General features: G+C 37.0%; 3 protein-coding genes across 3 annotated transcripts in view; 2 read left to right on the forward strand and 1 right to left on the reverse strand.

Annotated features, from left to right (window-relative positions):
• The window catches only part of LOC115980791 (MLP-like protein 28), a 1,369-nt gene extending 1,167 nt beyond the window's left edge, over positions 1–202 (forward strand). The window contains exon 2 of the mRNA XM_031103004.1: positions 1–202. This exon is cut by the window's left edge and continues 70 nt beyond it. Coding sequence (XP_030958864.1) covers positions 1–202 — 202 coding nt within the window.
• A 33,956-nt stretch (positions 203–34,158) lies between these two features.
• On the reverse strand, positions 34,159–40,015 carry LOC115980793 (lipoyl synthase, chloroplastic-like). The gene is made up of 7 exons (XM_031103005.1): positions 39,920–40,015; positions 39,518–39,615; positions 36,581–36,671; positions 36,313–36,470; positions 35,308–35,479; positions 34,813–34,924; positions 34,159–34,459 (listed from the first exon to the last, which is right to left on the reverse strand). The coding sequence occupies exons 1-7, from the start codon at positions 40,013–40,015 to the stop codon at positions 34,443–34,445; spliced, it is 744 nt and encodes a 247-aa protein (XP_030958865.1). The 3' UTR covers positions 34,159–34,442.
• A 26,509-nt stretch (positions 40,016–66,524) lies between these two features.
• Positions 66,525–68,979, forward strand: LOC115981531 (MLP-like protein 31). The gene is made up of 2 exons (XM_031103738.1): positions 66,525–66,776; positions 68,513–68,979. Exons 1-2 carry the CDS (start codon positions 66,590–66,592, stop codon positions 68,779–68,781), a joined length of 456 nt encoding a protein of 151 aa, XP_030959598.1. The 5' UTR covers positions 66,525–66,589; the 3' UTR covers positions 68,782–68,979.
• The last annotated feature ends 3,110 nt before the right edge of the window (positions 68,980–72,089 follow it).

Below are 72,089 nucleotides of genomic sequence, written 5' to 3' on the forward strand. Positions count from 1 at the left end.
TGCTATTGATGGAGATGTGATGCAGGAATACAAGTCCTTTAAGGGCACCTATCAGGTTGTTCCCAAGGGTACTGGCAGCTTGGCCAAATTGACTATCGAATATGAGAAACTCAGTGACGATGTGCCCGCTCCAGATAAGTATATCACTCTGATGGTTAATGTCACCAAAGGTATTGATGAGCTCATTGCTAAGGCAAAATAGGAAGGATGTATCTTCTAGTGCTTGTATAATATAAGCATGTGTGTAACCATGTTTTGGTTTCAGATCTCATCTCTTTAATGAAGTACCTATGGTGTGTACTAAAATAATGATGGTTGGTTGTCAATGACCTGTAGGTCAATTGGCATGTCTATTGTCTAACCTCTTGTGTGAGGCATGCCAAGGCTATTCAATAAAGTTATGGTTTGTGTTTGTATTAAATTGGAATATGGAAATTCAGCACGAATTTTCTTCTCTCTTCTCTCTTAATTTTTTGGTGCTATTTTTAGTTTCTTGGACAGACATCACATAGAAGAATAACAAATCAACAATGACATGTTCTTCTAAAAATATGGAAGCGAATGTAGCGAGATCTTTATGGTTGAAGTGAAGATAACTTTTGAAGCTTGTTAATTAATTGGTCCATCTTGATTCATGAAGGTTACTCCAAAGAGAGAGATTGTTGTGATGTTGTTTAAGATATCGATGCACAGGATACCAAGTCTGAGCTGAGCCAACCACCAAACAAACATACAAAGGAATTTACTAAATAGTTTGCATGAATCTAAGCATGCAGAAAATAAACAAAATTTACAGAAGAAAACTCCCAAACATTTTAGTTCACTGAAAAATACAAAGGACACTAGGAGCCTAGGACTTTCTTACCCAAAACATGCACTAACTTGGGATAGGTCGTGGTCAAATCAGCCTCCTATACTTATACAAATTACAAATGTTACCATATTTTCCTACACAAACTTTTTTATTGCTTCCACATTGTTGACACACCCAAATGCTTTAAGGGACATTCAGGGAATAACCAGTCAATTGTCAATTACCATGTAATGTCCCTACACATAGGAACCTTTCATGGCGGAGTCCATAACCTTGGAAATGCCTAGTGACATGTAATTGTAGTTGTATGGCTTTTTTGTTCGGCCTTTTATGTTGCAAAATTTTCATTTTATTTAAAGGCTAAATAGAAAATTAAATCAAATATGAAGAGTCCAAATGAAAATTTTAAAAGATAAGGAGCCAAAACAAAAATAACCTGATACTTGATGGGTCAAAAGTGTCCAGTCAAAGAAGAAAATAAATTGATGTAAATAGACAAAGTTAAAGCAAGAAAAAATAATTACTTGGTTAACCCGTATGTATACTTGCTTAAAATTTGAAAAATTGAGTAGGGTCATCTAAGTGTGCTGGCTCATTGACTTTTTAAAATTTTGACGTTGTGCTTATGCATATGATGATTCATTTCTGAACGTACAATTAACTATTCAGTTCCCTTTGTTTTGCCTTAATTTTTATGTTGGGAGATTATTATTATTATTCTTTTGAATCCAGACCAAGCGGCCAAAGCTTCATTGAAGAAAGAAAACTGGGACAAATTACACAGTCCCTTATTACAAGAGATGTTGAATTTGTATGTTGGGAGATTTGTATGCGGAGACTTGTATGTTGGGAGATTATTTAATTTTTAATGCAAGCTAAAAGCCAGCAAAAACGTTTGAAATAAACGTTTTAAATGCAAGCTAAAGCCAGCAAAAACATTGAAGCAAGAGCTTTATTGAAACTAGTTATAGACCTGTACGTTATACGGTTTTATGAAAAAACTTTTAAAATAAATGTATAAATAATTATATATTTTAATAGATTTAATAAAGATAAAAGGAAAAAATTATCAAGTGTAAATAATTATCTCACTAAAATAAGGGGTAAGATTTCTTCCTAAAAGTAAATTAAATTGATAATTCCAAATTGAATTTTAAATTGATAATTATTTTTTTTTTAAAGTACTAAACAATTGATAAATCTAAAATTAATATAATCTTGATAATATTATACATTAAAATTAAAGTTGACAATTCAAGAATACACATGTAGAACATCTTGATAATTTAATGTAACATAAAAATCAAATAAGAAAATTGCTAAAATTAATCTATTAATTCTAACCAGATTTAATCATTAGTTCTAAGACCCTAACCCTAAGCATATAAATTAGATCAAAACTAAGAAAATTAGTTTAAACAAAAGGCAACCAATACAAAAACCTAATCAATTTAATAAAAACAAAATACAAAAACAAAGAAGAAGCCTAACTTTAGAAACTTGATAATGTTTTTGAATGTTTTGAATTCATTAATTAAAATCACATGAAGACAAAAAAACCAATAATAACACTAAAGAAAATAAACAAAATGAAAATAATAATAATAAAAGAAGAAAGAATGTATACCTCATGGGATTTAGGTATTCACATATTGAAATGAACTTCACTCCAAAAAGGATATATAGGGTTATATATATTGGTAGAGTTCCATTTGAAATATAATTCATTTAAATTTTATTAAAATTAAAGATATCTAATCAATGTGTTTGTTTTTATCCCATAAAAATTGGAATTAGAAAAAGACCATATGAATAGAATGAAGAAAAAAAGAGAGAGACAGAGAGTTGATGCAACATAACGTAACATATAAAAAATTAAAAATTAAAAAAAAAAAAGAGAGAGAAAGAGAACGTGGTTGATAGCTATAAGGAATTTTGAGAGAGAGAGAGAGAGAGAGAGAGAGATATATATATATATATATTAAATGTCATCAACGTAAAAATTATCAAATTAATGGAGATATATACTGTTTTTTGGAATAGATAGAGATTATCAAATTATTGGAGATAATAACAGTTTCTTGGGATATATTTATATTAATCACCTCTTGAAGAATTTGGATTGTGCTTATCCCTTAATAATCAAGTTTTGTAACTTGATTTTCTGATAAAATAATATCAATTTAATAATATTAAAATTTTGAAAATTTAAATGATACATATTATCTAAATTAAATTTTTGTATGTTAAATATTATCCTCTAATTTAAGAAATATATCCTAACAAATAAAAAATTAATGTTAATTACATAATAAATATTATCTAAATTAAATTTTTTGTATGTTAAATATTATCCCTTAATTTAAGAAATATATCCTAACAAATAAAAAATAATGTTTATCTAATTTTATTTAATGATAAGAATGAATTAAAGTCCTGATAGTATACTATTCATTTTTAATGATAAAAATATGACATTTAATGCATGTATCAAGACCAACAAAACTATTGGCTAATCATTCATGACAAGTTTGAAGATCGATTTACAACAATCACACATAGATGTCAAGATTCTTCCCACAAAAATAAATGTGCATACATAACATGCTAAGCTTATAAATGCACAAAGTCATTGGTACGAAGGTACTAGGCCAAACACACATGTGATATGTGCTCAAACATATACGATAAAACTTTTTAATTTAAAACTTTTTAATTTTTCACTTTTTATGTAGTTTTGGAATTTTCACTCACACAAAACTAAACCATAAAAGTAAGATCAAAACAAGACAATGGATATAAAGAAATGCAAGATCTACAAAATGCATAAAGATATGACATTCATTGCATGAAGGGTCCTACAATGATCAAAAGAATTAGATTAAGGACAAAAAGAAAAGCAGAAGCTCAACCATAGGAACCCTTCCTCATCCAAACATAACGATTTTTTGGAATGAGTGTCTCATGAGAAGTAAGATGAGGGTTGGAAGAATGAGAACTGGAGATGCACATAGACAAGGAGTTAAGAGTATTAAACACTTTCTTTAACAACATGTTATCTTCACTCAAATCTGGTTTACCCTTTTTAGTACAGATTCCAAGAAACTCAAGTTTCTATTTTCTTTTGATTCTTTTAAGAGTATGAAACTTAGAGCATTGAGATCTTAAATGACCAAAGGCACCACAATGGTGACAAACAATGTGTTTAGGTCCACTATGTTTTTTGGGAAGGGATCTAACAACATGGTTTTATTCTCTCTTCAACTTATGACATGGAGGTCTTATATAACCAATCACACCATAATGGTAACAAGTTGGAACAAATTTAGATCTATCCAAAACCTTAGGTTGAGACCTAAACAGAGGCTTTGACTTAAGAGTCTTTTTCTTCACCTTTTGATTTCTTTTGTGTGGAGGAATGTACACCGATTTGCCCTTAGAGGTAGAACACACATTATGCACAAAATCGAGAACCACAACATTATTGCAACAAATATTTTCATCCTTTTTAGCAATAGGTTCAATAATCAAACACTTGGCATGCATCTTAAGAGATTCATTTTTACATTTTAGCTTATCAACAAGTTTGTTAGACAAAACAAGTTTAGCATCCAAGTCCATGTTTAAACATTCAAACTCTTTCAGCTTTTTAAGAGAATTTTTAGCAAGTTTCTTATATTTATCAACCAATTTGTTGGATTCATTGAGCTTAGCAATCAAATCGTCATTTTCACAAAATAACTCACTCAAATTCTTATGAAACTTCTTAGCCTTTTTCTTCAAGAATTTGATGTTAGGTATATCAATAACACCCAAAGACTCATGTAACATGTCATCACAATTATGAGGATTAACACTCATAGAGGCATTTTCACAAACTCGTGGCATGTTACATTCATTATCAACCAAAACATGCATAGAAGCATACAAAACACTATCCATGGCAAATAAACACACAGGGTTAAGGATCACACTTAAGTATTTAAACCACAACAAGTGTACCCGCTTTGATACCAATTGAAAGTTCAAATAGTATATAAAACACCAATGAACGTTTAGACCCCCAAATATAAAATTATCAACACAAGTTTATAATCAAACAATATATGTGCGGAATATGACATATAAGCTATATCCAAATTGGTAATACACTCTAAACCATAATTAATTATAAACACAGCAGCAATTAAAAGGTAAAGAGAAAGGAAAGAGAGATGCAAACACAAAAATAACACGGCGATGTGTTATCAAAAAGGAAACCGAAGAACTCGGCAAAAAACCTCTCTGCCGCCCTCCAAGCGATTCATGATTCACTAGAAAATCAGTTGGAATACATGAATAGCAATAGACCCTCCAAGGGTAATCTACCCGATGCACCTAAGCTCTCCAAGTTTCTTGCTCCAACAGGATTACACCGAACCTTATCTTTTCTACCTTATCGGATGTCGCAATAAGCTCCATATTATGTCTGCCATCCTTGGCATCTTCCAATGCTTCCCAAAACTCCAAAAATACTCAAACACTCTAAATAGGTATGGGTAGTATTTGGTTACAAATCTCATCCCAATGGGTATAACAATGGAAGAGGGAATGAGAAGAGACTACAAAAATTTCTCTCTAAGAATGAGTAGCTCTCTCTCTTTAATGAGGTGGGTGTGTTGTAGAAACCTCTCTTAGGGTTTTTCTCTTTAAATAACCACCTCTACATTTCATGGGAATAATGGTATTTATAGTAAGGTATGTGAGGAATGTGAAAAGTCAATTTTCATCCAAACAGTGCATTCTGGCAACTTGGCCTCGCGACTAGAATGAGTCGCGAGTTTGAGTCACGAGATAGCTTCTAGGTCAGACTTTACTTTTTTGTCCTGTAGTGCTCCAACTGTCGTGACCCTTCAGCTCCCTGCGTGCTTCACACATGTGCCACTTTGGCGACTTGCCAGTCGCAACTCAGTTGTGAGGTCCAGTCACGAGACTCCTTTGAATGCACACATCTTGAGTTTCTTCACACTCTCACACACACAACCCTTACATTATTCCTACCTAAATACGAAGTTTCTACATACTGAATTACAAGCAAATTTAGCACAGAATAAAGCCAACACATGGTTGATTAAATTCAACCTTACAATTGTTTTAGTTCTACGTGAAGCTACCAGAAAGGTTAATTTTAGTAATATTTTAGCCAAATAGCATCAGAATTTGCATTTGGATATGTATGTATATATATATATATATATATATATATAAAGAAAAAGAGAAGTTGTTCAATTTTTTTTTTTTTAATCTCAAGAGACAAACTGACATTTGGTGAGATACAACTATTCTTAATTAAATTCATAAAAATCATTATTTGTTTTGCCTTTTATATGTTTGTATGATGTTCTCTATCATTTTTTTTTTTTTTTTATGAAGTTCGTCTAAAGAACTCTCTACAAGTGAAATTAATAGAGAGATTGGAAATTGAATTGAAATTTAATCAAACATATAAACCAAAATTTAGATTTTTTTTTTCCAACTTATCTACTTTTCCCATATTAAATAAAATAGAGGATTCAGAGCCTTATTACAAATATGAACAAATTCCTTATTATTATTCATTCTTACGTCATTGTCCCTTCAAGAAAAATAAATATTTGTAATTTTTATTAAACTATATTATGCATCGCATGAGTTAGCAACTATTGTTATAATATAACCAAACCTATGAATATATTTTGTTTTTTCATTATAATACATTTTTATTCACAGGAGTAAAGATTACGCTTCATATTGTAATTTTCATTCAATGTATTAAATGTGCCCTTAGTTCAATTATAGTCCGCAATTTGTAGGCGCCCAATTCAATTTGGTTGAGCTAGAACAAGCTAGAAATAATGAATCCTTCTATCGGTACGTATCACAAAGAAAGCAGGAACACCAGCTAAAACCAGTCAACAAAACACCAACGTTCACCACGACAACACAGCTATAAATTGCTGCTTTAAATGTTATTCATAGCCTCATAGGCTTCCACATTCTACATCATTTTTCTAAGATGACTATTACAGAAAATATTCGAATTACTCTATCTGCTTTTTTTTTTTTTGGCTGTAATCATGTTGCTAGAGAATTTACTCTGACTGATGATCTTGTTTGTTGGGCCCTCGTTAATTTTTCTTTCCACCCTTTCTTTCATAAGCCCGGATTGTCACGGAGAAGTTCTTTTTCCTCTGATTTTTGTGTTAACAGCTCTCGTTAATAAAATCAGGATTATTCAGGGGGAAATTAAATTTCCTTTTTTTTTTTTTTTTCAAGTAAAAGAAAATTCCAACAGTAGTCTAGCTACCATGCACAATAATCGGGATTGAAATTAATTAGGTGCAATACCCTTAGCTTTCAAGGGACAAGAGCACTGAGAGTTGAAAAAATCAACTTTCAATTAATCTCAGCTCTTCTTGAATAAAAAAGATTAAAAAATTAAAATTAAAAAGTAATATATATATATATATATATATATATAAATATGAGTGAAGAGAGTGTAATTGCACTGGTTGTCCCCGATCCTAATCCTAATAATTAGCTACTTTCTTTATGTTTTGTCAATTCCTTCATTGATCTTTTGGCAAAAAGGACAAAGGAAAATTCCGAGAGCGGAACATTATTTTCATGCACGTATGCCCCCCATCAATGTATGTCCCCAACTACTTTGATCAGTGGACATACCTTTTAAAAAGAATTGGTGGATGCTTTAAAATCTAGCGTTAATATTTTTATGGGAAAATGTTGCAGCATAGCATTATCCGGTACATCATAGGCTATAGCAGTTTTTAAGAAATTGGGGTTTTCTCAACTCATGCCTCAAAATCAATAACAAACTTAGCATGATGAGCTAAAATATGAGTAGGCTTATTGCCGTCTGTCTTAATGTGAGAAAAAACAATAGTACAAAAAAACTGTACATTAGAAAGAATGCCATCTATGACATTAGCAACAGCAGGAGGGGGAATAGTAAGTCCCTGTAGAGCATTGTAGACTTGGAGTGAGTCCCCTTCAAAGACAAGATCATGTACTCCAATATCCCTCGCAAAAATTACAACTACTTCCATAGCCTTAGCTTCAACCTCCAGCGGACCCAAAGGAGCATTAGTTTAAGGGGATTTATTTTTGGCCAAAGTTTATAATATTTTCAAAATAAGTTTTAAATGACAAGTTGTTATTAGTTTTAATTAATTTCAGTCCTCACCATTAACATTACTTTTTACACACTATTAATAGCTTAAGTCACTAAGAATTTGATATGAATTTACCATTAAGATATTGTAAATATAAGCCTTAATTTTCAAATATAAAAAGATACCAAAGTAATGCTATTCGACAATTATTTTTATAGCTATTTGTTGCTCTCAACTCAAAACCGTATATAAATGGCTCTATTCTCGCAGTTAATGGGCCATCACTTTCAATGCCAAATTGATTTTTCAAATGAATTTTCTCATTGGTTTGAAAATCCTCCTAACAAATTTTTTTCCCCTTAAGATTTTTCAAGAGAAAAAACTTCCTCATTTCACTATAGGCCATTTTCTACTTCATTAGCTCCCATTTAAGTACTTGAATCCGTGTTACAAACAAATCTATATCTCTCTCTCTCTCTCTCTCTCTCTCTCTCTCTCTCTCTCTCTCTCTCTCTCTCTCTATATATATATATATGTGAAATTTAGAAAAACTCAAATTAGAGTTTTAATTTTACGCCATGTGTTCTAAATAATTTATTCTTAAAGAGTTTTATTTCTTAATTTTAGAATCAAATGTGAGATCACATTATAAATATTCATCCAAATGAATTATTAAGTACAAAAACCAAAGAGTCTAGAATAAATGAATCACAAAAATAAAAAGTTCTTCACAACAATTTTTTTTTAAAAATGGACAATTTACATTTTATACCTAATAATATCCTTACAAATTTTTTTAAAAAGTTAAAAAAAATATAAAAATGACTATCAATAGTATTTAAATTATTCATCTGTAAGTGTATCGGTAGGAATGATAGGCCCAGTAGTATGTATATATATATAGGGCCAAGGGCCCGGTCCGAGGACATCTAGTAGTCCAAGGACGAGTAAACATTGTCATGGAAGTCCGCATTAGTGAATGAAGAAAGGGGTTTGGTCATGATGGTCTAGAAAGGTGGTCCGAGGAGGAATGGCTCCTTGGCTGAGCAAAGTAGAAGTCAAAAGGTGTGGTTTGCCATCCAAAACAACATTCTAGGAGATTTTATTGATAAGAATATATATCATGAAAGCTTAGGGCAAAGGGAAGTTATGAAATATTTAAGAGAAAGCTGCTATCACTACATTAAATACTCTGCAGCTAACTCTCTAATCGCATTAATGTGGAAGTGATACCTAAAGAGTAATTTTCAGTCTTACAGCTACTCTCAAAGATTTCAAGAAGGTACTAATGAGACAGGGATCAACGCCAGCAACCTGGTGTAAGCGTGAAGGGTGAAGATGAAAGAAGAAAGATAGTATAAAAGAGAAAGAATACCTTGAGGAAGGGGGATCAGAGGAAGAATAGAAAAACATTGTAGTCACAAAAATTGGACTTGTAATCAAATTCAAAAGAGATATATACAAGAACACATCTCCTTGGATTATGCTGAGGACGATTTTCTTTGGATAAAACCTGTTTATCTTTGCTTTCAGGTCATCTAGATCCACCATAATTGTTGTTCAATTCATTAAAACCTCGTTTTCTGATCCATTCTCTACAAATTTACTGTATTGGACTGTTTAGGCCAAGATCCTTTTGACTCTTAGGCTTAGTACTCAAATTGGGTCCTTACAGTATCCATGCATATGCACGAGGTTACAAGCTAGTATATAATAATAGGTAAAACTAAGAGAAAATCCAATTAGATTTCAAATTGGAATTCAATTAGAGTCTAATTTTGAGCCACGTGTTCCATCTAATATAAGTTTTTAAATTTTTGTGCCAAATGAGTTAATTTAATGTAAAAATTAGATTTAAATTAGAGTTTAATTTTGAGACATGTGCCCCATTTAATCTAAGTTTTTTAATTTTTGTGACAAATGAGTTAATTTAGTGGAAAAAACGAGAAGTCCAATATAAGTAAACCATAAAAAACCTAATTTTTAAATGATTTTATATTTATGAGCCCTTTTTTTTTTTTTTTTTTTAGAACTAAAAACAATTCAAATTTATAAGTCGTCTACATATATATATATATATATATATGTCCCATCTAATTGAAATTTTTTAATACTTATGTCAAATGAGTTAATTTAGTATAGAAAACGAGGAATCCAATATAAAAAAATTATAAAAAAAACATTATCATATATCTAACACTATATATAAAATTAGAGGAAGAGAGTTTGAATGATTTTATATTTATGAGCCATTTTTTTTGTATAACTAAAACCAATTTAAATTCATAAGTCATCTATATATATATATATATATATATATATATTAATAGGTAAAGTTTAAAGAAAATCTAATTAGATTCTACAATTGAAGTCCAATTTTGCGCCATGTGTCCTAAATCATTTATTTTTAGAGTGAGTTTTATTTCTTAATTTTGGAATCAAATGTGAGACCATATCATAAATATCTATTTAAGTGAGTTATTGTATACAAAAACTAAAGAATCTAGAATTAATGAGCATAAAAATATTTAAAAAATAGAAAATTTACATTTTCTACCTAATAACATTCTTACAAGACTTTTTAAAGAGTTAAAAAAATATATATAAAAATGACTATCAATAATATTTAAATTATATATGTAAGAATTATATTTTGCATCTTAATGTGTATTTTTTAAGTATATCTGTAGGGCGCAAGAATTCAGATAAAGTACCTATGCCACGTGTTGTATCCATGGCCGAGAAGCCCATTATCGTGCGGAGGAGGCCACACGCTTGGATAGTAAGGCCACGTCAGTGGCACGTTGCCAGAGGAGGTCCCGTTGTTGAGAAAAAGTTTCGAAGAAGGGGTTACCCCTGACATGACTAGAAGGATGGTAGCTGCCCCCATATTCAATGCATCCCACCAAACCTCCTGGCTACATTTATGTGGAGAAGACTACTGAATATTGCTGCCTTGGCCATCGCAACTCACAAGGGGTTTGGGAAGGTGTCTGATGGGACAAACACTTAAGTGAAGGACTGGACAATCAACAAATTGAGAACTAAGATCGCCTGAATGGAGCTGTATAATGTGAGAGACCCTGCGAAGGGCAAGGGGACACAAAATCTGTAGAGAAAACATTGTAGTATTAAGAAAAGTAACTGCAATAAAAGCTAAGAGAAATATATTCAAGAACTACTCTCCTCGAACCAGTGGCGGAGGCAGAATTTTAGTCTAGAGGGGGCAAAATTAAAAGATGATATTAAAAGTAAAATTAATCTAAAAAATATTAATCAAGAATAATAACAAAATAAATAAACAGTTGTAAGCAAATATGAATATATTTCATATTATTAAAATAAATAAACAAAAATAACCAATTCATAGCTACTAAAAAATTTATAAACTGATGGAGTAAGAATGTGATTAGTGTTACTTAAAAAATATAATGAATAAATGTTAGAAATTATTTTTTGTGATTGGTGACATGCCAATTTGTAAGATATAAGTAGTAAAATTTGTAATATCTCTAGCATCTTTCAAGAATAAAATGCTGTAAAAAGTATCATAAATATTAAAAATGGTGTAAATAATGATATAAAATAAAATATAAAAAATAGTGAAATAGGTGCAAGTTGCAGTAGGACAAGACAAAAACAATGGTTTGGTGACTTTCAACAAAGTTGAAGTCCTTTTTTTCAATTTTTTTTCCTCCATGTCAGAATGTAACTACTTTATATTACTATTACTAAAAATTTTTAGGAGAAGTCAGGGGGGGCACCTGCCCCCCCTCGCCCCCCTCTGGCTCCACCAGTGCCTCGAACATTGCCGAGAAAGAATTTATGTGCATCACATTTGTCTATTTTTAGTCCACTCTCTACAAATTTATTGTATTGGGCTCTTTGAGCATTAATCCATTCATCTTTTGGACTTAAGAGCTAAAGCTTGCCTCTACAATTGGCGCCGTTTGTGGAAAAGTTTGAGCTTCAGTAAGTTCGACGTCCAACAATGGCAGGATCAAGGCAGGACCGAGAGGAGTCTATCGGCTCCCAACATCAAGATCAATTCCTCAACATTGAGTGGAGAACAGACTGTGAGGTTAGTGTGCACACCACGCATTCTAGTAGAAGCCAGTCTCGAAGGGGGAGTCACATCTCCCACGAGGAGAATACCACAAGCTTACAATTGGAGATAGACCATCTTCACAGGAGGTTGCGTCGTGAGAGACAAAGAAGGACTCCCTCAGATTCTGACCCTTCCTCTAAGGATGAGGAGGATGGTAGCTACAGGCCCAAGTCTAGGACTCCTTCTAGTGAGTCTTTTTCATACAACGAAGACCGTCACTATGAGCGGAGGAGTAAGAGCTTGCCACACAAAGGTCTAGGCAATGATGTTATAAGCAGGGCCCTTAACCAGATCTTCAAATCACCGTTTATGCGTAGAATTGAAAGGGGAAAACTTCCCCAGCGTTTTAATTAGTCAACTTTCACCATGTACAATGGAAGAATGGATTCCATGGAGCATGTAAGCCAATTCAACCAGAGAATTGATGTGCACTCCAAGAGCGAGGCCTTGATATGTAAGGTGTTTCCATCTAGCTTGGGGCCTGTGGCGATGAGGTGATTTGACGGCCTGAAAGAAGGCTCTATCAACTCCTTTAAAGAGCTTACTCAGGCATTTGGGGCCCGTTTTGTGACTTGCAGTAGAGTTCCTTGACCTTTGGACTCTTTGCTATCCATTGCAACGCAGGAGGGGGAGACCTTGAAAACATACTACGACAGGTACTGGGAGATGTTCAATGAGATAGATGGAGACTTTGATGATGTGGTTATAAGAACCTTCAAGGTTGGCCTGCCAACCAAGCATGATCTGAGAAAGTCTTTGACCAAAAAACAGGTCAGGAGTGTGCGTAGGCTCGTGGATCACATTGATGAGTATAAGCAGGTCAAGGAGGACCAACAATAAGGAAAGGGGAAGGCTAAGGTGGTCCCCAGGACAGAAGGGATCTTAGGTAGGACAGGTACAATAACAATCGACCTCAGAGAGATTTTGGGGCACGCTGGATCAACTACTACTCAAGTAGTCGGTATTGTGTTCCGAGAGCCAGTACACCAAATCCTAGAAAAAATCAAGAACAAGCCATACTCTCAATGGCCAAATAGGATGGGGGGAGACCTCATGAAGCACAACCAATGTCTTCATTGCCAATACCACTAGGAATGAGGGCACACTATCGAGGATTGCAGGACTTTGTGAGCAATTAGTTAAGGTGGGAAAATTGAAACAATGCCTGCATTAGCCCAACAAATAAGGCAATCAGGCAGGGTCAGGGGCTTAGAGGGACGCTTGCACAAGGTCACCTTTAGGTATGATTAGCATCATCTTGGCTGCCTTGGGAAGGACTGGTTCTCAACCATCCAGGGTGATGGCTGTGGCTCGACCACCTACAGATGGGTCTTTCCTTGATCTGAAGAGGAGTAGAGTGGAGGTCCGACCAGCATTGAGCTTTTTTGATGAAGACAAAGTAGGGACCTTGTAGCCACATGACAATGCCCTAATAGTTACCCTCAGGATAGGAGGGTGTAATGTGAAGAAGGTGCTGGTAAATTAAGGTAGTGGCATGGAGATCATGTACCCTAACCTATTTAAAAGACTAAAACTGAGGTCTGAGGACCTGACACTCTACGGTTCCCCTTTAATAGGTTTTGACAGCAAGATCGTCTTTCTAAAAGGCTAAATCCGATTACCTATTCAAATAGGGACAGAGGTTGTGGAAGTGAATTTCATCGTTGTAGACGCCTATTTCCCTTACACTACCATTGTGGCAAGGCCTTGGCTTCATACCATAGACGTTGTACCTTTCACCCTGCATCTGAAGGTGAAATATCTGTCTGGAGGACAAGTTGAGGAACTGGTGGGGAGCCAATCCATGGTCAGACAATGCATGGTGGCTGCAATTAGACATCAGAATGGGGGAGAGTCCTCGGCATCCACAACGAGGGACTTATAGCAATCAAGGGTGCCGGAGTTGTCTACGGGGACAATGGCAGAAAGGGCTAAGTGTGAGCAACTGGAAAGAGTTGTTATTGGCAACAACGATGAGAAATTTATCCAAGTAAGAGTTCAGTTGCCTCCTCGGGAGAAGGAAGAGCTGATAGATTTTCTCAGGAAAAAATATCGATATGTTTGCATGGAAGTTTTACGAGGCCCTTGGGGTGGATCCAGACTTTATTTGTCACTATTTAAAAGTCAATCCCTCTATCCCCCCCATAAGGTAGCCATCTCAGCACTCATCCAACGAACATTCTGACGCTATCAAGGAAGAAGTACTTAGGCTTAAGTAGGCTGGGGCCATAAAATTTTTTTTTCTCCAAGTGGTTGGCTAACATGGTGGTGTTAAAGAAGAAAAGTGGGAAATGGCGGGTGTGTGTAGACTTCACGGACTTAAATAAGGCTTGCCTAAAGGATCCTTTCCCCCTGCCTCGGATAGATCAGCTGGTGGGTGCAACCACAGGCCATCCTCGAATGAGTTTTTTGGATGCTTTCTAGGGATACCACCAAACACCCTTGGCTCGGGGTGATCAGGAGAAGACTTCTTTTGTTACACCTACAGGGAATTATCATTACAAAGTAATCCCTTTGGGTAGAAGGATGCGGGGTCTACTTATTAAAGAATGATGGTCAGGATGTTCAAACCACAATTGGGCAAGAAAATTGATTTTCCTTTGTCTATGTTCTCACTAGCTATATCAGTTTTGCAGTCGTTGTTCTCATATTAGGAGAAGTGAAATCATACCCTAAACCGATTCTATCAGAAGCAGATTTCTGAAAGCTAAGCATCTCATCAAGCTTTGCACTGGAAGTCCTCTCCAATTGAATTCTGACCTATGACAATTCTGCTTCAAGCTTCTTGGCCTTTTCTGCCAAGAAGTTGTTCTTAAACCACAGTGCTTCAATGGTCTGATTAGTTTCATCAAACTTTATGGAGAGCTCCTCTCGATCTAGCTCAACATCACTCAGCTTCTTGGTGGGCAGCCTATATATTTTCTTATGTTTCTCAGAAATCTTGTACAATTTTTCATAGGCTATATGGATATCATCTTGATCATCCATTTTCTCAAACTTAGAGTCCACCAAGTCCTCTTCATCATCTATCGTTTTTGAAACCTCATTAGTAGGATCAACTGTAGCAGTGAAGGCATTCAAAATTCCCTTGTCATCATTGTCATTTGAACTATCCTCAGGCTTAGTGTCACTCAAGGTAGCAGTGAGGGCCTTGCTTTTTCCAATGGTCTTGAGATATGTTGAACCTTGTTGTTTCAAATGTCCAAAACCTTGATATCTGAAACACTTTGGTCCGGAGGGAACAGTGTACTGATTGCCTTCCTTAGCATCTTTCTACCCTTTATCTTGGCTCTTGAATTGTGAAGAACTGGATTGCTTACGGTCCTTATCAAAACCTCTTGCATTGGCATTTTTCATAAACTTCTTGAATTGTCTAGTGATGTAGGATTTCATCTTAGAATCTTCATCATCAGAGGACTCATCTGTATCACTGCTTTTTCCCTTCAGTGTCATACTCTTACTCTTACTTGAATTCCCGATCCTAGTCAAACCCAATTCATAGGTTTGCAAGTTGCCAACCAGCTCTGTCAAAGGAATTTTTGTCAATGTCCTTTGATTCCTTAATGACGATTATCTTGGCATGAAATCTCTCCGGTAGAGATTTGAGCCCTTTTCTTACAACCTTAGGTTCAAGAATGGTTTTCCCAAGATTAAAGGCAGAGTTGACTGTGTCCTTCAACTTGGCATAGAACTCATCAAATGACTCATCCTCCTCCATCTTAATTTCTTCAAAGCTTGTGTAAGCCTTTGAAGTTTTGAATCCTTGATAGTCTTAGTCCTTTCATAGGTTGTCAAGAGAATAGTTCATGCTTCCTTAGCATTTTCTGTAGAGGATATCTTCTTGAACTCCTCATTGGTGACCGCACTTAATAAAGTATTCAATGCTCTGCTGTTGAAGTTTGCCACTTTAATCTTAGCATTATCCCAATCAACTGGCGCTTTCTTTGACTTAGTCCAGCCAATCTCTAGAGCTTGCCACACCTTCTAATCTAAGGATTGCAAGAAAGTTCTCATGTGTAATTTCCAGTATGCATAATTAGTGCCATCAAATAAATGAGGTATAATTAATGATTGTCCTCTATCCATGACAAATAGGGGTCAATGGATCACACAGCAAAGATTAATCCTAATCAGAGTGTACCTGTTCTGACACCACTTGATAGGCCAAGAATGTATTGACCCTTTTGGTAAATTAATCAATTAATTAGCCAAGTGAATTAATTAGATTCAATTACATGCAATAAGCATGGTAGCACAAACAAATCACCAAATAACTAAATGCAGCGGAAATTAAATTTGACATAGGTGATTTATTTACGAATGGGGAAAACTATCGAGGCAAAACCCCATCGTGTGAATTTAAGGTCACCACTCTCGAGAATTCGCTATTACCAAAACAAGCGGTTACAAGTAAAAGAAATCCCAATACCTCATACCAACCTGCAGTTGAACCCCTACTCCAATACCCAATTGGACTTGTAATGTAATGACAATCTCTCATTTCAATGCACAAATCCTAGTACATGACTAACCAATGATGCACAGATCCCGATACGTGACTAACTCCACAGTAACCATTTGATTGTTGTAGTTGATTTGCAGCAGTTTCATATAGAAACACCAATAAGATCTTTAATATTGGTGCAAGAGACTTTGCTTGGTTACAAAACCCAAAGGCGTACAAGAAATGCAACAAGAACTCTTTCTTCTGTAAGAGAAGACTAAGGTTTCAAAAAGAAAACCTTATGAAACTTTCTAGGGTTAGGTTTTTCTTTTTCCACCTCTTTTAAATAGGAGCTTAATGGGCTCTCCTATTCCAAATAGGTTTACACAAACCTTAGAACTTTTCTAGTCCAATAATATTTATACAAACCTACAAACCTTGAGTTTTCCTAGTCCTATAAGGATTATACAAACCCAAAAACAAATAGGCTTTCTGAATAAAAACGTTTCTGGCTATAGTCTGAATCCCGTAAGCTTAATAGCTCGAGACATGTGTCAAGCTTTAATGAATCTCGACAGATTGAGTTTCTGTCGAGGAGGTATCGAGACCTGTAGATTGCACTTTTTTTGAGCAATTCCTGAGAAATCTTCATGTCTTCAATTCAACCACTTGTAATGATCATCTTGAACCTTCTTAGATTTACCCAAATACAAGTAAAGTGCGTTTTGTTAAAGGATATGCCAATTAACAATCTTGTTACAACTCTTGTGCCTCTTTGGGTTATATACCAAGTAAAGTTTCTAGCATCAACAATTGAAGATCTTATTAGTGTTTTTATGTAAAGCTACTACAAATCAACTACAATAGTCAAAAAGGTTGTTGTGGAGTTAACCACGTATAGGGATTCATGTAAATGAGTTAATCATGTACTGAGATTCGTACAAAGGAGAAGGCTTCTATAAGATCAAGTCCAATTGGGGATTGTAGCAAAAGTTCTACTACAGGTATTTATATTGGGATAGACCAGGAGTTTGTACTTGTAGCTGATTGTTCTTGATTAGTGGATTCTTAAGAAATGGTGACCTGAAATTCACTCGTTGCATTTTTCTTGCAAAGGTTTTCCTCGTTCTTCAACAAATTATCATGTCAATTTAATTTCCGCTGTACTCTAGTTTAGATGGGTGATTTGATTGTACTCCACAATATTGCATGTAATTTCGATAATTAATCAACTTAAGTAATTGAATTAATTAAATGGAATCAATCTTTAACCCAACACATTGCCCAATAAAATAATTTTGTGACAGCATGTATCGCAAACAAGAAGTGGTGATCGGATAGGATCCTTATATGGGCCTAAAAATTCTTCTATACGTGGATGATGGCAAGTCATTTTGCAAAATCAGCATATTTATATTCTGTTTTACTTATTTCTAAGTTTTAGAAAATCAACATTGGGGTGAAATATAGATTATAGACAAATACAAAACATAAATTTCAAAATTTAATGTGGTTTCACAACTTTTTGTCACTTTTTTTGTGGTTCCACACTTGCAAATTAAATTCTAACTCTCTACCACCCTAAAAGAGATAGATCACTAATCGATTTAAAGGGATTATTACAATTTACAACTCCTTGCTTCTTTCATATCAATGACAGAGGAATCACTTGATATAAATTAGGCTCCTCATGGATGTCCAGTGCATATTCGAAGGATTGTTATTACGATTTCATTTTAATACAAACCTTTGGAGTTTAAATATAAATATTAAAAATTTTGTAAACTAAATTATAATAGGACGAAACTACATAAAGTAAATTATAAAATTTTCCTTCCTCAATTTCTCATCAAAAAGAAAAATTCGATTTGTGGTGTGCCAAATGCCAAATATTTGGCATTTGGCACACCAAACACCAAAAACCAATCCTCATCAGCTGTTTCAAATCTCAAAAAATTTGAGACATAGCTACAGTAGTGTCTCAAATATGAGATGGTACGGACATCAATGCCAAACACTATTTGGCTTATTTAATTCGTTTTTTTCTTTCTCCTTCTATCAGATGTCTCTCTCCTTCTACAACATCTCTCGCTCTCTCTGTCTGGCATTCTCATTACCCTCTCACCACGCCGATCTCGCCATCGCCGATCTCTCCACGTTGAGAGACAGAGACTGCCTAGGCTCACCATTAATCACTGACCCACTTTGCGACGAAGAGGAACTCTAGTGTGAATGACACGATGGCCGGAAGTGAAAACTTCCATCAGCGACAGTGAAAGAGGCGGTTTGGGATGTGGGTTTGTTTGATTTGGTGGATGTGGGTTTGTGCCGGTGGTGGGTTTGGGATGTGGGTTTGTTTGGTTTGGTGGATGTGGGTTTGTGATGATCTCTCTGGTTGTGTTTTTTTTTTTTTTTTTTTTTTTTTTAGGTGGCGTTGGTGGATGTGGATTTGTGCCGGTGGTGGTTATCGGTGTTGTTGCGAAAGTGGTTGTTGGTGGCCATTGTTGCGACAGTGGTGGTTGTGCCGTTGTTGTTGTTGTTGTTGATGATGATGATGATAATGATAGTAGTGATAAGGAGGGGTTAATATATTATTTTAATGTATAGAATTGAAGAATAAAACATCTGATAAATGAAAAATTGTAAAATGATGTGATAAAATAATAAAGTAGACTTTTGATGTGTCAAAATGACATTTCTTTTAGAGCAACGGATGAGAATACTCATATATAACGTTGGAATTATGGTCATCGTTTTTTTTTTTGGGTTAAAAGGGCAATATATAGACAAAGATGTGGTCGATCTTTTTTTTTTTTTGATAGGCTCGATCAAATAATCATCGTCCATGCATTCACGACTAGTGGCGGACGGCCTAATCAAGATCGTCCAAGAAGAAATGGCCATCGCTCAAGGACGAGTAAACACACTTCCACCCCTTGAGGAACCATTATAAAACATTAATCAACCTTCAGACCGTTGGGAGGAGCAGCTCACCATTAACACCCCACAGGGGCGTTACCAGGCAAGAATAAAGTCTCCATCAAGACTCCACCAACAGCTAGAAGAAGCCACTTGTGAGTGCACGCATATAAATACATAACCCCAAAAGGGGTGGAGGTAAGGAAAAAACTCTAGCACATTATTTTCACAGCTCTCTTGTCAATCTTTTTGACTTTGGCATTAGAGACTCTTTTACAGGCACCACGCCGGCGAACTACACCCGTTCTTCCATTCACTCGTTATAAGGATTGGGTTGGCAGAGGACGACTTCCATCTGGATGATCATAATTGGCTGACGATCTGAGCATCATCAGTTTGGCGCCGTCTGTGGGAAAAACGGACCAAAGCTTGGAGAGGATCGTCCGGAAGACGGATTCACCTTTTACCATGGCCGTCCAGGAGTGCCCAGTACCCTCCAAGTTCCGTCTACCCCAACTAGAACCCTTCGACGGGCTGAAAGATCCCTTGGATCACCTGAATACCTTTAGGACGACCCTAGGCCTTCAACAGCCACCTGATGAGATTTTGTGTCGATCCTTCCCTACAACTCTCAAATGAGCAGCCAGGGAGTGGTTCAACAAGTTGCCAACATCGTCCATTGATAACTTCGAACAGTTAAGCAGTTCCTTTGTTCGTCATTTCATAGGCGGACAGCGTCCAAAAAGGATTGTAGACCATCTACTTACCATCAGACAAGGAGAGAACGAACCATTGAGGTCTTATGTGACACGTTTCACTCGAGGAATGCTGGAAGTAGATGAGACGGATGGCAAGGTACATCTCACAACCTTCAAAGCAGGTTTGAAGTCCAGAGATTTTGTGGCATCTTTGGCAAAGAACCCCCCTAAGACAATGGCCGAGGCATTGCTGAAAACACAGAAGTACATGAACACGGAGGAAGCCCTAGTAGCCATTGACTGAGCAGAAAAGAACAAGGAAAAGAAGAAGGAAAAGGAGGATGATCAACGAGCGCAAAAAAGGGATCGGGCTGATCGACGAAATGACGATGGAAATAGGCGGAGGGAGGACAAGAACCCTCGTCCATTGAAATTCACACCACTGATGATGCCCGTTGACCAGATTCTAACGGAGATAAGGGACAAACCGTCTCTCAAGTGGCCAAGACCACTCCATTCAGCGCCTGGTTTGCACGACAAGAGGAAATACTGCCGCTTCCATAAAGATCATGGGCATTACACGAAGGATTGCAGGGACTTGAAAGAGCAGATTGAAGAGCTCATCCATAATGGGAAGCTACAACAGTATATAAAAAGGGGAGATTCCGGCAGGTACGGACAGAAAAGCTAGTAAGTTAGTGCAAAGAGAGACGAAGACCGCACCTAACCTCGTCCACAAAACGTGCTGGGGGAGATAAAAACCATCGCCGGAGGACCAACCACTAGGGGATCATTCAAATCCCTCAGGAAATCATACCAAAGGCAGGTAAACAATGTCCACAGTATACCTTCGTTGAAGCAAAGACAAACCAATGGAGACTTGTACTTCTCTGAAGAGGATGCCAGAAGTGTAAGGCAACCTCATGATGACCCACTCGTCATTATGATCATGATCGAGGGGTTCAACACACGAAGAGTCCTGGTCGACAGTGGAAGCTCAGCCGACATAATCTATCTTCCTGCCTTCCAGCAACTAAAACTAGACCCAAAAAGGCTTCGTCTTTTTGAGTCTTCCCTCGTCAGTTTCAGCGGAGACAAGGTATACCCTAGAGGAATAGTGACGTTGACAGTGACAACCAGATCATACCCCCTTCAGGTAACCAACCAGCATAATTTCCTGATAGTAAACTCACCCTCGTCCTACAATGTGATCATAGGAAGACCAATGCTCAATCGCTGGAAGGCTGCTATTTCCACCTACTGCTTAAAGGTGAATATTCCAATAGAACAGGGGGTCGGAGAAATTAAAGGAGACCAGGTATTGGCGAGAGAATGCTGTCAAGCCGTCCTGGCCTCAAAAGAAAACCATACGTGAACAATCGAAGAGAAATCGCCAGAGATTGTGGAGAAGCTTGAAACGGTAGAGCTGGCGGAAGGGAGTCCACCAAAGACGACCCAAATAGGGACGAACTTGAGTCCCCGGACGAAGGAAGAGATTGTCAGCTTCTTGAAAAGCAACCTCGATATATTCGCATGGACCCACGAAGATATGCCGAGAATCCCAGCAAGCCTCATCTAGCATCACCTGAATGTTGACCTGGGAAAGAAGCTCATCCAGCAAAAAAGGAGAGTCTTTGCCCCCGAGCGAAACAAGGCAGTGATGGACGAAGTAAATAAGTTACTTGCAGCCAAATTTATTCGGGAAGTCCACTACCTCGAGTGGTTGGCTAACGTAGTCATGGTCAAAAAAGCAAATGGGAAGTGGAGAATGTGTGTCGACTTTACAGACCTAAATCAAGCCTGTCCAAAAGATAGTTTCCCACTACTCAGAATCGACCAGCTAGTAGACTCCACAGCAGGGCACAAACTTCTCACGTTTATGGACGCGTTCTCCGGGTATAACCAAATACAAATGGATGAAGAAGACCAAGAAAAGAATGCTTTTATCACCAGCTAGGGACTATATTGCAGGTGCCACTTATCAAAGGTCGGTGAACCAGATGTTCGAGAAGAAAATCGGAAGAAATGTGGAGGTTTACGTTGACGATATGCTCGTCAAGAGCAAAGAGGAAGAAGATCATCTGGACGATCTCAGAGAGATGTTCAATACGCTCAGGCAGTACAACATAAAGCTCAACTCGTCCAAGTGTGCTTTTGGGGTTTCCTCGGGAAAATTCCTCAGGTTTATGGTTTTGCAGAGAGGCATTAAAGCAAACCCCGAGAAGGTCAAAGCCATCCTTGAAATGTCCTCACCCAGGACGGTCAAAGAAGTACAATCCCTCACAGGAAGAATAGCGGCCCTCAACAGGTTCATCTCGAAGGCCACAGACAAATGCCTTCCATTCTTCAAAACTTTGAAGAAGGTGTTTTCCTGGACGGAGGAATGCGAAATGGCGTTCCAGAAGTTGAAGCGCTATCTTAGCAACCCTCCGCTCTTAAGCCCGTCGAAAGAGGGCGAAGACTTATTCCTGTACTTAGCTGTGTCTGTTACAGCCGTCAGGCGTTGATCAGAGAAGAAGAAAGGTTGCAACTTCCGGTGTATTACGTCAGCCAGGCTTTCCAGGGTGCCGAGGCGCGGTATCCTCGCATAGAAAAGATCACCTTCACCCTGATTATGGTTTCGAGAAAACTTCGTCCATACTTTCAAGCCAATCCCATCATTGTGATGATGGACCAACCCATCAAAAAAGCAATGAGCAAACCCGAAGCGGCAGGACGAATGGTATAGTGGGCAATCGAGCTGAGCCAATTCAACATAAAATACCGTCTAAGGACAGCAATAAAAGCACAGGCATTGGCTGATTTCATAGCAGAATTCACCACCCCCGGGAGCGTAGAGAGTCTCTGGACGGTAAACACTGATGGGTCATCCACTCAGAAAGGAGGTGGAGTAGGCATCGTCATCACTTCCCCTGAAAAAAGTGTTCTCAAGTATGGGGTCCAGCTCAAATTCCCTGTAACCAATAACGAAGCAGAATACGAGGCCTTATTGACGGGATTGAGAATAGCTCGGGCACTTGGAGGGGAGAATGTTGTGCTCAAGAGCGACTCCCAGCTCATCATAGGGCAAGTAAGAGGGGAGTACGAAGCAAAGGAGGCAAGGATGCAGAAGTATCTCAAATTGACGAACCAGCTGGTAAGCGCCTTTAATTACGTAGAGTTCATCCAGATCCCCAGGGATCAGAACGCTGAAGCTGACGAGGTTACACGAAGTGCCTCAACGGACAACCAAAATAAAAGGTTCGATTGGAAGGTGGAAGAACAAAACTCTCCTAGCATCCAGGGACTTCAAACAATGGACAAGCCCGATTTTGTCATTTCTTCGAGAAGGACGACTACATCAGATCCAAAAGAAGCTAAAAAGGTCTAGAAACGAGCAGCCAGATTCACGATACTTAATGACGAACTCTACAAAAGGGGTTACTCCCAACCGTATTTGAGATGTGTAGAAGGGGAGGAAGCCAAGTACATCCTGGAGGAAGTGCACGGAGGAATCTACAGAGATCACATGGGGGCAAAGTCCCTCGTCAGGAAGATCATGAGAACAGGCTACTTTTGGCCAACAATGCAGCAAGACGCAGCTGATTTCGTGAGGAAGTGTGATAGTTGCCAAAGGTATGGGAATGTTCAAAGAATCCCTGGGGAAAAGATGACCACAATCTCCTCGCCCTGGCCATTCGCATAGTGGGAGATCGGCATCATGGGTCCCTTACCTCAAGGGAAGAGACAAGTAAAGTTTCTGCTCGTCGCTATCAACTACTTCACGAAATGGATGGAGGCAGAAGCTCTGGTAACAATCACCGGAGCAAAGGTACAAAATTTTGTATGGAAAAATATTGTTTGCAGGTTCGGGATACCAAGGACGATCATATCAGATAACGGTCGTCAGTTTGATAGCCAAAAGTTCAGATCATTTTGCTCTGGCTTGGGCATCAAAAACAGGTACTCATCGCCAGGACATCCTCAGGCCAACGGACAGACGGAAGTAACCAACCGGACCTTGCTCAAGATTATCAAGTCCCGGATAGTGGGGGCAAAGGGAACGTGGCCTGAAGAACTGCCAAGCGTCTTATGGTCATATAGGATGACAACACGAACACCAACAAGAGAAACACTGTTCAGTCTGACATACGGCACAGAAGCGGTCATCCCGGTCGAAGTTGGGCTCACTAGCCTTAGGAGAGAATTCTTTGACGAACAAACCAATGACGACGAATTGAAACAGAACCTAGATAGCCTGGACGAGATCAGAGACCAGGCATCCCAAAGAATGACCAAATACCAGCAGAAGATAGCCGAATATTATAATCGAAGAGTGAAGCTGAGAAGATTCAATGTTGGAGACCTCGTCCTTAGAAAAGTCACCCCCGCAACAAAAGATCCAGCACAAGGCAAATTGGGACCGTTCTGGGAAGGGCCCTACAGAGTCGTCCATTATTCACGTTAGGGAAGTTACCATCTGGAAGACTCAGAAGGAAAAAGACTACCTCGTCCATGGAATGTTGAACATCTAAAGAGGTATTACGAAAAGGAACCATAGCCTGATTGTAAAACCCAATTTAATACTCCCTGTCTTATGTAAGCAATTATTCAAAACCCGTTACTTATTATTCGATTCATAAGTATTATCCAGTATTTCTTAAGTGTTATTCAGCAAGTCAAGTGCCACAAGTTTTCCCAAAAACAAAAACGATCGTCCTAAGCAAAGAAAGACGATAAGATTCCTTAAACGGATGTATATCATCCCAAAAAGAAAAATGATGATAAAATTCCTTAAATGGATGTACATCGTCCCAAAAAGAAAAATGACGATAAAATTCCTTAAATGGATGTACATCGTCCCAAAAAGAAAAATGACGATAAGATTCCTTAACTGGATGTACATCGTCCAACAAAGAAAGACGACTAGATTCCTTAAATGGATACGCATCGTCCAACAAAGCAAGACGATCAAATTCCTCGAATAGACGAACCTCGTCCAAAAAAAAAAAAAAAAAAGGAGCGGCACAGAACAAAAGTACCTCAAAAGGCACAGGATGACGAGGACAAATTCAGCGGGCTAGCAAACTTTTTCAAAGTCCCAAAACGGGGAAGAGATGAACATCCAAAAGAAAATCTCCACACAACACATGCAATCATGAAAGGCAAAGGTAAACACGCAGACGTTTATATAAAGCCAAATTGTCAAATAGACTTACTACATAAAGTTAAATTGTTCAAAGGCAAAAATGGGGCCCCAAAAAACAAGTGGGGCATCCAAACATCAGTTGTTCATGAAACTTAATACATACAAAAAAAAAAAAAAAAAAAAAACCTTTTTCAATAAGACAAAATCAAGCTGGAGGGGCTACATCGTCGTCCTTGTTCGCCTGGGAAGGCTCCGCACCGGTAGACGCCACTGTCTAAGCTGCTTTGTCCTCTTTAATCTCCTTGTCAATGGCCTCAAAATCTAAGTCTTCAAGGTCCGTACTAGGTCCATGCTTGATCAAATATCTCTGAAGTAGCTTGAACCCCTTGAAGTACCACTGGAACAGTATGATGTTATATTCGTCCGCGGTCTGGAAGGCAGTGACGGCCTTGGCCACAGTGACTTTCATCTTCTGGGCAGCTTCTGCCAGGAGTTCATCCTTCTGCTTCACTGACTGCTTTTCAGCATCTAGCTGCTTCGTCAGGACTTGAACTTGCTCCTTAGAAGCATTTAGGGAATCCATGGTTGCGATCAGGTCCTTCCGCAAGCCCGAAGCTTCAGCCTCCAGTGCTTCCACCTTTGAGTTAGCCACGACGACCTTCTCCTCATTCGCCAAATATTGCGTGGTAATGTGCATGGTCTCCCCCACCATCTGAAAAAAAAAAAAAAAAAAAAAAAAAAAAAAAAAAAAAAAAAAAAAAAAAAAAAAAAAAAAAAAAAAAAAAAAAAAGAGTTCGATCAAAATCAACAAAAATGGTCAAGCAGTTAAAGATGAGAAAAAAGACAAAAATGTGGTGGATTACCTGCACGAGCTTGTGAATGTGACGGCTCACCATCTCATGCGAAGGAACGCTCGTAATTTCCCTCATCTCCCCGGGGGTAAGGAGCTCGTTGGCACTGTCCATAGCCGTCTCGGCGTCCGACCAAACGCTTGCACCAACTTTCTCTTTCCCCTTGCTCGCCACTTTCTGCTTCTTGAGAGGACGAGCCACCTCCTCAACCAAAATTCCAGGAGAGGCAGCCAAACCCTCATCCAGATCAAGGGCAGGTGTGGACGAGCCTCTCTCCACCACCTCCTTTTCTTTCTCCCTCTCCTTGTCAGTAATTCTTAACCTCCTCTGACCTATTCTGGAAAGAGGCTCATTCTTCTTGTCCTTAATTTTCTTGTACATCTCTTTGTTAAACTTGGACATCATTTCTACATAAAAGAGAGAAAGAATTTAAGGACGAAGAAAAAGAAAACAAGAGGCTAAGGACGAATAAAAAGAAAGTAAGGAGTTTAGAACGAAGAAAGAAGACAAATCTATTGGAAAGTACAGCTTACGTTTTTTCTCTTCACGATCAAGGGTACTGAGGACGTAGAGGGAAGGCTCCGGCCCCAAACAGTGACGAGCTAAAGTGCGCGAATCGATCAATTCACCAAAATCTTCGATCGTCCTTACGTACCTGATTGCCGCCTGAACTCGCTCTTCAAATTTTCCCTCGAGCTCTGGATGATCTTTCACTGCAAAAGACAACATCAAAGGGGAAATTAAATTTTTTTTTTTTTTAAAAAAAAAAAAAAGGGAAAGGGGGCAACTCATAAGGAGCAAATGCACCAATCAAAGGGGTCACCCACCGGCGCAGCAACCTAGGAACGTTCCCCCACAAGTCATCAGGCAATGTTTCCCAACCGTCAACTACCAGACGCGACCTCCTATTCCAGGTACAAACTCATAATATCCAAATTCTTTGGACTCTTTTAGACGGTACAGATGGACGAACTCATTGACCGTGATCATGTCTCCGTCGGCGATGATCGTTCAAATCACCATACAGCTAATAACTATTCTCCAAGAGTCAGGCATAAGTTGCCCAGGTGCAAGGTTAAAATGATGAAGAAGCTCCATCATGAACGGATGGACGGGGAACCGGAGGCCACACGAAAAAGCAGCCTCATAAAAGCAAACTTCCCCGTGGGCAAAGGCGCAAGCCTTTTCACCCTTCCTAGGAAGACGAGCCCTGGTCCCCGCAGGAAACTGGAATCTATCTTTAAATTTGCTAAAAACCTCTATTTTCAAGGAACCATTTTCCTTAAGGGCATGGAAGGGACGGACGACGGCCGGAGCGGGAGAATGGGAGGACGAGGGAGCACGAGAAAGCACGGTGGTCGCTGTGTCAACCCCGACTCCTTCCTCACCTACATTAGAGGACGAGCCCCTTTCTAAGTCACCTGACCCTTCCTCAACACCCATACTTTCCCCTCTTAGGATCCCTCGAACAGACCGAAACCAGACCTGAGATTCTAACAGTAAAGGGTATAAGACACCCAATGCCAATCCTAACCCACTACCGCTACTGAAAAATTCCTCAACTTGTGGGTATGAACCGTTAGGTGAAAGAGCACCCAATGGGTCGCCAGAAAGTTCCACTAAGGATCCTAAACGGGCAAAGAGAAAAGCTACAGAGGGAGAGTTACGTCTAACTTCGAAGTTATCCACCATTAAAGGGGAACAACACCACTCAAAAAAAAGAAGGGATAGTACAGAGAGGAGAAAAGAACTTAAAAGACACAGATGCAAGCAAAATTCAGAAAGAAAAGAAAGCGTAAATGGGGGGCATACCTGGAAATTAGGGAGAAAATGGAGAAGGTTAGGAGCAAAACATGCAAGTGAGGGAGAAACCAACCGCACAGAAGATGGGGAAATGAGAAAAGGAAAGGCCAAAGAAATCAAAGGGTTCTGCCTTAGAAAGTGCGGGAAAACTGAAAAGGTTTTCACCGAAAACGAGATCCCCTAGCCAATGAAAATCAACCACGTGGCTGCGAAGTGAGCCACAGCCGCCATTAAGCAATCATTACGGAGCAGAACCCCAAACGCCATAACTGTAATAAAAAAAAAAAGAAAAAAAAAGGGAATATATAAAATAAATATATATTTGCTCAAATGAACTTGTAAAACACTTTCATATTCCTACGACCGTCCAAGATATGGACGATCAAGGAATAGGGGGCAGCTGATAGGCTCGATCAAATAATCATCGTCCATGCATTCACGACTAGTGGCGGACGGCCTAATCAAGATCGTCCAATAAGAAATGGCCGTCGCTCAAGGACGAGTAAACCCACTTGAAAGTTCAAATATGTGTATAAATATCCTTGAACGTTTAGACCCCCAATTTACAAATTAACCAATTCAAACTTTATATCAAACAACTAGTGTGCGGAAAATGAACATAAGCTATAATATAGAATTGGATAAGCTATCTAAGCCAAATTAAAATCACAACCCACAGCAGATGATAAAAGGCAAAGATAAAAGGGAAGGAAGATGCAAACACAAAGACAACACGCGATGTATTATCGAAGAGGAAACTGAAGCCCTCGGTGTAAAACCTCTCCGCTGCCCTCCAAGCGGTAAACAATCCACTAGAAAATGTAGTTGGGATACATGAACAACAATAGACCCTCCAAGCCTAATCTACCCAGTGCACCTAAGCCCTCCAAGCTTCTTGTTCCAACGAGGTTGCGTCGAACCTTTTTCTTTTCTAGCTTCCCGGATTCCGCTACTAGACCGTAGCATCAACCAATGTAGATTGGTTCCTTCCTAACTGCTTCCCAGAAAACCAAATAGCCCTCTCACAGTGATGAATATGGTGAGAACAAGGTTTTGTAAAATGCCTCTCAAGGATTTGACAATGGAGAGGAAGAGAGTTGAGGAATTTGAAGAGACTCTAGTGTATAGATTGTAGGTGAATCAATCTTGGCTTTCTTTAGGGTTTCTCTCTCAAAATTCTTTCTGGAAGCTCTCTTTCATTTGTGGTTATAAAGGGTATTTATACTGGGGTGAGAGGAGAATGTGAAACGTCAGGATTCACAAAACAGGGGTGGCTCGCGGCTTGACCTCGCGACTTGACTGAGTTGCAAGATCCAGTCGCGAGATAACCGTATGGCTAGTTGTCCTGTTTTGTCCCGTAGTGCTCCAGCTAGCATGACTGTTCACCTTCTGGCACGCTTGGTACGTGTGTTGTGTCTGGCGGCTTGAAGCCGCGAGCCACCCGCGAGAACAAGCCGCGAGTCTTTGTTTTCTTGCACACTCTTGAGCAATCAACACTCTATCTCACTCACTACCCTTACAACAAATCCACCTAAATACAGGGTTACTAAATGCTGAAATACAAGCAAATTTGGCACGGAATAAAGCCAATAAAATAATTGATTAAATTCAACCTTACACCACTTCCACCCCTCGAGGAACCGTTATAAAACATTAATCAACCTTCAGACCGTTGGGAGGAGCAGCTCACCATTAACACCCCACAGGGGCGTTACCAGGCAAGAATAAAGTCTCCATCAAAACTCCACCAACGGCTAGAAGAAGCCACCTGTGAGTGCACGCATATAAATACATAACCCCAAAAGGGGTGGAGGTAAGGCAAAAACTCTAGCACATTATTTTCACAGCTCTCTTGTCAATCTTTCTGACTTTGGCATCGAAGACTCTTTTGCAGGCACCACGCCGGCGAATACACCTGTTCTTCCATTCACTCATTACTAAGGATTGGGTTGACAGAGGACAACTTCCATCTGAACGATCATAATTGGCTGACGACCTGAGCATCATCAGTTTTCTTATTTTTTTGGACGTAAGATGTGGTCGATCCTGATTAAAAGGACAGCAATTATGGTCATCGTTATAGACAAAGATGTGGTGGATCCTAATTAAAAACATTAATAATAATTTCAAGAAAGCTACTAACGTAGCATAATTTTGTAAACTAAATTATAATAGGAAGAAACTACATAAAGTAAATTATAAAATTTTCCTTCCTTTCTCAATTTCTCATCAAAAAGAAAAATTCGATTTGTAGTCATCGTTACACTATTCTAATATAACGTTGGAATTATGGTCGTTGTTTTTTTTTTTTTTTTTTTTGGTTAAAAGGACAATATATAGACAAAGATGTGGTCGATCCTGATTAAAAGGACAGCAATTATGGTCGTCGTTTTTTTTTTTTTTTTTTTTTGGTGTGGTTGAAAGGACAATATATAGACAAAGATGTGGTCGATCCTAATTAAAAGGACAGCAATTATGGTCATCGTTATCGACAAAGTTTTGGCCAACAGTTGAACCGTGCCAAAACTTCTCTGTTTTTCAGTCCTAACACCGCAAAGGAGATCCAGGAGGAGATAAAGGTGAGGTTTGGGGCTCAAGTGATTAAGCAGCATGAAAAGTACCTGGGCCTCCCATCTTTGGTGGGAAGAAATAAAAAGAATACTTTCAAGGAAGTCAAGACAAAACTGGCTAAGAAATTGGCTGGTTGGAAGGAAAAGCTATTGTCTAAAGCTGGAAAGGAAGTTCTGATAAAAGCGGTGGCCCAAGCTATTCCGACGTACACTATGAGTTGCTTTAAAATTCCTGATTCCCTTTGTGATGAGATGACGAGTATCATTAGGAATTTTTGGTGGGGGCAATGTAAGGAGGAATGGAAAATGGCATGGATCAGTTGGGAGAAACTTTGTGCCCCAAAGGCTTGTGGGGGTATGGGATTTAAGCAACTGAAGCAATTTAATTTGGCCATGTTGGCAAAACAAGGTTGGCGGCTCCAGACTGGGAATGATTCCTTATTGTATAAGGTATTTAAGGCCAAATATTTTCCAAGGTGTGAGTTTGTTGATGCTAATCTTGGAAAAAATCCTTCATTTGCTTGGAGGAGTATTTTGGCAGCTCAAGCGATTATCCGGAATGGTAAAAGGTGGCAGGTAGGGAATGGGCATAGTATCATGATTTGGAAGGATAAATGGATGCCTTCTCCCTCAACTTATAAGGTAGTATCTCCAATCTCAAATCTTCCTGAGGACTCTCGAGTTGCAGCCCTTATTGACGAAGAGAAGGGTGCATGGAAAAAGGAGGTGGTGCGGCAAACTTTCCTTCCTCATGAAGCTGATTTAATTTGTAGTATAGCTCTGAGTGTGAATCTGCCAGAGGATAAGCAGGCCTGGGCTTTAACGCACAATGGAATATTTAGTGTCCGTAGTGCATATAAGCTAGCCATGGAGATGAGCTCAACTGTGCCGGTGGGTAGTGTATCAAATGGTAGTTAGTTAAGAAGATTTTGGAAGTATTTATGGAGCTGTAATATCCCGCACAAGATCCGCCACTTCGCCTGGAGGGCTTGCAAGGATGTTTTACCCACAAAGGAGAATTTGGTTAGGCGCAAGGTGCTGCTGGACAGTGTTTGTGACGAATGCCAGATGGAGGACGAATCTTCAGGCCATTTATTTTGGCGCTGTCAACGTGCTAGAGAAGTTTGGCGCACGTCCTCTCTGTTTCTGGGTTCTGTGGAACACCATTTCGGTTCATTCATGGACTTGCTGTGGCACGTAGTGATGATTGCTCAATGGGATCACAGTGGGGTGGAACATTTGATTGTGATAGCTTGGACGTTGTGGTCAAACCGGAACGAACACAGACATGGCGGTGCGAAGAAGTCAGCACAAGCCGTAGTACAGGGTGCGTTGGAATATTTAGTTATGTATCAGGCGTGTTTAGAGGATACAGATTCGAAGCAGCCTGTTGCAGCAGTGATATGGACGCCTCCCTCTCCTAATCGCTACAAAATTAATGTAGACGGTGCTGTGTTCAAAGAGCAGAAAATGGCGGGGGTGGGGATTTTAATTAGAGATGCAGCGGGTTAGATGATCGGTGCCTGCAGTAAAAAACTAGATGCTCCTCTAGGTGCCATGGAGGTTGAAGCTAAGGCTGTTGAGCTGGGCCTTAAATTCGCCAAAGATATGTCTATACAGGACTTCACGCTTGAGGGTGATTCGTTGTCTCTAGTTAATGCTTTGAGGGAGTTATCTCCTCCTCCATTATCTGTTGCTGCTCTGGTTTTTAGTTCCATTACTGTTGCTCATAACTTCCGTCATGTAGATTTCGCTCATGTTGGTCGAAATGGAAATAAGCCAGCTCATTTACTTGCTAGACATGCTTTAGGCATTGCAGATTTATCTGTTTGGGTTGAAGAGACCCCTTGTTTTCTTGAACAAGCTCTCAACCAGGATGTATTTGTCAATTCTTCTGATTAATAAAGTTTAGTAGTATTTCACATCAAAAAAAAAAAAAAAAAAAAAAAAAAAGATGTGGTCGATCCTTTTTTTGAGGAAGAAGATGTGGTCGATCCTGATTAAAAACATTAATAATAATTTCAAGAAAGCTACTGACGTAGCATGTTTGAATTGGAGAACATTTAGTTTTGATCTAAATAGAAAAGGACACGTCAATCATATGGCATGAACAGCAAGAAAAGTACACATCACTCGATTTGGAAAAAATTAAATGTTACAATAATAAACAGCTATGTGAAGTGTGAACATACTGATTAATGAGTAATATACTAAGAATACTACCAATTTTATTATATAAGCCTTGTGCAGTGTTGCCCATCACATTAAAGTAATTTAGATATATATATATATATATATATATTTATATATATATTATAAGTTTTTCAAAAAATATATATATATTATAATTTTTTTTTTTCAAATGAGTAGTGCTATAGCTACATCATTTTCACAACAATTTTACCAAAAAAAACTTAGTTAATAAGTTTTTACTAATTCTTATTTAATTTAGGTATACTCCTAACATCATTTTTTTTACTTATCATTAACAATTTTTTAGTTAGGATTTGTTGTAAAAATGTTTTCCATAGTTTTGTTCTCTTGAAATCCACCAATCATATTTATTATCATATTTGGGAAAATTAAAAAAATTATAGAATACTATGGCCAGTATGCAAATACATTTATCTTTTACCAAGCAACTTCTATGAAATCTTGGACGAGATTTGGTTTGAAAAATATCTTTTTAAATCTTTGAGGGATTCGTTGTGATTTTGACGGTATATTATTCAAAAAATTCAAATTTGGAAAGGTTTCTTCCATCCTAATCTGGACCTATTTATCATTTCTAAATTAGTAATATTAAGACTACAACTTTGTCTCAACTCGTTCACAAGTGAGTTGTGAGCGGTAGAGTTTTTTTTTTTTTTTTGGAGAAATCATTGGTAGGCATTTTTGTTCCTACATTTCTTTGTTTCCATCATCAAAATTCAAAAGGACACCATTTTAGACATTATTTTAATTGTAATTTTATCCATTCACTACAAAACAAGAGGGCTATAGCCGCATTTGCAAAACGCAGCTATAGCCTATAAAAAACGCAGCTATAGGCTATGGCTGTGTTTTTAAACACGGCCTATGCAGCGAGGCTATAGCCCCCTACGGGGACCTAGAGCTGCGTTTTTAAAAACGCAGCCCAAACCGGGGTCTGTAGCTACATTTTAGACATCCTAGAGCCGCGTTTTTACACAACCCAGATGCGGGACCTATAGCTGCGTTTTCTATGAAAACGCGGCTATTGGTGCAACTTAGAACTGCGTTTGAAACGCAGTCCAAACAGGGTCTATAACCGCGTTTTCTAAAAAAAGCAGCTATAGGTACCGCATCTGTGGGTGTGTAAAAACGCGGCCATAGGGTGTCTAAAACGCAGCTATAGACCGGTTTGGGCTGTGTTTTTGAAAACACAGCTCTAGGTCCCACATTGGGTTTTCCTGTAGCCGCGTTTTTAGAAACGCAGCTATAGGTCCTTACTTTTTCCTATTTTCTTCTTCCTAAACACAATCCTACTTAAAACAAGACTGAAAACGCGGCTACAGGCCCTTATTTTTTCCTATTTTCTTCTTCCTAAACACAATCCTACTTAAAACAAGACCTGTAATTCCTGCCAACACTTAGATGCAACCAATTGGAACCAACAAAAAAAATTGCCTACACTCAACAACTCCCAACCAATTACCAGCAAAACAAAACAATGAAAATAAAATAAAACATAAAATCCTCAAAGAAATGAAGATATTTTTTACTAGATCCAGAAAATTTATACTCTATAATAAATTAGGACAACCATTACAGTCATTTGCCCCAATACATACTGCTCTCATTTACCAATTTGTGGTCAACTTGTCAGCCATGAGCCATCCACTGGAAAGTCCACAATAGCCAAAAATCAATAGGATGTGCCAGTAGTGCTGGTAGCCTTATCTCTAACCATTGTCTTGACAAAAAGCTCACCAACTCTATATGAGGATCGGACCTATAAAATGATTACAAGTAGGAAACTCTGGTGAGGATCTATTTTTTAAAATCCAAAGTCTGAAAAGCTTGGGCAAATTAGTAACTCTTATCATTCCTAAGAAATTAGTTTGGACTCATCGGAGAGAATTTTCTTTTTATATTTTATTCTTTCCCTAACGCATCTAGTCCATGCTCATATGTACTAGTCAGATAATTATTTAAACCAAGATACATTTGGAAAGGGAAAGTAATCCTGCTAGTCCATTTTGTTGGCTAATTTGTATTTTTTTTTTTTTTTAAAAAAACATTTATATGAGAATAAAAGAGAAGGACTTTATCATCATATAGTTTAAACTGCAACAGCTAACTTACCAGTGGTCCCACTGGCTACATAACGAAATCCAATGGACTCCCCGTATTCCTTCCAGAAAGCAAACTTTTCAGGGGTGACATATTCTTTGACAGTCAGGTGTAGTGGAGTTGGCTGCAAGAATTGTAACCACTTTAAAGTTAATAAGCCTATCAAGAATGAGAAAAATAGAGCTACTAGCCACTAGGTTTAATATAACTTCAGGCAACCTGTAGACAATTCCTACTTGAACAATTTCTGAAACATCAGAATTACCAAAAGCTAATTAGTGCCAGATCACAGCCATCTTTTTTTTTTTTTTTTTTGTTAATTAGATCACAGCCATCTTTAAGCATTAAATAAGATTACGCTCTGAAAATATTACAGGCCCAAACTTGGGCAGGAGTCAAGTTATTAAGATTCCCATTTTTATGGACCCTAAGTTTCAAATTTCAGTGTCATGACTAATGCATTAATCTCCCAAGCAAGAAAGAATGAACTATTGTATATCAACTAACCTGTAAATACTGTCCAAGAGTCAAAATATCAACATCAATAGCCCTTAAATCAGCCATAGCTTCTTTCAACTCATCATCAGATTCTCCAAGGCCCAACATTATAGAAGATTTTGTTATCATGCCCTCCTTGCTGATTTTTGCATGTCTTAAAACTGACAAGCTTTGTGCATACCTGCATTTAAAAAGGGGAAAGAAAAAAATACAAGAGTTAAAAATAGAATCAGCAATCATATACTCAGAATAGGTAAAGACAATCTATGAAAAAAAAAAGCTATATGTGGGTTAACTATAAATTCTGGAATCAATAGACTAGGTCTGCCTGACAATGCACATCCAAGTTATTATAATTATCATATTCTAGTATTCTACTTGTGCTTTTGTGGTTCACAATTCGCATAAGCTGCCCATGCAGTTACAATGTTGTAACTAACTGATTTTCATCCAAACTCTTATATATATGTATGAATTCTTTTGCAAAAGAGAGGAGGCCAAAAACTTACAACCAAAAGCTCCAGAGTCCCTTCCCCTGTACACAAACTCTGAGCTTGTTTAGTACCAAAACTGGAAACTAAGATATAAACTTATCTCACCTCTAATTAGGTATTGTCTTCTAAATGAACTACTGAATCTGAGCATCATGTGTTGGTTGATATTTGCATTTCTTTGCAGAATATCAAAAAGCATTCTTTTAAAATTTAATGTTTGCAGCTATAAACCTAAAAGATCAGGACAGAAAGAATCCAAACATAGCAAGAGGTGGATTACTTGAAGAACGCATTATTTGGAGTCAATACTTGGACAGCCACTTGAAAGTTGATACCAATTGAGGACAAAATTTTGACAAATCTTGATCCCATGTTATATCTAACTCCTACTACATCTATTCATGGCTAATAATAATAGTGAAGTATGCTTTTATAATAAATTCTATCTACAAATGAGTAACAGATAATGAATAACCATACAGCAAACTTAAGCAGAAAGATGACAAGTACTGCAACTCACCCAGCCCTAGGATCTCTGACAATTCTCTGGAGCCGTTTCACAGTCTCAATGTTGTGGGCAAACACATCCAATCCTGAGTGTACCAGAGCGTCTACAGCCTTCAAGTCCCCCCGAAAATCAGAAGTTAAACACTCAACCATGATCTCAGGCTTGAGTTGCTGCAAAAGAGTCATATAGTATCCAATCAAACCTCTATTCTCATTCCAACCCCTTTTGTGGTAATTTGTATAACAAAACCAAAAATTGGAGAGCACATTGAGATCATCACCTTCATAGCTTTGACTGTTTGAGCAAAATGCCCACTTACACCATCAGGTAGATCATCACGATCTACACTCGTTAGAACAATATAGTCCACACTGTCAATATTAAACACACAATTTCAAATTATGAAAGTAGCATTTTTAAACTTCTATGATAGATAAGCATATATCGAAAAGATGCACATGATATGTATACAGCCTAAGTACGCATCATAATTAACCAGTGCACCTACAAAGACTAACTCAACAAAGTCTCATAAACGCTCAAGGTTATAGTAAGTTCCAATATTTTGCAAATATTAAGCTACCAATTTCAAAGTCTTATAAAACAAAATAAAAAGTAGCAGGCATCATCATTATTAAATCCTTGTTCTGGATATGTATAATGGGCTGCAAAAATTAAGATAAATAAGCTCTCCAAACATATCAGATGTTGAATGCTGACAGAATTCTTAATTTTACACTTCCTCAAAATGAATAAAAGGACAATCACAGCCCTTGATTAAGGAGCTATAAATGTACAAGAACGAAGTCACAATAGTCTAGCAAATATGAATGCCAAATCCTCATTGTTCCAAGCTCTAAAATATCACATACAATATATTCAAGGACATCAAAACACATTAAAGAAAAAAAAGAAAAAAGCACCCACTTATAAGATGTCATTTAGGAAAAACCATATTCAGGAACCTTAAAATACATTTTGAGGTTTGAAAAAAGAAAATATATAGTAAATCTTCCTAAATTGCAGCTTGCAACATTGCATAACAAATGATGAAAACGCTAAGTATTTTAACTTTGGCGAAACTACACTATTGGTCCCTGAAGTTTATCATATGTGCGCAATTGATCCCTCAAGTTTGAAGCGAGCGAGCACAATTAGTCCCTTAAATTTTAAAACTGAGCTGTGTCGGTCCTTTTACTAACTGTTGTTAACGGTGTTACTTATGTGGCTAACGGAACAATGACTTGGCTTTTTTTTTTTTTTAATGACATGGCATGTTTTTAATTAAAAAATTAGAAACTAAATTTATGTGAGAAAAAAAAAAAAAAATCACTGGTACCAAATAAAAATTTTTATTTTCTGCCTGTTGTAAAAACCCACAACGAGGGGGTTAAAATATCTTTTCTCTTTTACCAAAAAAAAATATATATATATATATATATTTTCTCTCTCTCTCTCACTATTCTCTCTGTTCTTCTTTCTCCGGACTCTCTTTTCTATCTTTTCTTTTTCATTTTCTTCTCTCAAATCAAATCAATGTGCAAAAGCAGGGATTACCATCATCAATACATGATAAAGTGTTATACACAGCAAGTGCAAAGGAACCAAAATGAATTGCAAATTGTCAAATTGTCAAGATTGAGAAGAAAATGACGGCAACTAAACTTGAAAAAGAGGCCATTGATATTTGGGCACTCTCAGATACTCCAACCTGCATCAACTGAATATGCAGGAAGACCAAGTAGATATGAATCACTAGAACCATTTGCAAAAGATATCCAATTTAGCGGGTTCATTGGTTTGAATTATTTGCCTAGTCGGCCTCTTGCCCATGGTGGTCTTTGGTGGCTGGGTTTTGTGATGGCTAGGTTTTAGTGGTTGTTTTGTGATTGGTTGTTTGATGGCTGGGTTTTGTGATTTGGTGGTTGTTTGCACCGGTGATGGCTAGTGGTGGGTTGATTTTGGGTTGGGGTTTACGGTGGTGGTAGGTGAGTGGGTGATGGTGGCTGGTGGTGACTGTGGGTTTGTTGGGTTTACAATGATTGTTTTTGTTTTTGATTTTCGTGGTTGGGTGATGGTGGTGGTGTGGCTGTTGTGGGTGTAAGCAATGTGTTTGTGAGGGAGTGAAAGATCACCAGTTGCCTAATAACCCTCTCTCGTTGCGGGTTTTTACAACTGGTCGAAAATAAATTTTTTAATTTGGTACCGGTGATTTTTTTTTTTCTCACGTGTAAATTTAGTTTTTAATTTTTTAATTAAAAACATGCTACATCATTAAAAAAAATGTTAAGTCATTGTTCCACTAATCACGTAAGTAACACCGTTAACAACAGTTAGTAAAATGACCAATATAACTCAGTTTTAAAATCTAAGGGACTAATTGTGCTCGCCTCAAACTTGAGAGACCAATTACGCACATAGAGTAAACTTCAGGGACCAATAGTGTAGATTCGGCTTTAACTTTTAAGAAGACTTAGATAGCCCCATGCCACTTTGCAAGCAACTCCCTAAATGCGTCTTGCTCACTGTACCTCACTATAAATCATAGATAAGAATGTGCTCAACAAGTGTTACTCGCTCACAGTCATGGATATGGTCATTAGTAATTAACAAACAAATTCCATTTCCTAATCAAACAACCAACAACAACTCAATGCTAGTAATAGTATAGATTTTATGGTCCATTTAAGTACAACACATTAAATCAAATAAAGGGTCTAGCTAACAAATGTTCTAAGCGCACAGGCTAAGTGGTAAAAATCAATTATGAATGGTAATGCATGTCTTTCGAAAGGAAAAAAGAAATACAATTGTCGATAATTCATGGGATCACATCCACAAATCCAAGGTGATTATGCATGCTTTTCTAATCTTTGGTTTTTCTTTTCTATTTTCTACAAGTTACACATGCAGTTAATGGTTTTATGACTCCACTTAAAAAGTGATAAATTACCACTTATCCCAAAACCTTAAACCATTAGATAATGATAAATCCAATCATCTAATTATAATAGTAGCACTCCCCAATCCCCTCGTATGTACCCATACTTCCTGTTAATAAGTAAGGCCCAACACATAAAGATTTTTAACTTTTTAAATTGGAGGCAATGTGAAAACAGGGAGGTAGGGACCAGACTCCCTTGCTCTAATATTTTTACTAAACATTTAACCTTATAATAAAACTGTAAATTCAGGGTGTGTAAAGTGCTTCAAGTACCTTAAAAATCTCTTAACAGAAATTGCCAAACTTTTGGAGCTATTCAGTATGTTTTTGGTTTCTCTGCATGCCTGTTTTTGTTGGTGGGTTCGGTAGTTTCAACCGTATTTCTACTCCAAACCAAAACACTTTCTTTGTTTTTTATTTAGGCAAACCAAAACACTACACAAAAATCCTTTTAAGGAAGTAGAAAAACCTTATGTCCAAAACGAGATTAAAGAACGTAGGCATCGGTCATCAAAGTTAGCACCAAAACGACAATCTTGCTCTTCCCTGCACTTTAACATTTCGTATCTGGGTTTTTCAGATCATCAAAAAATGATGAAGTTGGTAACATTTCCCTGCACTTTCCCTCACACATTTTTTCGATAAACAAACACGGAGAGAGAGAGAGAGAGGTACCTCCTCATGGCCATCTAGGTTGACTTTCTCCTTCTTGAAAACCTTAGTGTCGAAATCAAGCAAAGTGGGGGCCTTGATGGCTGGAACAGACACCATTTTAGCGTCGAGAGAGGACCCAGTGGAGCCGGTAACCAAGGATGTCAATACCGTACCGGAGGCCGTACCGGTTTGGCTACCGGTACGATATATTTCGGATACCGGTCAATACCGGTATACCGTTTCGGGTTTACCGCTATTTTTATATTTATAAATATATATATATATGTATGTATGTATGTATGTATGTATGTGTTTGTATATATATATATATATATTATAATAAATATAAAAGTTTACCATAAAACATTTCCTCAATTCAAAACTAATTATTCATGATTTTAAACTTTAGTATCAATTAAAAGGGAAAAAAAATAAAATAGAAAGCTTAAAAGTTACCATTGCATACTAAAAAAACAAATAATACTAATAAGTTAATGCAAATAAGTTACCATTCTTTCCTAACAAAAATTCAAAAATTACAAAACTTAAAAAAAAAAAAAAAAAATTTCTGTACCGGCCGGTACGCCCGGTACCGGCCGGTATTGCCCGGTATTGGCCGGTACGACCGGTACGAGGCCGGTACGGCCGGTATTTTTACCGGTACGAAACGTAGGGGTTAACCGTACCGGATCACCGGCCGGTACGGTATATTCCGGCCGTACCGGCCGGTACGGTACGGTATCAACAACACTGCCGGTAACACCAGAGGTGGCTCTGAAAGCTTTGAGGCCCTTAGAAAAGGAGGTGGCGAAGCCTAGAGAGAAGGGCTTGGAAACGGGGATTAGGGTCTTGGAGATCGACGATGAAGGGGTTGATATAGCTGCTGCTGGGGCGAACGATGAGGCGGCATATCGGCAAAAATGGGGATTAGGGTCTTGGAAAATTTTGGGTCTCTTCGGTCAGCAAATTTTTCGGGTTTTGATGAGGGAGGAGGCGTGAGGTTTGTGGGTAGTGGGTTGAGAGCGCGGCGGCGAGAGCTCTTGAGAGCACGGCGGTGAGATTGGATCGGGAGGTTGAGCTGAGATAGTGAGAGCTGAGATTAGGGATCGGGAAATTTCAATAGTGTTGAAATTTAATTAGGGTTTGTTTCAAGTTATACCATATGTGGAGCTGCGTTTTATTGAACGCAGCTCAAATACGTTTGGAGCTGCGTTTTTTTATTTGAGCTGCGTTTAAAAAAACGCAGCTCCATATCAGATCGAGCTGCATTTATTAAACGCTGCTCCAAAAGTATTTGAGCTGCGTTCAATAAAACGCAGCTCCACATCAGATGGAGCTACGTTTATTAAACGCAGCTCCAAACGTATTTGAGCTGCGTTCAATATTAAACGCAGCTCTATATTAGATGGAGCTGCGTTTTTTAAACGCAGCTCAGGAAAAAATTTAAAAAAAATAAAAAATTCCCTACAAAGTCGCGTTTTTTAAAACGCGGCTTAAGAGCTTTCAGCTAAAACGCAGCCTCAGCCGAACAAAACGTGGCTCCACCCCTGGTCTATAGCCGCGTTTTCTAAACGCGGCTATAGACCAAGGGTGGAAAACGCGGCTATAGACCAAGGGTGGAGCCGCGTTTTACAAAAACGCGGCTCAAATTTCTATCCTGGAGCTGCGTTTTGAAGAAACGCAGCTTAAACTGGCGTTTTTAGTAGTGATTTATACGACAGCTTTTACATACATATTCAGTTTTAGTCTTCTTACGCATCTTATCTAAATTGAAGGCGTCATGCGTTTCCAAAATTTTCCATGGCCCTTCTCATTGCTACAGTTAGTGTTAGATTGGATACAACATTTTTTCCTTAACGTTTGTGTTTATGCTGTCCTGTGCATTTTTTAGTGAGTCTCGTGCATTGTTCATAGGACCTGCAAGTACTTTTTAAAGCAAAAACAACTTTAAAATTAGGTCTCACGGTACTATTTACACATTTAAAAATTAGTTTGTTATAATGTTTTCAATTTTCAATTTTTAGCAATAAGCAGTATCCAGATAGACTTTTAATGTCATATACTTACTATGCAATGCCATGATAAGTTAAATATGTTAAACCTATTATATGACATATTACTTAAAAGACTTTTCTCTTTTTCTAATGAGGGTAAGAGAATCATTCCCTTTCACAAACAATAAATTTTCATTGATACTTATTTTATACGCACTTTCATATAATATTTACAATCGTATGTATATCCTGATATATACATTTAAAAAAAAAAAATGATGTCTACATATAAAACATAAAAAATTGATGTAAGAAGTTGATGTTCTTACATTCACAAGTAGTGAATTTTTTTTTAAAATAACAATAAATATTAAAAAAATTAGTTAATTGTCATATTTCAAAACAATTTTGAAAAATAACATCTCGAGTATCTAAAACTCGAGCTCCATCTTGGAACTCGAGTTTTTAAGTCTCGATTTGGAGAAAATAGATTGCGCTGAAAATTGAGTTTTAAAGACTCGATTTCCATAAATTGCAAAAAACGCCGCTATATGGCTTTAAAACGTCACTATAGGGATTAAAAACGTCATTATAGGGCACCCTAAACCTGGTACTTACAAAAATTTTTTGCAGGAAAACGTCGCTATAGGGCTTTAAAACGTCACTGTAAGGCTTAAAAACACCACTATAGGTGAAATTTTTTGCATAAAACTCGAGTCTTAAAGACTCGAGATCTATGTGGCATTTTCCCACTCAGAACGCGAGTCTTTAGCGCTCGAGTTCTAATATGGATCTCGAGTTTTAAAAACTCGAGATGCTACTTTTCTAAATTCTTTCAAACCGTTCCTAACTTACTATTTTGAATCACCATGTGAAACTCTTTTGCACAAAACCTCACAAGTAGTTCTCATATCTCAATTTACAATGAGTTCTCAACGAAATAAAAATTGTGGTGTTTTTACATTCTCTCTCTCTCTCCTTCTCTTGTGCATGATTATACACTAGCTCTCAATCAAGTCGCAGTGTTTTTTCCCTTATCTGTTCCCTCTCTCTTGTGCATGATTCTGCACCTCGCTTTCCACTCTCATTTCACTTATTGTCCTTATCTTGTCAGAACTTATTTATTATATTGTCTATTCTCTCCCCCTTGCTATCACATGCAATTATTTTGTATCTCTCAACCTACCACGTTCAATTATTTTGTAGGTAATGACAAAACCAATAATTTTTTTTTTTTTTTGATGGGAACAAAAACCAATATTAAATACGAAAAGAACATCAACCAACCCACATTAATTTGTCTCGATGTAAAATGACACACAAGATCTCTCTAGACAATCCATGATGGGACCCATGTAATTTGGACGAGCATGGCAATGAAATAGTCACCAGAGAGGATCTTAGCGTGACAAATTTTCTATAAATGATAATAGCCAAAGTGCTTTCTCCTACAGAACCACATTACCTACTACCATCTTTTCTTAATTGGCACTTGTAAAGTATTTGGTTTTGGCTTGTTTGGATGTTTTTTTTTTTTCATCACTCAATTTCTGTCACTCATCACTCATCACTTAAAATACTCTACTCATTTGGCATCATTACTCACTTGTCATCACTCAATATTTTTCACACTGTTTATGGGTCCCATACCTGTTACTCAGTGCAGTTTTTTATTTTTTTATTTTTAGTACCCAGAAACCCGAACCCAATGAAAAAAAAAATAGAAAACCAAAACCCGAACCCAGTGAAAGAAGAAGAAGAAGAAAAGAAACCCAAATCACCGAACCAGTAAAAAAAAAAAAAAAAAAGGTCAAAAGGTCAAAAGGTGTGGCTGACCTGACTAGTGACTTCCTCCATGTGTGTTTAATTATAAAAATCTCATTGAAAATAGAGTTATGGAAACTGAAAATAGCTAAAATGTGTTTTCAGTTTCTATAACTCATAACTCAAAAGTCAGAGATTTGAGTGATGAAAACAAAAAACTGGAAACAGAATTATGAGGTGCCAAACAGACTTCTCAACTATGACTCTCACAATTTTTGAGTTATGAGATATAGAAATCATCATTCCAAACAACCTCTTAGTATGAAAAAAATGTCTCCACTTGGAAAGGTGGAGGCTGATATAGAAATCTAGGCTCCAGCTGAAAATTTTCACGAGATCTTCGACTGTAAGCCACACCACATATCTAATGTATCCCCTGGAAAGATCCAGGGTGTTGCTTTACATGAAGGTGACTGAGGCAAAAAGGGCTCTGTCATCTACTGGGATTATATATATAAAAAAAAATCTATTCGTAAAGTGGTCTAGCATTCTTTGAATCATTAATATTTACCTTTTAACTGAACTTGACGGTAGATGGAACAAAATATTAATGGTGAGAACTAATTAACTCAATTGGTAAAGTCAGTCTTTATCGTATAAGGGATTTGGATAAAAATGCTCATCTATACCGAAATCAATTAGCCTTTTGACACGGTGACAAAGAGTAATCATTATAGAATATGTTAGAGATGTATTAAATATATTAGCTTAATGTAATAGGCTCAAATCCACGTACCATGTGTAGTACAAGTCTTCTACCTATATATACTTATGTTATGATTCATTGTAACACATATTTTATACTATATTGATACTATATTGATACAAGACTTAACCATATAATCATGTTCCTATTTTATGCTTTCTCTTTTGCATCTACTTTAGCCTATACAATTTGGTATATACATCAATGCTAAAATTTAACATAATAGAAGCAAAAAATTCAAATCTTTTATACTAAAAACTAAAACTATATATATATATAAATAGTGAATACGTACAGTTGGTGGTTGAGTTTTTTGGACAAACTGGTGGTTGAGTTAATGGAATGCATTCTATATGTTATTTCATCTTAGACTAGTCAAAGGCATAAGTATTGTGTGCCGTATCTTCTATATGCTTTCAAAAGACAGAAAGAACTGGAAGTACCGTAGATAATATTATTGGTTTTTGAATCAGACTGCATGTAGATTTATATTTAAGGAAAAATTCTTCTATGAGTGAACTATTTTACGTAGTGAGTAGGTTGATAGTTGATAGGGAATATTTTCACCGGTTAGAAATTTTTTCCTAACACCCTAGAGTCTTTGGTCACTGAAAGCATCATAAGCTTACTAAAAGAATTTTCAGTCACCAAAAGTATCGTCGATCATGAAGGGAGCGTGACACCGCGCGACACGCTCCGCCCTAAAGGTCGTCAAGTACCAAGAGGTCGTCAGGTACCTTCCTTGACACTGCACAACACGCTTCGCCCTAGAGATCGTTAGGTACCAAGGGGTCGTCAGGGACCCGATGCTCATTAGGTACCTTCCTTGACACCACTCAACATGCTCCACCTTGACAGTCGTTACGTATCAAGGGGTCATTAGGTACCCTACTCATCGCCAAGAACATGCAGACGATCCACTATACCTGTCCAATCAACAAAATAACTTGCACGCTAATAAGGGTATTTTCGTCCAATAAAGTCCTTTGTGCACTTTGACCCATCAGGATGGAATACTCTACCACTGACCCATTGATAGGGATAAATCCTAAAGCAGATGGATCCTATTGATAGAGTTAGTCATTGGCGACAGTGTTGTCAAAAGAGATGGTCTAGTCAGCCTACTAGTCAAACAGCTGGTAGAAGGAATCATGCCCCAAACGGAAATGTAGAGAGAAGGACGGACTCTTTAAGGTGGACAGACTGAAAGGAGACGGGTGTCAAAGTCACGTGGCACCTACGTGGCCTAAGTGGTCTCTAATGATCCTAATATGGAAATGCCTTGCATTCTACGCCCAACCATAATCAGAAGAATCCCTACATGGAAAGAATCCCACAATATATGAGCATTAATGAAGATTTTCCCTATAAGGAAATACCCTCTTCACCAAGAAATTAAGGTTGACTCTACACTATTATAAAATCCCTAAAGCCCTCAGAAATCAAGATACGCACAATTTCTCTAAAGCTCATACTTTCTAGCATTGTTAGAGCTCTCTTCTGACTTAACCTTTGGAGGGTCGTTGGCCAATACCCCACTGGTGCCGTTTGATTGGTTCTTCAGGTGCACCCATTGACACGTGTGTGGACGATCAACTCACTAACGATTTTTGTGCATCATCAGTTGGCGCCATCTGTGGGAAACGAGTGATTAGCCATGTCACTGCTCCTAAGACAAAGAGTTGCATGGTCTGAAAGCATTTGAATGGACCGACGAATGCCAAAGAGCATTTAAGGAACTAAAGTCATACCTTACATCTCCACCACTCCTCAATCCATCCAAACCCGATGAAGAGCTTTCCCTCTAATTGGTCGTATCCCCCCCCCCCCCCCACGGTTGTTAGTTCAGCTCTCATCCAAAAGGAGGATCATGTGCAATTACTCATATGCTACACCAGCCAAGCGCTTAGGGGAGCGGAAGAAAGATATCCCCCCATGGAGAAGTTAGCCTCAGCCCAAGCATTAGCTAACTTCGTCACAAAATTTATGACGAACAAGGCGAAAGGCACAATATAAATGTACAAGAACGAAGTCACAATAGTCTAGCAAATATGAATGCCAAATCCTCATTGTTCCAAGCTCTAAAATATCACATACAATATATTCAAGGACATCAAAACACATTAAAGAAAAAAAAGAAAAAAAGCACCCACTTATAAGATGTCATTTAGGAAAAACCATATTCAGGAACCTTAAAATACATTTTGAGGTTTGAAAAAAGAAAATATATAGTAAATCTTCCTAAATTGCAGCTTGCAACATTGCATAACAAATGATGAAAACGCTAAGTATTTTAACTTTGGCGAAACTACACTATTGGTCCCTGAAGTTTACCATATGTGCGCAATTGATCCCTCAAGTTTGAAGCGAGCGAGCACAATTAGTCCCTTAAATTTTAAAACTGAGCTGTGTCGGTCCTTTTACTAACTGTTGTTAACGGTGTTATTTATGTGGCTAACGGAACAATGACTTGGCTTTTTTTTTTTTTTAATGACGTGGCATGTTTTTAATTAAAAAATTAGAAACTAAATTTATGTGAGAAAAAAAAAATCACTGGTACCAAACAAAAATTTTTATTTTCTGCCTGTTGTAAAAACCCACAACGAGGGGGTTAAAATATCTTTTCTCTTTTACCAAAAAAAAAAAAAATATATATATATATATATATTTTCTCTCTCTCTCTCACTATTCTCTCTGTTCTTCTTTCTCCGGACTCTCTTTTCTATCTTTTCTTTTTCATTTTCTTCTCTCAAATCAAATCAATGTGCAAAAGCAGGGATTACCATCATCAATACATGATAAAGTGTTATACACAGCAAGTGCAAAGGAACCAAAATGAATTGCAAATTGTCAAATTGTCAAGATTGAGAAGAAAATGACGGCAACTAAACTTGAAAAAGAGGCCATTGATATTTGGGCACTCTCAGATACTCCAACCTGCATCAACTGAATATGCAGGAAGACCAAGTAGATATGAATCACTAGAACCTTTTGCAAAAGATATCCAATTTAGCGGGTTCATTGGTTTGAATTATTTGCCTAGTCGGCCCCTTGCCCATGGTGGTCTTTGGTGGCTGGGTTTTGTGATGGCTAGGTTTTAGTGGTTGTTTTGTGATTGGTTGTTTGATGGCTGGGTTTTGTGATTTGGTGATTGTTTGCACCGGTGATGGCTAGTGGTGGGTTGATTTTGGGTTGGGGTTTACGGTGGTGGTAGGTGAGTGGGTGATGGTGGCTGGTGGTGACTGTGGGTTTGCTGGGTTTACAGTGATTGTTTTTGTTTTTGATTTTCGTGGTTGGGTGATGGTGGTGGTGTGGCTGTTGTGGGTGTAAGCAATGTGTTTGTGGGGGAGTGAAAGATCACCGGTTGCCTAATAACCCTCTCTCGTTGTGGGTTTTTACAACTGGTCGAAAGTAAATTTTTTAATTTGGTACCGGTGATTTTTTTTTTCTCACGTGTAAATTTAGTTTTTAATTTTTTAATTAAAAACATGCTACATCATTAAAAAAATGTTAAGTCATTGTTCCACTAATCACGTAAGTAACACCGTTAACAACAGTTAGTAAAATGACCAATATAACTCAGTTTTAAAATCTAAGGGACTAATTGTGCTCGCCTCAAACTTGAGAGACCAATTACGCACATAGAGTAAACTTCAGGGACCAATAGTGTAGATTCGGCTTTAACTTTTAAGAAGACTTAGATAGCCCCATGCCACTTTGCAAGCAACTCCCTAAATGCGTCTTGCTCACTGTACCTCACTATAAATCATAGATAAGAATGTGCTCAACAAGTGTTACTCGCTCACAGTCATGGATATGGTCATTAGTAATTAACAAACAAATTCCATTTCCTAATCAAACAACCAACAACAACTCAATGCTAGTAATAGTATAGATTTTATGGTCCATTTAAGTACAACACATTAAATCAAATAAAGGGTCTAGCTAACAAATGTTCTAAGCGCACAGGCTAAGTGGTAAAAATCAATTATGAATGGTAATGCATGTCTTTCGAAAGGAAAAAAGAAATACAATTGTCGATAATTCATGGGATCACATCCACAAATCCAAGGTGATTATGCATGCTTTTCTAATCTTTGGTTTTTCTTTTCTATTTTCTACAAGTTACACATGCAGTTAATGGTTTTATGACTCCACTTAAAAAGTGATAAATTACCACTTATCCCAAAACCTTAAACCATTAGATAATGATAAATCCAATCATCTAATTATAATAGTAGCACTCCCCAATCCCCTCGTATGTACCCATACTTCCTGTTAATAAGTAAGGCCCAACACATAAAGATTTTTAACTTTTTAAATTGGAGGCAATGTGAAAACAGGGAGGTAGGGACCAGACTCCCTTGCTCTAATATTTTACTAAACATTTAACCTTATAATAAAACTGTAAATTCAGGGTGTGTAAAGTGCTTCAAGTACCTTAAAAATCTCTTAACAGAAATTGCCAAACTTTTGGAGCTATTCAGTATGTTTTTGGTTTCTCTGCATGCCTGTTTTTGTTGGTGGGTTCGGTAGTTTCAACCGTATTTCTACTCCAAACCAAAACACTTTCTTTGTTTTTTATTTAGGCAAACCAAAACACTACACAAAAATCCTTTTAAGGAAGTAGAAAAACCTTATGTCCAAAACGAGATTAAAGAACGTAGGCATCGGTCATCAAAGTTAGCACCAAAACGACAATCTTGCTCTTCCCTGCACTTTAACATTTCGTATCTGGGTTTTTCAGATCATCAAAAAATGATGAAGTTGGTAACATTTCCCTGCACTTTCCCTCACACATTTTTTCGATAAACAAACACGGAGAGAGAGAGAGAGAGGTACCTCCTCATGGCCATCTAGGTTGACTTTCACCTTCTTGAAAACCTTAGTGTCGAAATCAAGCAAAGTGGGGGCCTTGATGGCTGGAACAGACACCATTTTAGCGTCGAGAGAGGACCCAGTGGAGCCGGTAACACCAGAGGTGGCTCTGAAAGCTTTGAGGCCCTTAGAAAAGGAGGTGGCGAAGCCTAGAGAGAAGGGCTTGGAAACGGGGATTAGGGGCTTGGAGATCGACGGTGAAGGGGTTGATATAGCTGCTGCTGGGGCGAACGATGAGTCAGCGTATCGGCAAAAATGGGGATTAGGGTCTTGGAAAATTTTGGGTCTCTTCGGTCAGCAAATTTTTCGGGTTTTGATGAGGGAGGAGGCGTGAGGTTTGTGGGTAGTGGGTTGAGAGCACGGCGGCGAGAGCTCTTGAGAGCACGGCGGTGAGATTGGATCGGGAGGTTGAGCTGAGATAGTGAGAGCTGAGATTAGGGATCGGGAAATTTCAATAGTGTTGAAATTTAATTAGGGTTTGTTTCAAGTTATACCATATGTGGAGCTGCGTTTTATTGAACGCAACTCAAATACGTTTGGAGCTGCGTTTTTTTATTTGAGCTGCGTTTAAAAAAACGCAGCTCCATATCAGATCGAGCTGCATTTATTAAACGCTGCTCCAAAAGTATTTGAGCTGCGTTCAATAAAACGCAGCTCCACATCAGATGGAGCTACGTTTATTAAACGCAGCTCCAAACGTATTTGAGCTGCGTTCAATATTAAACGCAGCTCTATATCAGATGGAGCTGCGTTTTTTAAACGCAGCTCAGGAAAAAATTTAAAAAAAATAAAAAATTCCCTACAAAGTCGCATTTTTTAAAACGCGGCTTAAGAGCTTTCAGCTAAAACGCAGCCTCAGCCGAACAAAACGTGGCTCCACCCCTGGTCTATAGCCGCGTTTTCTAAACGCGGCTATAGACCAAGGGTGGAAAACGCGGCTATAGACCAAGGGTGGAGCCGCGTTTTACAAAAACGCGGCTCAAATTTCTATCCTGGAGCTGCGTTTTGAAGAAACGCAGCTTAAACTGGCGTTTTTAGTAGTGATTTATACGACAGCTTTTACATACATATTCAGTTATAGTCTTCTTACGCATCTTATCTAAATTGAAGGCGTCATGCGTTTCCAAAATTTTCCATGGCTCTTCTCATTGCTACAGTTAGTGTTAGATTGGATACAACATTTTTTCCTTAACGTTTGTGTTTATGCTGTCCTGTGCATTTTTTAGTGAGTCTCGTGCATTGTTCATAGGACCTGCAAGTACTTTTTAAAACAAAAACAACTTTAAAATTAGGTCTCACGGTACTATTTACACATTTAAAAATTAGTTTGTTATAATGTTTTCAATTTTCAATTTTTAGCAATAAGCAGTATCCAGATAGACTTTTAATGTCATATACTTACTATGCAATGCCATGATAAGTTAAATATGTTAAACCTATTATATGACATATTACTTAAAAGACTTTTCTCTTTTTCTAATGAGGGTAAGAGAATCATTCCCTTTCACAAACAATAAATTTTCATTGATACTTATTTTATACGCACTTTCATATAATATTTACAATCGTACGTATATCCTGATATATACATTTAAAAAAAAAAAATGATGTCTACATATAAAACATAAAAAATTGATGTAAGAAGTTGATGTTCTTACATTCACAAGTAGTGAATTTGTTTTAAAAATAACAATAAATATTAAAAAAATTAGTTAATTGTCATATTTCAAAACAATTTTGAAAAATAACATCTCGAGTATCTAAAACTCGAGCTCCATCTTGGAACTCGAGTTTTTAAGTCTCGATTTGGAGAAAATAGATTGCGCTGAAAATTGAGTTTTAAAGACTCGATTTCCATAAATTGCAAAAAACGCCGCTATATGGCTTTAAAACGTCACTATAGGGATTAAAAACGCCATTATAGGGCACCCTAAACCTGGTACTTACAAAAAATTTTTGCAGGAAAACATCGCTATAGGGCTTTAAAACGTCACTGTAAGGCTTAAAAACACCACTATAGGTGAAATTTTTTGCATAAAACTCGAGTCTTAAAGACTCGAGATCTATGTGGCATTTTCCCACTCAGAACGCGAGTCTTTAGCGCTCGAGTTCTAATATGGATCTCGAGTTTTAAAAACTCGAGATGCTACTTTTCTAAATTCTTTCAAACCGTTCCTAACTTACTATTTTGAATCACCATGTGAATCTCTTCTGCACAAAACCTCACAAGTAGTTCTCATATCTCAATTTACAATGAGTTCTCAACGAAATAAAAATTGTGGTGTTTTTACATTCTCTCTCTCTCTCTCCTTCTCTTGTGCATGATTATACACTAGCTCTCAATCAAGTCGCAGTGTTTTTTCCCTTATCTGTTCCCTCTCTCTTGTGCATGATTCTGCACCTCGCTTTCCACTCTCATTTCACTTATTGTCCTTATCTTGTCAGAACTTATTTATTATATTGTCTATTCTCTCCCCCTTGCTATCACATGCAATTATTTTGTATTTCTCAACCTACCACGTTCAATTATTTTGTAGGTAATGACAAAACCAATAAATTTTTTTTTTTTTTTTTGATGGGAACAAAAACCAATATTAAATACGAAAAGAACATCAACCAACCCACATTAATTTGTCTCGATGTAAAATGACACACAAGATCTCTCTAGTTGACATTACAATCCATGATGGGACCCATGTAATTTGGACGAGCATGGCAATGAAATAGTCACCAGAGAGGATCTTAGCGTGACAAATTTTCTATAAATGATAATAGCCAAAGTGCTTTCTCCTACAGAACCACATTACCTACTACCATCTTTTCTTAATTGGCACTTGTAAAGTATTTGGTTTTGGTTTGTTTGGATGTTTTTTTTTTTCATCACTCAATTTCTGTCACTCATCACTCATCACTTAAAATACTCTACTCATTTGGCATCATTATTCACTTGTCATCACTCAATATTTTTCACACTGTTTATGGGTCCCATACCTGTTACTCAGTACAGTTTTTTATTTTTTTATTTTTAGTACCCAGAAACCCGAACCCGAAAGTAAGAAAAAAAAACCCAGAAACCTGAACCCAATAAAACTAGATTACCCAGAAAAAGAAACCCAAATCACCGAACCAGTAAAAAAAAAAAAAAAAAAGGTCAAAAGGTCAAAAGGTGTGGCTGACCTGACTAGTGACTTCCTCCATGTGTGTTTAATTATAAAAATCTCATTGAAAATAGAGTTATGGAAACTGAAAATAGCTAAAATGTGTTTTCAGTTTCTATAACTCATAACTCAAAAGTCAGAGATTTGAGTGATGAAAACAAAAAACTGGAAACAGAGTTATGAGGTGCCAAACAGACTTCTCAACTATGACTCTCACAATTTTTGAGTTATGAGATATAGAAATCATCATTCCAAACAACCTCTTAGTATGAAAAAAATGTCTCCACTTGGAAAGGTGGAGGCTGATATAGAAATCTAGGCTCCAGCTGAAAATTTTCACGAGATCTTCGACTGTAAGCCACACCACATATCTAATGTATCCCCTGGAAAGATCCAGGGTGTTGCTTTACATGAAGGTGACTGAGGCAAAAAGGGCTCTGTCATCTACTGGGATTATATATAAAAAAAAAAATCTATTCGTAAAGTGGTCTAGCATTCTTTGAATCATTAATATTTACCTTTTAACTGAACTTGACGGTAGATGGAACAAAATATTAATGGTGAGAACTAATTAACTCAATTGGTAAAGTCAGTCTTTATCGTATAAGGGATTTGGATAAAAATGCTCATCTATACCGAAATCAATTAGCCTTTTGACACGGTGACAAAGAGTAATCATTATAGAATATGTTAGAGATGTATTAAATATATTAGCTTAATGTAATAGGCTCAAATCCACGTACCATGTGTAGTACAAGTCTTCTACCTATATATACTTATGTTATGATTCATTGTAACACATATTTTATACTATATTGATACTATATTGATACAAGACTTAACCATATAATCATGTTCCTATTTTATGCTTTCTCTTTTGCATCTACTTTAGCCTATACAATTTGGTATATACATCAATGCTAAAATTTAACATAATAGAAGCAAAAAATTCAAATCTTTTATACTAAAAACTAAAACTATATATATATATAAATAGTGAATACGTACAGTTGGTGGTTGAGTTTTTTGGACAAACTGGTGGTTGAGTTAATGGAATGCATTCTATATGTTATTTCATCTTAGACTAGTCAAAGGCATAAGTATTGTGTGCCGTATCTTCTATATGCTTTCAAAAGACAGAAAGAACTGGAAGTACCGTAGATAATATTATTGGTTTTTGAATCAGACTGCATGTAGATTTATATTTAAGGAAAAATTCTTCTATGAGTGAACTATTTTACGTAGTGAGTAGGTTGATAGTTGATAGGGAATATTTTCACCGGTTAGAAATTTTTTCCTAACACCCTAGAGTCTTTGGTCACTGAAAGCATCATAAGCTTACTAAAAGAATTTTCAGTCACCAAAAGTATCGTCGATCATGAAGGGAGCGTGACACCGCGCGACACGCTCCGCCCTAAAGGTCGTCAGGTACCAAGAGGTCGTCAGGTACCTTCCTTGACACTGCACAACACGCTTCGCCCTAGAGATCGTTAGGTACCAAGGGGTCGTCAGGGACCCGACGCTCATTAGGTACCTTCCTTGACACCACTCAACATGCTCCACCTTGACAGTCGTTACGTATCAAGGGGTCATTAGGTACCCTACTCATCGCCAAGAACATGCAGACGATCCACTATACCTGTCCAATCAACAAAATAACTTGCACGCTAATAAGGGTATTTTCGTCCAATAAAGTCCTTTGTGCACTTTGACCCATCAGGATGGAATACTCTACCACTGACCCATTGATAGGGATAAATCCTAAAGCAGATGGATCCTATTGATAGAGTTAGTCATTGGCGACAGTGTTGTCAAAAGAGATGGTCTAGTCAGCCTACTAGTCAAACAGCTGGTAGAAGGAATCATGCCCCAAACGGAAATGTAGAGAGAAGGACGGACTCTTTAAGGTGGACAGACTGAAAGGAGACGGGTGTCAAAGTCACGTGGCACCTACGTGGCCTAAGTGGTCTCTAATGATCCTAATATGGAAATGCCTTGCATTCTACGCCCAACCATAATCAGAAGAATCCCTACATGGAAAGAATCCCAGAGAGAAGGACGGACTCTTTAAGGTGGACAGACTGAAAGGAGACGGGTGTCAAAGTCACGTGGCACCTACGTGGCCTAAGTGGTCTCTAATGATCCTAATATGGAAATTAGAGCTCTCTTCTGCCCAACCCTTTGGAGGGAATTGGCCAATACCCCACTGGTGCCATTTGATTGGTTCTTCAGGTGCACCCATTGACACGTGTGTGGACGATCAACTCACTAACGATTTTTGTGCATCATCAGTTGGCGCCATCTGTGGGAAACAAGTGATTAGCCATGTCACTACTCCTAAGACAAAGAGTTGCATGGTCTGAAAGCATTTGAATGGACCGACGAATGCCAAAGAGCATTTAAGGAACTAAAGTCATACCTTACATCTCCACCACTCCTCAATCCATCCAAACCCGATGAAGAGCTTTCCCTCTAATTGGTCGTATCCCCCCCCCCCCCCCACGGTTGTTAGTTCAGCTCTCATCCAAAAGGAGGATCATGTGCAATTACTCGTAGGCTACACCAGCCAAGCGCTTAGGGGAGCGGAAGAAAGATATCCCCCCATGGAGAAGTTAGCCTCAGCCCAAGCATTAGCTAACTTCGTCACAAAATTTATGACGAACAAGGCGAAAGGCAGGGGGGCAGCCCCATGGAAGGTTTGAACGGATAGGTCATCCAACAGACATGCTGGAGGGATCGGGGTAGTCCTACAATCTTTTGAAGAGGACGTCATAGAGTGCACCATCCGACTCCAGTTCCCGACAGCCAATAATGAAGCTAAGTATGAAGCTGTACTAACAGGACTCAACTTAGCCAAACAGTTGGGTCATCAGTTGTCATCCATAGTGACTCCCAAGTTGCTATCGGGCATATCAACGATGACTACGAAACCAAAGGAGAGCAAGTGAAGTACCTTAGCCTTGTCAAGAGATGGACAGATCAAAATTTTGCAACAAAATTTGTACAAGTCCCAAGGGAAGAAAAAGAACATGTTGATAGATTGGCTAAGGCTGCATCTACCGAACACATGACTATTGGTTGTCACTAAGGAATTGGAAATACAAGTGATACCAAGCAGGTATTGGTTGGACGATTCCAATCACCTTCTACCTTAAGAATGGGACGCTTCCAAGGGACTACAACACGTCTCGGGGGCAGTGTACCAGTTGCCTACTATGCAAAAGGATGCTCAATCCTACGTAAAAGCATACGACAAATGCCAATGCTTCAGCAAGACCTAATGCCTAAACACTACAAAAGGAAGCCAACGGGCACCTAATCCTCATCCCAACGGGATGGATCAACAACCAAGAATGCCCACGGGCACCGAATTCTCATCCTTACGGGATGGATCGACAACCAAGGATACCAACGATGGCACCTGATTCTCATCCGAAACTAAGTCCTACCCAGAGGATGGACCTACGATCAAGGATGCCTATGGGCACCTGATCCTCATCCAACACTAAGTCACCTACAAATAGACGCATGAACAAAGTCTCCTATGGGTGGACGGTCCCTATACTAAGTCACCTATGAGTAAACGCATGGTAAAAGTCGCCCACAGATGGATGGTCACTACACTGAGTCACCTACAGGTAGACGCATAACCAATGTCTCATATGGGTGGACAGTCACTATACTAAGTTACCTACGGGTAGATGCATTTCCAAAGTCGCCTACGGGTGGACGGTCACTACACTAAGTCACCTACGGGTAAACACATGATCAAAGTCGACTATAGGTGAAAGGTCACTATACTGAGTTACCTACGGGTAGACGCATAACCAAGGTCGCTTATGGGTAGACAGTCACTCCACTAAATCGCCTACAGGTGGACGCATAACCAAAAGTCCCCTATGGGTAGATGGTCACTACACTAATGCCTAAACACTACAAAAGGAAGCCAACGGGCACCTAATCCTCATCCCAACGGGATGGATCAACAACCAAGAATGCCCACGGGCACCGAATTCTCATCCTTACGGGATGGATCGACAACCAAGGATACCAACGATGGCACCTGATTCTCATCCGAAACTAAGTCCTACCCAGAGGATGGACCTACGATCAAGGATGCCTATGGGCACCTGATCCTCATCCAACACTAAGTCACCTACAAATAGACGCATGAACAAAGTCTCCTATGGGTGGACGGTCCCTATACTAAGTCACCTATGAGTAAACGCATGGTAAAAGTCGCCCACAGATGGATGGTCACTACACTGAGTCACCTACAGGTAGACGCATAACCAATGTCTCATATGGGTGGACAGTCACTATACTAAGTTACCTACGGGTAGATGCATTTCCAAAGTCGCCTACGGGTGGACGGTCACTACACTAAGTCACCTACGGGTAAACACATGATCAAAGTCGACTATAGGTGAAAGGCACTATACTGAGTTACCTACGGGTAGACGCATAACCAAGGTCGCTTATGGGTAGACAGTCACTCCACTAAATCGCCTACAGGTGGATGCATAACCAAAAGTCCCCTATGGGTAGATGGTCACTACACTAAGTCGCTTACCGGTAGACATATAACCACAGTCGCCTATGGATGGACGGTCACCATACTAAGTCGCCTACAAGTAGACGACCAAAAAGGTGACAAGGCACCTTTTTACCTCAACAAGTCCACGACCCAAAGTGGACAACCAAAAAGGTGATGAGGCACCAAAATTTAGTCACCTCAATTAGTCCACGACCCCAAGTGGATGACTGACAAGGTGACGAGGTACCAACAGTCACCTCAACAAGTCCACGACCCAAAGTGGACGACCAAACAAAAAAAAAAAAAAAAATCAAATCAAATCACAACATGAGTATACCAAGGGCAAGTGCACAACCAAAGTCTAGATCAGCAGTTGGACATGCCAGTGATGTCGAAGGAGCGAGCTAGCCAGACGAGTATTTTACAAGGTGGTGCTCATGATCCAAGTGATAAGGACAAACACCAGAAGATCTACTTGATAAAGCATGTAGAGATTGCAATCCAAGTGAAAGAAAAAGCAAAACATCTACTTGACCACGATCGTTTGAAAATATCAACCAGGTGGAGCTCGAGACCCAAGTAAAGACAAGCACCAAGAGACGCCACTAATAGGCTTCCAGAATGACTCTCTTCCCCACAGCCACTTGAAAGTAATTAAGCTTGTAGAGGTTATGATCCAAGTCAAAGCGAGCGTTCACAGTCAAGCATGTTGCTTGGTCCAAATGACTTTCCACATCTGACTATACACATGCCCACCATCTAAGTGTAAAAGCCATGCATTAATATTCTTAACTTCTAGTTATTAGGTGTGGCATTGGAGTAGTAAATTTGGGAGCCATGTGTCCGTGTGGTGCTAAAGAAGAGTTTACCTCTTACACCTCAATAGGTGAAGGCATCGAATGAGTAGGTTAGGGACAATAGATCCACACACATAAGTGGTAAAAGGAAGATTCTTTTGATACTAACTTCCAATAAAAATCTTCTCTCTAATATCCTTAATGTTACTCACTTTCGACACAACCTTAGTAATACATTTGCTTGGTAAGGCTAGACTTAACGTTATTGTTAGGTTCTAAAGATCTAGGATTAAATGTTTAGAATTTCAACTTGTATGTGTTGGCAAACCGAGAATAAAAACATGTCTAGGATAGGTGTTAGACATTGCTCAAAATTGTACAGATCAAGGCTCAAGAATGTACAAGCTGCAGGAAAAATGATTATTTTTCTATGAAGCTCGACTGATCGAATGGTGGAGCTCGATCGATCGAAAATCGCAGAAAAAAGAATTTCTCCAAAATTTTAAAGAAGCCCAAGTCTGCGAAAACGTTTAGGATTTCAGTCTAGCATTCCTAGCATTCCTATGTATAAAAAGAAAACCCTAGCTATGTTTTGAAGACTCTTGGAAGACTTGTGAGTTACTATTATGAGATCTAAGAGGTTCTTTACCTTTTAACTCTACAAGCATCTATCGGAACAAGATCTACAATCAAGTGCTGGTAGAATCGAGTTGCTGCAAAGATCAACAAGTTGTGATCTGAAACCTTTGAGTGGGATCTCAAAGTCACAAGCGTGGGTGCTTGTGTGGAATAAATCCAAGATAGAAGGAGTCCATAGATTTGGAGTTTGTACATGGTCATATTAGTAAGTTAGTACTGGAGGTAGCAATAGATTTAGGGTTAAATCTGATTGTAAAAACTTTGATTCTTTATAGTGGATTTGTTTTACCTTAAAGATAGCTAGGTTAAATCCTCCTCAGGTTTTTACCTTGAAACTGTTGGTTTCATTGGTTTTCTTGGGTTATCATATCATTGTGTTCTTTATTTTTCGTTGATGTGCATGATATGATCTCTCCTTGTTTAACCTAGATCTCATAATTAACCTAAGTAATCACTTGGCTAATATATTAGGTTAAACAATCTGCTTTAAGGGGTCTAAAAAACTGGGATCTCATGATTGTGTGTTAATTATTTGGGGTTTGGGGTTAAAAATTTTGAAGAAATTTTTTGAATCTTGATAAAAAGTGGTTTGATTGAAGAGAATGTGTTTTTAGAAACATTTGGGATCATTGGTATGCATTTCATATCATATAAAAACTGGTTTAAAAGTGCTTTAGCAGAAAATTTCCAAGTTTTCAAAATTTTCTAATTTTTCAGGATTCGATCGATCGAACCTGTTTTTTGACTAATCGAAAAATCTAATTTTTAAGGCTAAAACTCTGGCCTTCTTCAATTCCTTTCAATCAATCGAACCTATTTTTAAAACATTTTTTTATTCTTGGCTCAATTGCTCCCAACCGATCGAAAATTGTTTTTTAAAAAGAAAATAAGAGGAATCTGAACTTTGTTCGTCATTATTTTGTCTTCCTCTTCGATCCCTCTCGATTCCTCTTACTTTTTTTTTTTTTTTTTGAGTCAAAGCTTCAAGGGTTTTCTTCTTCCATACTTGGTAAGACTTTTTTAACCCTCTTTTTTGTTTAAATCACATGCATTCATGAATTTTCATCAATTTTTCTAAAAATTTCGAACTAAAAGGATTTTTGGATTCTTGATGATTTTGAGTGTTTTGATCCAAATTGTTGGATGAGTTTTTTTGTTTATGCATCATTTAAACATGATTCATATGCTTTAATTTCAAAAATTTCAAGATTTCTACAAAATTTCAAAATTAAGGCTTATGTGTTCTCGAGAATTTGGGGATTTTGTTCAATTGGATGAAATTGGGTAAAATTTACTTGTGATATTGTTTAGTTGAGTGATTATAACATGTTGTATACCTGTTGTGTTGTTCAATTGATCAATATAAGGATTTTTGGAAAATTAGGGTTTCAAAATTGGAGATTTTGCTAAATTTCTAATTTTCTTGGTCAATTTTCAAAATTGAGATAAAATTGAACTATTCTTGCATTAGATTATGCATCATATGTGTCTTTGCATCATGCATCATATAGTTTTTAAAATTTCATGTTATTTTGTGTTCTAACTCTATCTAATGCAGTTTGCCCTTGGTTTTTGTTTCTGTTTTGGTTTTTCCTCTTTCTTTAACTCTTAGACATGGCTCTTAAGGCTGGTAAAAATTATAAAACCAAAGCCAATAAGAACTCAGCATCCTCATCTTCTTCTACTCTTGCTGATAGGGTTAGGTTTCCTACAGCCAAAACTGAGCAAATTTTTGAGACCTTGACTAAGTATAGGTCTATTTGGAGGAAAAGATTGTTAGTTCTAGATGAGTTAGATCTTTCCATCCATAGGAATCTAGTGTCTAGGAACTGGGGTTCTTTGTGTGATGTTTCTCATCCCCCTCCTACAGTCTTGATCAAAGAATTCTACTCGAATTTCTCTATATATTCTGAAAATACATGTGGTCATTATTTGACTACTTGGATTAGAGGTAAAGAGCATAGGATCACTAAACTTATAGTTTCTGAAGCTCTAAGTATACCTCTAGTTCATAGACCTACTTTCCCATACATTGAGTCTCATCCTTTTGATGATGTGATGTCTTTGCTTCGTGGAAGTTCAGTCACTTGAGGATTTGAACCAAGAATAAACTCAAGTGAGTTGATTGAGCTTAACTATCTTTTCTTTAGGATAGCTTGTCATAACATCTTTCCTATCTCTCACATTCATACCATTCCTTTGGACAGATGTGCTTTTCTATATGCCTTTAGCACAAACAGGTCCATGTGTTTTCCTTCTCTTTTTATTCAAACCATTGCTGAGGTGAATAGGAGTAAATCTAAGGCCCATAATATGGTTTTTCCAGTTTTTGCCTATAGGGTTTTACTCTTTTTAGGGTTAGATAGTTTCCCTTCCCTTGAGTTAGTACATATTACTGCCCCTATAGGAGCCACCTTTCTTAGACAGTGACAGGCTTAGATGAAAAGTGCTAAACCGAGTACTGGGATTTCAAAGAGACCAATAAGGAAAGCTTCTACCACTGCTCCTGTCTTTGGTGATCTGCCTGCCGCTGAGGAGAACCCTGTGAATCTTGTTGCTGATCCTACAGTTGCTCCTCCTCCCTTACTCCGTGCCACGGTGGAGACTTTTATGACCACTCAAGCAGTTAATGGATAACTCATTGATGAGCTACTTACTGAGGTTGCTACCTTGAGAGCATATTTTGTTGAGTATAAGAGTGCTTTTCCACCTCCTCCACCCTCTGATACTTGATGGTTGCCTTTGGCAATATGTAACAAAAAGGGGGAGTAGGTTTAGGGTAGGCTCTTGTACTTAGGGAGAGAGTAGAGAGAGTTTTTGTTTTCAAGGGGAGTAGTTTAGTTGTTAATGAGATTTTGATATATATTCTTATTCTCATTGATTTTGATGTATATTCTCTTTTATTGTTCTCGTTTCACAAACATTGTTGGTTTATTGACTATGAAAGTTTTTTTTTGATGTTTATTCATTTGATATTCTGTCTATCTCTTATGTTTTGTGAATTCAAGTTTAGTTTTTATAATTTGGATTTATACTGTAATTTCTACACATGTGTTTATGGTTTGTTTTGAGTGTTTTAGGAATTTACAGGTTTTATTCTTTCTCATCTGCTATCTATTCTAGCAACTAATAGTTAGTGGATTGTGATGGAATTGTATTTGGGCAACAATGTGTAAGTTGGGCTAATTCTTGAGTTGAGCAATTTTTTTGTATGTTTTGTCATATTAGGTTCTAAAGATTTAGGATTAAATGTTTAGAATTTCAACTTGTATGTGTTGGCAAACTGAGAACAAAAACATGTCTAGGATAGGTGTTAGACATTACTCAAAGTTGTATAGGTCAAGGCTCAAGAATGTACAAGCTGCGGGAAAAATGATTATTTTTCTATGAAGCTTGACTGATCAAATAGTGAAGCTCGATCGATCGAAAATCGTAGAAAAAGAATTTCACCAGAATTTTAAATAGGCCCAAGCCTGCAAAAACGTTTAGGGTTTTAGTCCAACATTCCTATGTATAAAAGGAAAACCCTAACTACATTTTGAAGACTAATGGAAGACTTGTGAGTTACTCCTATGAGATTTGAGAGGTTTTGTACCTTCTAACTCTACAGGGATCTACCAGAACAAGATTTACAAACAAGTGCTGTTGGAATCTAGTAGCTACAAAGATCAACAAGCCGTGACCTGAAACCTTTGAGTGAGATCTCAAAGTCACAAGCATGGGTGCTTGTGTGGAGCAAATCTAAGAGAGAATGAGTCTGTGGATTTGGAGCTTGCATATGGTCGTGTCAGTAAGTTACTATTGGAGGTAGCAATAGATTTAGGGTTAAATTTGATTGTAAAAACTTCTATTTTCTATAGTGGATTTTTTTTACTTTGAGGAGAGCTAAGTTAAATCATTCCCAGGTTTTTACCATAAAACTGTTGGTTTCATTGGTTTTCCTAGGTCATCATATTGTTGTGTTCTTTATTTTCCACTGTTGTGCATGATATGATCTGTCCTTGTTTAACCTAGATCTCATAATTAACCTAAGTAATCACTTGGCTAATATATTAGGTTAAACAATCTGCTTTTAAGTGGTCTAAACAAACAAACAGTTATTTATGATGGTGGCATAGTTACTTTAAACTAAAAATGATTTCTTTGTTGGTAAGGATAATTATGTTAATGAATGTCTCTTTGTACTAAATGTTAATCAACTGAAGAATGAAAATAGTTCTTCTTCTTGTACTTACTTGGTTGATTCCTTTGATGTTTGTCTTGGTAAACTTGGACATGTACATCATAGCCATGTAAAGAAAATGAAATAATGTGGAACAATAAAATCACTAAGTTAAGCCAATATGGACAAATGTGAAATTTATGCCGAAACCAAAATTACTAAGAATTCTTGTAAATCTATAACAAGAGAAACCAAACATCTAAGTTTGATAAAATAGTGGTTTGGGTGAGTTAAAACACAGTAACAAAAGGTCGCAAAAGATTTTTGTGTATCTTTGTTGATGACAACTTTAGATTTACTAAACATTACTTACCAGGAACCAAAGATAAAGCTTAGTATAAAATCATAGTTGAAAACCAAAAGAATAAAAGGATTAAATCACATGTATCGATTGGTACAACCAAAATTTTTCGTGATAGCACCTAGACCGATATAGAAACACAAGTATTTCATGTCAGTTTAAATATTGGCCATACTGGAGATGTTTTGTTAGTATTGGGAAAAATATCGGATTCCGGCCAATTAATGGTTTCCTTGTACATGTAACTAATATAGAAAATGAGAAAAAGAATATTGGCCATACTGGAGATGTTTTGTTAGTATTGGGAAAAATATCGGATTCCGGCCAATTAATGGTTTCCTTGTACATGTAACTAATATAGAAAATGAGAAAAAGAATCCCACTTAGTTGAAAGTAACTCTGACACCAAAAAAAAAACAAAGAACAGGAAAAAAAAAGTTATTTTCAAAAACCAAACCATATCACATTTTCACCCAGGTCACTGTTTCTTTCCTTTTTCCTTTTCTATCTTTATTTTTACTATTTTCACTATTCATGATACTTTTCAAAGTATTTTATTGTTGAGTGATGCTAGAAATATTACAAATTTTATTACTTTTAACATGTCACCAATCATAAAAAATAATTTCAAACATTTAATCATTATATATATTGTTTAAGTAACACTAATTACATTTTTAACAATTGTAAAATTTTTGTTGTAAATTTTGTAATACTATCTATGAATTGATTATTATTTTTATTTATATTAATGATATGAAATTTATTCATATTTGCATACAATTATTTCTTTATTTTGTTATTATTATCAATTAATTTTTTTAGTTTAATTTCACTTTCAATACTGCTTGCCAAACTGATATGAAACTTACAAATAACATATTTTTCTCTCTTCCTCGCTGTAACCAGTGGTGAGTGTCGGTACCAACAAATCATTGATGGAGAGAGAGAGAGAGAGAGAGTTCTATAGTGCAGAACTAGAAGGTACTTGAAATGACAAAAAAAAAAAAAAAAAACTTTGAAAGTTGAAGAGTAAATAATGTGTGAGAAAACGTGCGAGATGAAATTAATAAAGGTGATGGGAACTTGGAATGCCAACTTGTGGAGCATAATAAAGAAAAGAAAAAAAAAATAGAATAAGGAAAGTATGTTGGTTTTTTTTTTTTTTTTGGCAAGAAGAACTTGAGCTAATGTATTAGCATGGTTAAAAGTAAATATAATATATATATATATATATATATTAATTAATCCAACAATTACTAAAATAAGATATTGGTTTTGTAAAAGTTTAAATTGTAGAGAAGTATAGTATATAAATACCTATATTTAAATTATTTGTTTCATATGTCAATAAAAGTAATTATCTTAAATTTAATCATATATAAATAAAAAATAGTGTAACTTGGAAACTGTACAATATAGTACTAAATGGTGCCAAAATATATTGTTCCTTTTAACCAAACTGAAACAGCTACTATATGAAATTGGCATGCTTGTTCCATTTAGAGATTTTTGTGAACAAAATGACATAAATCATGTGGTATGACCTTATTCACTTAAATCTAGTGAATTATTCAAGAAAAGAAAAAAAACACTCAAAGAAAATGATGAATGTCATGCTTGTTATTTTCCAGCTATCCACCAACATATACGTACAGGGAATCCATTCTTTCCATTTATCACATAGAAATTAAGGTATTTCAAAAGAAAACTAATAAAACTCCTTATAAAATTTGGGGAGGACGTAAGCCTAACTTGGACTACCTCAAAGTGTGGGGAAGTTTAACCAAGGTTATATTGCCTAAGCCTAAAAATAGAAAACTTGATTCTCAAAATAAATAATCACAAACACACGCACACAAAGACTTCCATGTGTTAAGGAATGAAAACCCAAATCGTAATGGCATCAGTTCCAACGAGTTTCATACATACAATACTCACACAACTTCCCCATACATATGGTCAAACTATATGCCCAAGATCTTTGCTCCTGCTAGCAACTGCAGACTCCTAACTTGTTGCCACAAGTCAATATGATGTCCATAAACTAATCTTTCAACTACTCTAACACTTCTTGAAAATTTGATGTTGCCTTTATGTTTTAGTAGTGCTTCCCACACAATGATGGTAATCTTTGTGATTGAAACTCTCAACCTCTCAAGAATGAATAATGAGAGAGGCTCTCTCTCTCTCTCTCTCCAAGTTTCTCTTCGTGTTTTTGTGATCTTCTTCTTTCTTACAAAATTATGGTTATAAATAGGGTTTTATACATGTTGGGTTTAGGCTTGAGGTGGCCACAAAAGTTGCCATGGAAGCAAATATCGAAATTTCTATTATAGGGTCTTGGTTGACCTAGTATCTAAAGAGACTCTACCGAGAGTTTCTATTTGATCTTGCATGATTGAGCTTTAATCCTCACTCGACTGAGGTCTTTGTTTTTGTACAATGAATTATTGCTTTAACCTTTAACTTTGTTGGGAACCAAAATTTGACTCCTTACAACCACTCTAAAAACAGGCCCGCGTGGCATGATATCGAATGCTATAAAAGATTTGAGTGTGTTTTCCTTATCACCAATTGGTTTTGAGGTGGAATGACACAGCTCACGGTTCGACAAATGGTATCAGAGCCTAGGTCATGGGTTCGAGTCACGGGAGTGTCATTATGAGGGAGGGATTGTTGGGGGGACCATAATTTGACTCCCTACAACCACTCTATAAATAGGCCCGCGTGATGTGATGTCGAATGTCATAAAAGATTTGAGTGTATCTTCTTCATCACCAAATGGTTTTGAGGTGAAATGACATAACTCACGGTCCAACAAACTTCATTATTAATATTACATTTCAATTTTAAAACCAACTAATACAATCAAAGTTATCATGGAATTCGTCAACACTAAATCCTAACAAACAAGAAGACTTTCACATTTTAGAGTTAAAATAATGTTTAAATAAAAGTGAAGATTTAGCTTGAGGTGGCTACAAGCACATCCTTGGAAGGAATAACTCCGAATTCACATAATAAGATCTCGTTCAATGGAGAGTCTACCTAGACTTCCTGTTTCAATCATCATTGTTGCACGATCGAGCTCCGGATTGAACTCAATCAAGGTTTTCAATCTTGCACAATAATAATAAACAAATAATAAAAAATAAAACCTTCAGCCTTAAGCTCTCAATATACCCATAGTTACTGCAAATAACAAAACTCAAAATACAAATAAATTTATTTGTATTTTATCAAAACACTCAAAATCCTCTTAACAATCTTTGCAGGAATTCACGAACCATGTTAACCTTCTGTACAAGCCACAACATCCGTACAATTATTTCGTCCACCAACCCTTGCTATCAAGTACAATTATTTCATCGGTAACGATTAAACTAATAAAACAAAAGGCCAATCATGAAATTTGGAAAGACACAAGACCTTCTCCTTTGACGTTGCTTGCCATGAATGGGGGCCACACCGCAATTGTAATGTGGAGTGTGATCAAGATCTTCACGAGAGACCACTCAGAAATCTTCTATTTAAAGTCAATAGCCCCAAGTGTTTTCTACTGCAAAAAAAAAAAAAAAAAAAACTTGTAAAGCTAGTTGGTTTTGGAAAATCATCTCCCCAAAAAAAAAAAAATGTCTCTAGTTGGTAAGGTGGAGGCTGATGTTGAAATTCAGGCTCCCGCTGAAAAATTTCATGAGCTCTTCAGTTGCAGGCCGCACCACATATCCAATGTGTCCCCTGGAAAAGTACAGGGCTGTGCTTTACATGAAGGTGATTGGGGCAAAGAGGGCTCTGTCATCTTCTGGGATTACGTCCATGGTAAAGCGATTCCAGATCATATACTATATGTATATATGACTATGTATTATTATGTGTTTACGTGCTTGATCAAGCTACATATTCAATATACTCGTAATATAGTCTAACTTTCGATGAATCACTAATGCTTCCTGCATGACTGAACATGACAGTAGATGATGAAACAAAATATTAATGATTACAGTTGAGTTAATGGAATGAATTAAGTCTCAATATAAGTAGTGTGCCCTATCTTCTATCTAATGGGAAAAGAGATATGGGTAAGCACCGTAGATAATAACATAGGATTTAGAATTAGACTGCATGTTGACTTATATTTTTGTAAGGAAAAATCTATCTAAGAAAAACTGCTATCCCTCCCCCCCCCCCCCCAAATTTTATTTTTTATTATATATGTGTACTAATTTTAGAAGTTTTATTTTATAAAATTACATTTTGTTTTCCTTAAACTATATTATTAATTCTTTTAAACATTTGCTCAAAAATAAAAAAATCTTTTAAACATAATACCTATACTCACAAATTTTTTACAATATTTTTTACCAACAGTTTTGATAACAAATTCTTATTTGTTTGCATAATAGGCTTACCACTCACAACATTTTTTTACTTATTATTAGCCACTTATCATATCAATAATTTATAATTAAAAAAACTTTTAATATAGTATTTTCATCATTTTAGTAACCATAAAAAAATTTATAGATCTAAAATCTAAAAAAATATATATACAAACCCAAAAAAAAAAAAAAAATTCTCAACAACAAAAAGTACAAATAGTAAAACTAAAAAAAATTAAGCTCAATTAACTAATTTTATCTGAAATAAACAATCCTGCCCTTTAAAAAATTATAAACAAAAATAATTTTGTTCTTTCCTACAATAAAAAACAATAAATAAATAAAAAATCTCAACAGCTAAGCAAAAGTAAAGTTAGAGGTTGAAACTACCGCATACAGCTAACGGTAAACCGCCTTCCCTAACTCAAAATTCTAATTCTGTCTCTGCTTTCTTCCTTGGCTAGGATGGTACTTGACTATTTGGTACATGATGAGAAAAGGAAAAAAATAAATAAATAAGGTATCATATATATTTGTAATTTTACTCTTTTTTAAAATTTGATATTGACGACGTATGTTAAAGAATCACTCTTTTTTCAGGACATAAATTACTAACAAATACCAAAATTACCAATATATGAGTAAAGAACTATGTATATACTTCAAAGTTCTAATACCATAAATTAAAAAAGAAATCATATATACACATCCTTTAACTACTAATTAAATGGCCTTTAGCATCAAAAAGAAAAAAATTTAATGTTTCCTTTAAAAAAATGACTAATTAAATGAAAATGAAACTTTGAAACTTTTTAAATCATGTGTATTATTATTAAATCTTGTGCATATATAATTTTCTTTTCTTTTTGCTCTCATAATGCGATGCAGTTTGGGTTTTTTATTATTATTATTATTATTATTTTTTATTTTTTATTTTTTTTTTAACGTAGAATGTGCAAGTCTCATGATGTCATGTTCAAAAATTTACATCCATTTAAAATCCCACCTACCCCAACCTTCTCATTCTACTTTTTTTTAAAATATTTTCTTACACTAGGTATCATTACTTTTCTTTCTCAAAAAAAAAAAAAAAAAAAATGTATCATTACTTTTCGTTTCCTTTGCAATAGCCAGATGTTGACATCTTTAATTGACTCTTCGAATTTGAAACTACAGATGGGAAAGCTAAAGTTGCTAAGGAGATAATCGAAGCAATAGATGAAAAAAACAACTCGATCACTTTCAAAGTTATTGAAGGAGATATGCTTCAGGAGTACAAGAGTCTCAAAGCCATTGTTAAAGCTACTCCAAAGGGTGAGGGAAGCTTGGTGCATTGGACTATGGAATATGAAAAGCTGAACGAGAGTATTCCAGAACCAAATTCGCTGCTTCAGTTTGTACTTGATCTGAGCAAAGACCTTGATTCGCACCTTACCCAGGCATAGACAAAAAAAGGGCTATGTTGTATCATATTATTGTGTATGGCAATAAAAGAATGAGTCTTAGTATGACTCCTCTCTTATAATATTATGAATTATGAATGCAATTTTAATCTTGTGAGGCCTTACTGAAGCCATTTGATGCAGTAATAATTGTGAAGCTTTGTATCAGTTAAAAGAGTGAAAGTAGGTGGTTGTTTTCTCCGGATACATACATACATATATATATATATATATATATATATATATATGATAGTCCAAGAATATATTGACCTCTTGTGATGAATTTACCAATTAATTAGGCAAGTGAATTACTTAAATTAATTAACATGCAATATGCGTGGTAGCACAAACAAATCATCAACTAAGTTAATATGTAGCGGAAAATAAAATTGACACGGTGATTTGTTTACAAATGGGGAAAACCTCCAAGGCAAAAACCCCACTGAGTGATTTTAAGATCACCACTCTCGAGAATTCACTATTATCACAATAAGCGGTTACAAGTAAAAAAATCCCAGTATCTTATACCAATTTACAGTTGAACCCTTATCCCAATACCCAATTGGACTTATTCTGTAGTGACAATCTCTCCTTTCAATGCACAACTCCCAGTCCGTGACTCATCAATTCAATGCGCGGATCTCAGTATGCGGCTTATACACCAACTTGAGAAAGATGTTAGCTGCAAAATTCTTCAGTTTATCAATACAATGAAGATTACAAAGTTTTTTGGTTACAAAATGCTATGGTGTACAAACACAATAACTTCTTGAATAGAAAAATGAACTAGGGCATATGCCTCCAGTTCACAATATGCTTGTCAAAAATTTTTGTATTGGAGTGCATCAGTTGTGACAGCCCTTTAAATAATCCTTATATATGTTTAGAATTGTGAGAAAAGAAAGCCCAAACATTTATACACGAATTGGATGAAAATTTGATTTTCTTAAACCTCAATAGATACCCTATCTATTGAGCAACTGTCGAGCATCAGGTTTAAACAGTTTTTTAGACCTCGATAGATACTAGCTATTGAGTTTTAAAATCCAGCACTTCTTCACTTGATTCTTAGACAGACTTGCATGACTTTAACACTTGAACTTGAAACCTTGTTCCTTGAAGTATTAAACACATCTTAGATCTACTCAATTACAAGTAAAGTATGTTTTTTCAAAGGATTAGCCAATTCTATATTGACATATATTCCCAACATGATTCATATATGTCCTAACGAGAGGCTTCTCTATCTCAATTTGGAACTGTGGCGACCAAGGGGTTTCTTTACCTCAATCTTGAATGAAAGGTAACCAAGAGGCTTCTTTATCTTGGAACCTAGGGTTTTGCTTGCAAAAGATCAAAATTTGGGATTAGACTTTAAATGATGAGTGCTTTATTGATCCACTATTTTGAGATGTGTGATTCTCTCTCTCTCTCTCTCTCTCTCTCTCTCTCTTTGGAAGAGGTTTTTTTTTTTTTTTTTTAATTTTTTTTTTTTTTTTTTTTAGAGTTGAAATTTGAAACTTGAAATTCAAAATTTTCTTCGAAAAATGATACCCTTTGTTCTTGATTATCTTTGAAAATTTATCTTTTCTTCCTTCAAAATTGACCTTTTCTTGAAATTGATGTCATCTATCTTTGAAAAGTTTTGTTTTTTTCATTCATTTTTTATTTGATCTCTTTTCTTATAAATGAACAAAACAATTTTTTTTTTGAAGAGTTGACTGGGTCAACTCAGTCAAACCTAAGTTGACTTAGCAACTCAGGTAAAAATAAGGGGGGGGGGGGAGGGGTGAATTTTTGGCCCCCATTTCCCTTGTCTTCCTCTTTTTTTGTTTTACTCTTCACTCCTCACTCTTCTCTCTTCCTCCATTGTCACTATTCACACACTTCCTCCACTTGCATTTTATTCCTCCTCTCACCATTTCTTCTCTAGAAAATCACTTCCCTATGCTTCTAAACTTGCTTTCATTCATCTCTCTCAATATCTTTTCAGATCTTTGTGTTCTTGACCATCTTTGCTACAAATCCATTTTTTGAAACCCATCTCCAAACCTCCATTTTTTTGCATTTACAATGGCATCTTCCAATGGGCCATCATTTCTTACTTTTAATGGGAAAAAATATCACCCGTCCCATGAATGGAATGAGGAAGAAGGGCTCCTCCAAGACCCTATGACCTATGCTCCACACTCCAAAAAGGACTTCAAGGTGAGCTCCTTTTTTGATTCCTTTCTGGGCACATTTGTTGGTTTCATGTTTTGTTGGGAACTTGATGTTGAGACATTGTCATTTTGTTTTTGTTTGTTCTTGTTGAAATTTTGGACATTGTATATGATTTGGTTTGAAATTCTTGTGATCATGTTGTAATCTTGGCCTTGGGGCATTTTTTGAATTATTGAGTTTGAAAGTTCAAATAGCATATAAAAAACCAATGAACGTTTAGACCCCCATATACAAAATTACCAACACAAGCTTATAATCAAACAGTATATGTGTGGAATATGAAATATAAGCTATATCTAAATTGGTAACACACTCTTAAACCATAATTAATTACCAACACAGCAACAGTTAAAAGGTAAAGAGAAAGAAAAGAGAGTTGCAAACACAAAGATAACACGGCGATGTGTTATTGAAGAAGAAACTGAAGTACTCGGTGAAAAATCTCTCCATCACCCTCCAAGCGGTCAATAATCTACTAGATAATGAAGTTGAGATACATGAATAGCAGAAGACCCTCCAAGCCTAATCTATCCAGTGCACCTAAGCCCTCCAAACTTCTTGCTCCAATAGGGTTATGTCGAACCTTGTCTTCTCTAGCTTATTGAATCCCGTAATAAGCCCATTGCATTAACCAAATGAATTGGTCCTCTTTAAATTGCTTCTCAAGCACCAAAACACCTCCTCACATATATGGGTATGGTGAGATAAGGATTTGGCAAATGTACCTCTCATGGATCTGTCAATGGAGAGGGTGAGAGTAGAGGAATTTGGAGAATCAAATGATAAAGATTGTGGATGAGTCAATCTTGTTTTCTCTAAGGTTTCTCTCACAAAATTATCTCTAGAAGCTCTCTACATTTCATGGGTATTATGGTATTTATAGTAGTGTGTATGAGGAATGTGAAAAGTCAGTTTTCATCCAAACAGAGCATTCTAACGACTCAACCTCATGACTGGAATGAGTCATGAGTCTAAGTCGCAAGCTAACTACCTAGCCAGACTGGAATTTTTGTCCTATAGTGCTCCAGCTATCGTCACCTTTCAACTCCCCTCCATGCTCCACACATGTGCCACTTTGGCAACTTGCC

Source organism: Quercus lobata, chromosome 3, assembly GCF_001633185.2.
Source record: "Quercus lobata isolate SW786 chromosome 3, ValleyOak3.0 Primary Assembly, whole genome shotgun sequence".
In the NCBI taxonomy this organism is placed as follows: domain Eukaryota; kingdom Viridiplantae; phylum Streptophyta; class Magnoliopsida; order Fagales; family Fagaceae; genus Quercus; species Quercus lobata.

Coding starts and splice junctions, on each gene's coding strand:
- LOC115980793 (XM_031103005.1), bottom strand. CDS start 40,015: ATGGTGTCTGTTCCAGCCATCAAGGCCCCCACTTTGCTTGATTTCGAC. Junction 39,616..39,919: donor ACCTAGATGGCCATGAGGAG/GTACCTCTCTCT, acceptor AAATACGGTTGA/AACTACCGAACCCACCAACA. Junction 34,925..35,307: donor CTCTTGGACAGTATTTACAG/GTTAGTTGATAT, acceptor CAATTCTTGCAG/CCAACTCCACTACACCTGAC.
- LOC115981531 (XM_031103738.1), top strand. CDS start 66,590: ATGTCTCTAGTTGGTAAGGTGGAGGCTGATGTTGAAATTCAGGCTCCC. Junction 66,777..68,512: donor CTTCTGGGATTACGTCCATG/GTAAAGCGATTC, acceptor TTGAAACTACAG/ATGGGAAAGCTAAAGTTGCT.